Source organism: Notolepis coatsorum (genome assembly GCF_963971535.1).
Source record: "Notolepis coatsorum genome assembly, chromosome: 15".
In the NCBI taxonomy this organism is placed as follows: domain Eukaryota; kingdom Metazoa; phylum Chordata; class Actinopteri; order Aulopiformes; family Paralepididae; genus Notolepis; species Notolepis coatsorum.
The window spans coordinates 24,876,333-24,946,332 of NC_140179.1; the positions used below are offsets into that span (position 1 = coordinate 24,876,333).

At 42.6% G+C, this 70,000-nt stretch overlaps 2 protein-coding genes across 2 annotated transcripts in view; one reads left to right on the top strand and one right to left on the bottom strand.

The window, feature by feature from the left end:
- Positions 1 to 14,421: 14,421 nt before the first annotated feature.
- tspan33a (tetraspanin 33a) lies at positions 14,422 to 37,611 on the bottom strand. The gene is made up of 8 exons (XM_084330661.1): positions 37,311 to 37,611; positions 25,799 to 25,856; positions 20,859 to 20,986; positions 19,250 to 19,324; positions 17,081 to 17,176; positions 16,610 to 16,738; positions 15,429 to 15,590; positions 14,422 to 15,260 (listed from the first exon to the last, which is right to left on the bottom strand). The coding sequence occupies exons 1-8, from the start codon at positions 37,413 to 37,415 to the stop codon at positions 15,159 to 15,161; spliced, it is 855 nt and encodes a 284-aa protein (XP_084186787.1). The 5' UTR covers positions 37,416 to 37,611; the 3' UTR covers positions 14,422 to 15,158.
- A 32,089-nt stretch (positions 37,612 to 69,700) lies between these two features.
- The window catches only part of slc26a5 (solute carrier family 26 member 5), a 42,768-nt gene continuing 42,468 nt past the window's right edge, over positions 69,701 to 70,000 (top strand). Inside the window, exon 1 of the mRNA XM_084330814.1 lies at positions 69,701 to 70,000. This exon is cut by the window's right edge and continues 190 nt beyond it. The gene's annotated coding sequence lies outside the window, so the exon portion shown is untranslated.

Here is a 70,000-nt window from a genome sequence, read left to right on the forward strand (position 1 = left end):
CACCCATGAACAATAGTCCTCCACTCATGAACTATGCTCCTCACTTTGTACCTCCCCCTGCTGGACATTCACCTGAACTTCCCCATATCTCCCTCATGCATACCCTCCTGGTGCACTGGTGTATCTTTGATGTCTACATGTCTCTCTGTGCCCTTCCCCTGCACTTATTAGTCTCTTGCTCCCCTGTTAATTGTTATGTTCCTTGTTTAGTAGTTCCTTGTGTGGTTGTATGGTTGTTATGTTACTCAGTCTAGTGTTCAGTATTTTTCTTGTGTTTCCTTCCTGGTTGTCTCACCACATGTGCGTCTCGTTTGCTAATTACCCTGCTGTCTCTCTAGTGTTAATTGTTCCCCCTATATCTGGTGTGTGTTCCCTACCCTTGTTGTGGGTTCATTGTTTCGGTTCCTTGGTTGATGCTTGCGTTTGTTACTGTTGTGTTTCATGAGCACTGTTCCTGATTCTGTCATGCTCCGGTTTAATAGTAAGTGTATTCTAGTGTTCCATGTTTTGTTGCTGCTCATCTTTGTTTTCACGTCACAGTATCGTTTTTGGTTAGTGTTTATTTTGTAGTTAGTTTTTGCAATCCTTTTTCCTGCCAGCCTTGCTGAGTTTTTGTTCTTGCCCTTGGATAATCCTTTGTTTGTAGCTACTGCCCATTTCTTAAGTAAATACCTTTTTGTTACAATTCACCCTTGGCTCCACATCTCGTCTGCCTATCTGCCTATCCTCTCCTCGTTCCGTTCTGCAATTGGGTCCTCCGACAACACTATCCCTAATAGTCATTTTTGTAAACTCCGGGACATTGAAGTGCTTTGGATGTGGAGGAGAAGGCCATTTTGGCGAGGGCCTGTCCTGAGAAACCTCCCTCTGCTGACAAAACACAGAGTGAAGAAGGGAGAGAAGAAGATAGGCAGAGTGCACAGGGCAATGAAGGGTTGGGGAAAAGTAAGGACAAAACTGAAAGACCCAGGCAGAGTGAAAAGTCTGCAAAGAAAAACATAGATGAGGGGAAACAGGCAGGAGTAGAGAAGGCTGTTGAAACACCAAATGCTGCAAATAAAGAAGCTGAAGGTGCAGTGCTAAATAGTGATGATCAGGTGGTAGAGGGAGGAAGTACCACTAAGATTCCTGTGCTAAAAAGGAAGAGTCCAGTTGGTGAGAGGGGCTATAATGCCAAAAAAAGGAGCAAAAAGCAATGACAGGAATAAACAGGTAGACTAGAGGAACACCGGTCAGAGGAAGGGCTAGGCATGGAGATACAGGAGGAGGAGGAAGGCTCACCTGTACAAAACCAGACCCCTAACACAAGGGGCTCTCAGGCCAAGAAAGAGCTAAAAGACAAGCATCTAGAGGGAAAAGTGTCCAATGTGGAGTCAAGCATGGAGGAGGAGGAGGAGGAGGAGGAGGAGGAGGAGGAGGAGGAGGAGGGGGAGGAGGAGGAAGAAGAAGAAGTGGGAGACTGTGGTGTCAGTAGCCAGTCTCACACTAACTCCCAGGGGATTAATTCACGGCAGGACCAGCAGTGCACTATAGTGTACGACAGATAGACATTTCTGAGACAGAGTAAAGTAAAGAGTAAAGAGTCAACGTGATCACATGCTCTCCGTCTCTTATTATATGTGAACTAAAGGTACAAGGTTTACACAACAGGAACCAGGCAAGTGATCGTAGTGTGTAATGCTCGTTCCTGCACGCCGGAGGCCTGAATTCTTTCCCCACTACATTTCCAGTTCCGCGTTCGCCTTCTGCGCTCTGATTGGCCACTGACGTTTCTGGTCGCGCCAATCGTGTGACGGCAAGTTCTTTCGCCGGTTAAGCTTAGGCACTCTTTCGAAGTTGGTTATGGTTAGAGTTTGTCTTAGAGCAGGGCGATAGAACACCAGCCCTGATTCCAAACTCTAACCTTAACCAACTTCGAAAGAGTCGCCTAAGCTTAACCAGTGATAAACTAGGCGTTAGGTAGTTTGCTGCTGTTCGAGGCGGAAATGGGCGCATCACGCGATTGGGCGCACATGTCACATGACCAGAAACGTCCGTGGCCAATCAGATCACACCAGAAACGTCAGTGGCCAATCAGATCGCAGAACGCGAACGCAGAACTCGAAATGTAGTGGGGAAAGAATAGACGCATCCCGGAGTGAGGTGTGCACCTACAACGGAACCTGGCTCATTGAGGCCCCTCCTCCTTTCTCATTACTGCCACTCGCCACACTCTTCTTCATGTTCCCCTGGTAGTCTCGTGTTACTGTCTTGTATTAGGTCCACTGTTTAGTCTTAGTGTTTGTAGTTACTGTCTTGTATTAGGTCCACTGTTTAGTCTTAGTGTTTGTAGTTGCTGTCTGGTATTAGGTTCTCTGTTTAGTGTCTGTAGTTTTGTCCCAGTGTCTGGTGTTGGTTGTCTTGTCTTCCATAGTTGTAGTTCCTTGTGTTGTTTTCTTGTAGTTCTTTGTCAGTCCCCTCCCAGGTGTCTCCAGTTGTATTCATCCCAGGTGTTTCTCATTTGATATTTGTTCCTGTGCATTTTAGTTCCTTGTTTCCTGTTCTCTGTGTCGGTCCATTGCCAAGTTCCTCATGTTTGATGTTCTGGTTAGAGTTTAGTGATAGTTCTTTTGTTTTCCCTTTTTCCTCTCTTCCAGTTTCTAGTGAGAGGTTTTTGCTTTTGGTGTTGTTAACAGAATTCGACTATAGGGCGACAATAATGTGGTCAAGAGGCATGGTTTCTATCTTGAGCCTTAACTGCCGTTGTTACTTTTTATTCACATGGAAAGCAGCAGTAACATACAGGTCTCCTCTCTCTGAGAGGCATGGGGGGAGAGAACGAAGTGGGAGTATACCTTTGCTTTTATACTCACCACAAGGTGGTGTACCTGGGTGGCTCCGCCTAGAGTGCCCTCTAGTGGGAACAGATATATATGCAACTAGACAGTCACTGGTGGAGACAGTTATATATGTAGGTAAACAGTTACTAGTGTAAACAGCCATATGTACAGTTAGACAGTTACTAACAATCCTACACAGAACCTCTGATCTCAACACTCCCACTTAGGTTGCATTAGCATACTGGCTGACTTCTTGGAAAAACATTTAACAAAGGAAATAATATAATCCCAAAAACATCCATTAGGGTATGAGAGTCAATATCTTCACATTAAACATGACCTTTGCAAATCCCTTCAATTTAAATTTGAAACAGGCTCCCTCATAGTATTTATTACTCTGTCGTCCATTGGACAGTAAACCGGTGTCATTCTTTCTTATCTGATGACATACCTGATGAGATGATATTATTTATAATGACATGTTTACATCTATATTGACACATTGGGTTCCTAGTAATCACAATGGTCCCCTGGTTGTCCTCATAAACAACAGTCTCCATATATACACAATGTTCATCATTTTAAACGGTTTTGACAGAACACCCATTCTTCAAAAACACCATATTCGGTATAGAGGATACATTTCAATTACCTACTGCATTTTGAGCAATACATTCATAACCTTATCTTCATCACTTCGAGCAGTTGCTCTAGATAAACACATTTTGCATTGTCATAGCTAGAAACATATACTCAGCTTCACAGGCTGATAGTATCACTGTAGGCTTTAATCCTTAAACCTTTGTTATCTTTTCTGAAACACTGCTGTCCGTCTGCAGCACCTCTGGGATAACGAAAAACATATTTTTGACGTAGTTCAATGATTCTCTGTGGGGTCAACAAAAATACTATGACACTCTTACTCACTACAGAACATAGGTCAGGGCGAGTACAGGTTGTCCAACAGAATGAAGCTACCCACAGTTTATCTATACATTTCTTACTTCAGTCAAAAACCTCTCAGGACCTTTTCCCACATATCTCTTCTGGGATATTTTTACACAGTTGGCAGACTGTTCGAAGTCCATACCTATAAAATGGTTTAACCTGCCTAGGTCTTTCTTTTGTGGTCTGGAGCGATGATCAAATCTTCCACTTCTGTATTTTAAACATAGATCCTCTTTTGTATTTAAACATTGAATCACCTCTGTACTTTAACATTGTAAACCACCCACCTCTGTACTTAAATATGGGGTTAAACATAAGATCCATTTCAGTATTTTAAACCTGGTAACTCATCCACCTCTGTACTTAAACATGGGACCAAACATAGGGCTCATTTCTTCAGCATTTAATCAATTTTCCATGAGCCATACTTTGTATTTACCGTGGTCTTCAATACCCTCCTGGATTGAATACAACCATTTTCCTCCCACTGTATGTCTGCCCTCTTCGGGGGACAATGTGGCCTCCTTAAAGGTCGGGTTTATTCCACTGACTACCCTGTAGTAGTACTCAACAGGGGTAGGTGTATTGTCCTCCTCGTCACTCCCTTTCCTGGCATAGTCTGGCAGATATTCTGGGGGTTTGTGTTCCCTTGGGGGATACCTCCCACTGCTTGGGGCACTTGACGTCACCCTCAGGTGCTCCTCGTCATCGCCCTCTGGGGGTTGCTGACTGTCTGTCTGCACAACTGTACTAAGTACACTGGGGTGAGGTGTTTCTGTTTCTACACACCTTGCTCTGGAGTCCAGCTCTGGCTCCTCTGTCTGTGTCTCGCTCTCACAGGATGTCTTCGTGACAAACTTGACTAGCATGTGTTTCTGCACTCTCCCGTTACCGGGGTGATAAACTAGGAAAGCAGGGCTTCCTCTGTCGTGTCCTACGAAAAATCCTTTTACATCCTTGGACTTGGGTTTTCCCCTGTCCTGCAGGTACGCATAACACACTGATCCAAATCGGTGCATTCTGGCTAGATTACACTTCTTTCCTGTCAGCGCTGTATACGGGGGGGGGGGTGCCCGAGTGCTTATTAAAGCACCTGTTTCTGGTGTAAGCGGCTTCTTGCACCGCATAATGCCACAGGCTCTTTGGTAAGTTACTATCTGCTAGCTTACACCTAGCCATTTTGAAAAGGGTGTGCCATTCCCTCTCTGCCACCCCGCTCTGGTGTGTGGGATATGGACGTGACGTCTCGTGTCTTATCTTATACCTTCTCAACAGTGATTGGAACTCTCTGTTTGTGAGCTCAGTTTCGTGGTCGGACCTCAAACATCTTACTGTATCATAAGGGGCTACGTCTGCCAGGAATTTTTCTGTGGCCTGGAGTGTGTCACTCTTTTCTTTGATAAAGTAAACAAACACAGCCCCTGTACACACGTCTGTAAAAGACTGTACATATCTAAAACCTCCTATGGACTCGTTGCTTACTGGGCCTGCTAGGTCCATGTCAACTAGTGCAAGTGGTACCCTTACTTTGTCAGTGGGATTTCTGTATCTCGGTTGGGTAAACTTCCCCGTTCTACGCTTCTCCCCTTCAATGTGCATGCCCTCTGACACTACTTGCAGTTTCAGTAAATCCTCATAATTACAATGACCCATAATCTCGTGCCATGTCTGAATATCGTGACGGGCCGTCCCGCTACACACATCATCATTATCATTACACTGGTCGTTGTCATTACACTCCGTTTTCAGATAAAATATTCTCTGGTACATCTCTATGTCAAACCGGGTACCGTCAGGTTCTACAAGAAAATTTGTACCTTTATCGAAGAATACCTTGGCGTCGCTTGCAGTAGCAGCTATTACAGAGAATAGTCCTTGTGGGAACGATGGTAAGTATAGAGCGTTCTTTAGCGTCACTGTACGCCGGCGCCCCTTGCTGTCCGTGAGGCATACCTGTGCGTCTCCCCTCTCTTGTGCCAATCCGTAGATGCGTCTACCGTCCGCCAGCTCCATGCAGTGCCTCTCCGGGTGAAAAGTGTCGTCAAAGTTCTTGAACCGACTCCTGTCGTTGATGACATGGGACGACGCACCCGTGTCCACGATCAGTCCCCTTCTCTGGGCCCGCTGCAGCTGGCTCGTCTCGACTCGCCTCACGTCGATCGTCGCCGCCATCGATTCTCCGGGCGTCGTCTCGATTCATCTCACGTCGATCGTCGCCGTCATCGTGTCCGCTGTCGTCACCCCGTCCGCTGTCGTCACCCCGTCCACAGTCGTTATCTTGTCCGTAGTGGCCATTTTGTCCGTGGCCTCCGTCTCGTCTGTAGCCGCCATTTTGTCCGTGGCCTTCGTCTCGTCTGTAGCCGCCATTTTGTCCGTGGCCTTCGTCTCATCTGTAGTCGCCATTTTGTCCCTGCGCGTATCGCGCGCTCTGGTTGTGTTTCTTTATGCACGCTCTGTCTGTGTGCCCCGTGGATTTGCAGAAGCTACACCAGACAGTCTTTGTGCATTCGCTTCTCCGATGGCCTTTATCTCCGCATCGCCAACATGCCAGTTCCGTCGTGGTCCTGGTTCTCTCTCTTGGCGTCGCTTGGGCCTTCAGCACCCTCTCCCCCTCATCCGCGGCGACTGGGTGGGTGTCTTCTGAGGCCTCGAAGTTCCTTAACTTAGCCTTGAACTGTCCCAACGTAATGTCTGTTGAACCGTGTGTTACCAGGAGTGTGAACGGTTTGTACAGCTCCGGTAGTCCTCTCATAATCATCGCCATCATTAGCCCATCGCTTGGTGCTTCTCCGGCACTCCTCAGTGGCGTCGTGATTTGCTCCGCTCTGTTGACGTATTCGGTCACGGTTTCGGTGGTCCCCTTCCTCAGGCCCGTTAGTGCTATGTAGAGGGCCACGACTCTGGGTCTTCCTCGCCCGATGAAATGCTCCCTCAGTACCGCCAGGCTTTCTCTGCCTCTGTCTTTAGTGTCGCGGAATATCAGCCCCAGTCTGGTGTCGTCGAGCATCGGCGCTAACTCGCAGTACTCGCTTGCGTTCCGCTGGTCGTCCAGGGCTTGCTCTTCCGCTGTCAGTTCTCCGGTGGGGGCCGCCAGGATCGTCTCCTTCAGCCCCGCCCTGTGCATGCACCACAGCATGCGCTCTTCCCAGAGCTCATAGTTCTCCGCTTTTCCATTGAATGTCAAAGTGGGAGTATACCTTTGCTTTTATACTCGCCACAAGGTGGTGTACCTGGGTGGCTCCGCCTAGAGCGCCCTCTAGTGGGAACAGATATATATGCAACTAGACACTGGTCATTGGTGGAGACAGTTATATATGCAGGTAAACAGTTACTAGTGTAAACAGCCATATGTACAGTTAGACAGTTACTAACAATCCTACACAGAACCTCTGATCTCAACAGGTGTTTTTATGTACCCTTGTTCTGTTTGATATCTATGTTTATTAAAAACCCTTGGACTTGCTGCCCGCCTTCGTCTCGTCTGCTCCTGGGTCCTGTTGCATACCAGTTTACCAGTGTAAATGGTAAATGGCTGCATTTATATAGTGCTTTTATCCAAATCGCTTTACGATTTGTTCCTCACATTTTACCCGTTCACTCACCGACGGTGCAGGCGACCACGAAAGGTGCCGACCTGCTCATTGGGAGCAATTAGGGGTTACGTGTCTTGCTCAAGGACACTTCAACACGCTGCCCGGGAGGAGCGGGAATCGAACCGGGAACCTCCGGATAACCAGACGACTGCTCTACCTACCAGAGCCACTGTCGCCCCAGTGTTGTAGTCCTCGAGTCCAGGACTGATGTTCAGGACTCGTGACTCGACTTGGACTTGAGCACTGATGACTCGGACTTGGACTCGGAAGGTGCAGATGAGGACTCGGACTTGTTAACTTCTTCTTCTTCTTCTTGGCCCCTTAACTCCAAGCGGAGCATAGGCCATCGGCGACTCTTCTCCATCCAGCACGGCTTTGGGCTGTCTTCTCCACCTCTCCCCAGCTGGTACCACGTCTCTTCAGCTCTGCCTCAGCTCTGATAAAGTAAAACATTTTTGTAATAGGCCCTAATCATTTGGCATAAGATACTGATGGCTGGTGCATTTGTTTGGCTATTGTGTCACACAGCAAATGAACTCCCTTGGAAATGGTGACGGGCTGGCTGTGTCATTTATGTTTAATGTGTAGACCTTTGTTTATTTGTATGTCAGCTCTTTGACTGCCAGAGTGGAGTGGACTCAACCTCGATGACTCGGACTCGGGTAATGGGGACTCGACTCGGACTCGGACACTGGAGACTCGACTTGGACTCGAACACTGGGGACTCGAGACTCGGACTTGATTGATTGATTGAACATTTTATTAACAGATTGCAGAATGGGTACAATACAGTACGGCTCAATACACACAATTGTTAAGGGGATGCAGACCAGAGAAAGACTTTCGTCTTGTTTACATCAGGGTCCCCCATTTTCAATTCATCATAACATTTATGACATACAGATATACAGTACTGTTACATCCATACATATGACATACAAGATATACAGTAGTTTATTTACAGATAGTTTCTTTTTTTATCCACTTTTTTCTCCTGTTTTTCTGTGTTTTTCTCCCATCCCAATTTAGTCATGCCAATTCCCCCCTCCCCTTCCTGGTCGTTGCTCGCATGTGCCCCCCACTGGTCGGTCTAGGGAGGGTTGATAGATACTATCACATATCCCCTCCGATACATGCAGAGTCAGCCAGCCACTCCTTTTCACCTGCCAGCGCGGACTCTCATTGGTGAGGTGTAACGTGTGGGAGGCTCACACTACCCTCACCATCTCCCTTCCTCGCTGTGCAGGCGCCCTGACCGACCAGTAGGAGTCGCTGTTTACAACAACTAGATTACCACCCACCGGCTTCCCTCCCGCTGACTCTGCCAATCGAGCCAGTGTGACGGCCGGCCAGGCCAGAGGCAACGCTGACAGCCGGATTCGATACCAGTGTCTCTCGCGTTGGTGACGAGCGCTTAGTCCGCTGCGCCACCCAGCCGCCCTTACAGACAGAGTTTCTAAAAGAGAATATATACATTTGAGGGGGAGGAAACTGTACATTGGGGGGGGGGGGGGGGGGGGTTGGACATTTACCGGGGCCAGTTTCGAATTGCGGCTTCCCGTAGGTGCTCTTTTAGAGCGGTTTCGAAGGTGGGTAGGGGACTCGACTCGGACTCAAACACTGGGGACTCGAGACTCAACTACAACTCTGACCGCCACACGTGTAGAAGTCAGGGACACCATGTAAACACTGTGGTCCCGGCAGGACTGTGTTTTGGGGAGTCAGGACGCCATGTAAACACTGAGGTCGCAGCTCTTGCCAAACCAAATACTAAAGCATTAAGGAAAACAATATGTTTATTATAAATCAAGCCTTTTTGTTTGCGATAGGGATAGACAGCGTATTCTGGGGACTCGGGAGGCAAATATTGATATAACGTGTGAAGCCTATTAAAACATGGACTTCTGTACAGAAACCAGTCCACTAGGAAGTAGACGGTACGATGGATTCATTAGGCCAATGCTGCGAAATGGAATGGATGGAATGGAATGGAGGACTTAACTCACTTTGATACCTTTTAAATACAGAGCAACAAATTAACATGTTTTAGGATGCAAGATTAGATTAGATTAAAATGTATTGTCATTATACAGCACAAGTACAATACAACAAAAATAGGTGGGGACAAGGTGGAGGCAGACAGTGAAGGAACACAGTGTATATAATATAAATGAAACAAGGTGCAGACAGTAGGGGTGTAAAGGTAACCTTAGGTTCAGTACGGCTGTGTACCGAACGAATACAACGGTATGTTAACCACTAACATACAGAATCTAATATAATTCTTATTATTATTATTTTTTTAACAAGTTGATTATTCATTTCAATATAGAATATTTGTTGACAGCCCTACACAAGTACAATTACTTACTGCACACTACATCACCCCTGAGTGGAACATGGAAAACCCGTACCGAACCGTGACTTCAAAACCGAGGTACGTACCGAACCGTGGTGTTTGTGTACCATTACACCCCTAGCAGACAGTGAAGGTACAGTATATATAATATAAATGTAAGTGTAAAATATAAGTGAAGGAACACTGTCTATATAATATAAATGAAACAAGGTGCAGACAGTGAAGGTACACAGTGTATATAATATAAATGAAACAAGGTGCAGACACTGGAACACAGTGTATATAATATAAATGAAACAAGGTGCAGACAGTGAAGGAACACAGTGTATATAATATAAATGAAACAAGGTGCAGACAGTGAAGGAACACAGTGTATATAATATAAATGAAACAAGGTGCAGACAGTGAAGGAACACAGTGTATATAATATAAATGAAACAAGGTGCAGACAGTGAAGGAACACAGTGTATATAATATAAATGAAACAAGGTGGAGGCAGACAGTGAAGGAACAGTGTATATAATATAAATGGAACAAGGTGGAGACAGTGAAGGAACACAGTGTATATAATATAAATGAAACAAGGTGGAGGCAGAGGGTGAAGGAACACAGTGTATATAATATAAATGAAACAAGGTGGAGGCAGAGGGTGAAGGAACACAGTGTATATAATATAAATGAAACAAGGTGGAGGCAGAGGGTGAAGGAACACAGTGTATATAATATAAATGAAACAAGGTGGAGGCAGACAGTGAAGGAACACATTTATGTTGTACCACGCCAGCCGGTCTGCCACAATATTAATACTACAAACAACTACTAGAGATACATGAAGTTACACCCAACTCTTCTGGGAGCACAGCTTGTGGTTTGGCTGCTAGTGGTGGAATTGAAAAGAAAAGTATTTTTTTAAGTCGACCAGGACAGCAACTAGTAAATTCATAGTAAATTATAAATAGTAAAAAATAAATAGTAAATTCGCACAAGTCAATTAACCTCTTAGCTGCCAAGGTGGATTTATATATCTCACTCAGCACCTGGGACACCTCCTCGTTGATGCCTCAGTAAGTCACTCAGCACCTGGGAGACACGTTGATGCCTCAGTAAGTCACTCAGCACCGGGGAGACACCTCCTCGTTGGAGCCTCAGTAAGTCACTCAGCACCGGGGAGACACCTCCTCGTTGGAGCCTCAGTAAGTCACTCAGCACCGGGGAGACACCTCCTTGTTGATGCCTCAGTAAGTCACTCAGCACCGGGGAGACACCTCCTTGTTGATGCCTCAGTAAGTCACTCAGCACTGAGAGACACCTCCTTGTTGATGCCTCAGTAAGTCACTCAGCACTGAGAGACACCTCCTCGTTGGAGCCTCAGTAAGTCACTCAGCACCGGGGAGACACCTCCTCGTTGGAGCCTCAGTAAGTCACTCAGCACTGAGAGACACCTCCTCGTTGGAGCCTCAGTAAGTCACTCAGCACTGAGAGACACCTCCTCGTTGGAGCCTCAGTAAGTCACTCAGCACCGGGGAGACACCTCCTCGTTGGAGCCTCAGTAAGTCACTCAGCACCTGGGAAGCCTCCTCAAAAACCAACGCTTTAAGGAGATCTTTTATTTTTAGAGCATTAACTCTTTGGAATAACCTGCCTCAAAACCTCTGCTTCATTTACAGATTCACTTTTTAAAATAATCTTAAATTGTATTTATCACTGAAAAGTCTTTTTTTTGTTTTTTTGTTTCTGTGCTTGCATGTAATTTTAGCCATCTTAATTGTTAGTTTCAGTATGCATTGTGTGTTGAGTACTGAATTTTAATAATGTTGTTTTGCAATAATAATTGTTTTTGTATGTTTTTTTTGTGTGGACCCCGGGAAGACTAGCTGGTTGCTATAGCACCAGCTAATGGGGATCCGTAATAAAAACCCAAATCAAAATCAAATCCTCGCTGGTGCCTCAGTAAGTCATACCGCCTTCTGTCTGGCCTGTAGCGTTGAACCTTACCTGCTCTGCCCTGACCAATTCTGAGTGGTTTCTCCTGCCCCCCCGGGGCATATGGCCTTGAGCCATCATCTTGTATCATCCTGTATACATACGCTTGCAGTAGTTCTTAGTTCTATCTATTACTTAATTTCACAATTTTCTTATATACTTTGATTCTACTGTCACCATGTATATATGCTCACTACTTGTATTTATTGCTCCAACTCCACCCACTACAGACATGGGAACTCTCTAACCCATGTCCCCATCTCTCTGAGTGGTTGTCTCGTAGTGTTGACCAAGGTGGTAGATGTCTGTCTCGGGGTGATGGCCAAGATTGCAGTGACTGTTCTACCCCCACATTGGTTATGTGCACCATCGAGGTCATGGATCAGCTTCATACCGTCTTCTGTCCGACCTACAACGTCTAAACCATGCCTATGGTTTAGACGTTGAGTTCATTGCTGGGTCAAGTACTTCTATTCTATTCACATATATGCTTACTACATGTATCTATTGCTATGTCCGCCCATCACAAACATGCAAACTGTCTAACGCCTGTCCCCGTCTCCCTGTGAGTGGATATCTTGTGGTGATGACCGGAGTGGTGGACGTCCCGTGATGGCCGGGAGGATGCGACCCTCTCTACGCCGCCCCCATACCTCAAATGGATCCGTCATCAGCTCTATTTTTCAATCTTTCAAAATGTTCTTATGTACCCCAGTTGCTATTGCTTGCATGTACATATTTGTGTTTCATTACATGCATGTGTACATGCTTACCAACTGTTTCACCTGCTTTATAGCAACACTACTATCACCGACATCTAAGAAGGGTGACATCCCCCCTTGAACGGCCCTTCTAAGGTTTCTCCCCTCCACACTACCTGTGGTGCTTTTTTCCTATTAGGTTTTTAGTGAGTTTTTCCTTACCATCGTGTGGGTGCTGAGTGTTGCATTCATTTAATTTATTTTACATTTTATTTTGGATTTCCTGGTGTTTTTGTTTTGTTCTTGATTTATTTTGATGATTCTTCTTGACTTGTTTAAAGAAGACGTGTCCGGCCCATGGGGACATTAACATGTGTTTTCTGGCCTTACAAATACATTTGATTTGATTTTAGTCTAGCATGGTATGGTATGGTTGGATTTGTGTCTGTTAGCTACAGTATGTTCAGCCCGGCTGGGGCTATAGCCATGGTCTAGCATGGTACGGTATGGTTGGATTTTTGTCTCCATTAGCTATGTTCAGCCTGGCTGGGGCTAGCCATGGTCTAGCATGGTATGGTACGGTTGGGTTTGTGTCTCCATTGCGTTTCTTGTAAAAACTCTGGTTTCTAGGCAACCTTTCAAAATTCACACCACCAACTGTGGTACACAAGCTAAACCATGATGATACAACAGTCCCAGCCAGCTTTGGCTCAGGTTGTGAAAGGTGTCTGTCTCAGCTGGGGTCCAGCCAGGTTCTAAAGACAATGGAGACGCTCACTGTGTGCCAGACAGGCCACAGCGCGGCTAAACTCGGCTAGTGTAGTGGAGACAAGGCATTAGTGTGTGGAGGGGGGGATTATCTTGGTTTATGTGGGTTGTGTATATTTGTGTACTGTATGTAAATTTGTGAGTTCATGTGTATGTATTAGTTTTCTTTCCTCTCTTTCGTTGCCATTACATTACACAACAAAAATGTAACATTACATTAACACATTCCCTGCCATGACTTATATCCATCAATATAGCCAGTCTGCCACCACTCTAAGCCTATGGAGATGTTCACCTTCTTTGCAGGGCTATAACTTTTTTAATTGTATTGCTAAATTGACATTACTATGGCCCATTCAACATCGATTATCTATCGTTCAGGATGTAGGAACGTTATACTTTTTCATTCATATATTCATACAAAAATACCTTCTAGAATATAAGTATGTTTTTATCGTTTTCTGCAGTAATTCCTAGAATGTGAGCTATAGGCCTAAACGCATATATAGATTATCGATTGCCGTCTATTCCCAATCCCTAGACACGCTATATTAAAAAATTCAACTGTACATGATCGTATACGTTATGCGTCATCATGCGCGGATGAAGGGGGGGGGGGGGGGGGTCGTTTATAATTCTGTGATCGTCAGTAAATGCTTTATGTAGTATGGGTGATATATTGATCAGATCGGTTTGCGGTGAAATTAATAGACAATTGGGCTGAAAATGACATTAGTGTCCTCTTACCGTTCGCCGACGAGACTGGAGGAAAAAGATCCCACTTATTTGACGTCGATCTCCTAGATCCATTTCCGGTTTGTATGGCGCAATAAACGCCCAAATCATATCGATGATTGAGTTATGGCAGCGATCCATATGCACGCCAGTGTATGTCTGGAGTCCCGCAACAATATGTGACTGCCGGACGGATTTCCCAGATGCACCGATTGCCACTTTCGGTTGTAACTCGCCCGATCATCCACCAGGCGGCGGTATTGAGGCGTTGCAATATTGTGCAGAGTCCCACTGTATCACCAGAGGCTGGGTGGCTGAATTATGAATGCCATGGCGAAAAAATTCAATATGATCTCAATATCGCTGTACAGCGTGGTTTGGCAGACAACGCATGGCGGGCAATAACGCTGTACAACGTGAACGGCGGTGGATGTGTTAAGAAGGAAGATGCAAGTCTGTGTCATTTATAATATGATGTCACAATATGTGGTTGGGGGAGGAGGAAGAAGGAAAAATTGTGAAAAAATATATATACATTGTAATCAATTGAATGTTTACATTACACAAATGACAATGAAGTATTAAAACGTATACAGCGCATGAGTTAGATCATGTTTCCAGTGTTGTTTTCCCTCATCAGTTAGCTATGTCTCCAGTAACGTGGACCATCCATTTCAGTCTCTCTTCTGTATGTATGACGACTAAATAAATCATAGAAAAACACAAAGATACCAATACAAAAGTGTTCATTGTGTAGACGCAGAGCTGGTTTATAGACCAGTAGGATCTTTAGCAAGTGAAAACCATTGGATAACAAGCGTGACACAAGATCTAATAAAAAAATAAAATAGAAAGTTTTAAAAAGTCATGGAGGTAATAATAAGACCCCTTGTAAGTCTGGCCCGTGTCCAGCAGGGGGGGGTATAGTTCTACTAAAGCACCACACAACATGCGCCTCCAAACCATTACTGCTTCCAATCCAAGTGTATCCTCATCCACTACCATACAGTACATTGATTCAAAAGTACACGATTAGTCCGTCCACAAGTCCATCTGACCAATCCCATGCTTTTGAGTCGATGAAGGCGAGCGTGCAAAGGGTCACGTCAGGAGGAGAGAGAGGGGCAGAGGATGCCTTTTTTTTTTTTTGGCAGATTCTTTTTAAGAATTGGCACGCGATCATCGCTCGACTCTTCACTCCTCCGCTGGCGGCGAAACCGGGAGTTTTTGTCCACGACCGACGAGATCCGGGTCAGGGCCAGGGATCGGAGCGGTGTCGGACGTTGTAGTCTTGGAGCTCGATCTGGTCTTTGATCTGGTTGATCAGGATCTGAGACAAGAGGATCCCAACCAGCTAGAGGGGGAGAGAAAGAGGAAGACATCTTGTTTTGGATGGTCTCTCTAGGGCAAGGGGTCTCATCCCGTTTCATGTCAAGGACCCCAAATGTGATACACATTAGACATAGATTATTGTAATGGGGATCCGTAATCAAATCAAATAAAAAATCAAATCAAACCCTACCTGTGGTATGGCCAGTCCCAGGGCGACGCCCCCCAGGAGGAAGAGGTTACTGTGGATCCAGTTCACCAGCTTGTCGATGCAGCCGTTGGTGTGAATGAAGTCTCCGGCCTCTATGTACTCCATGTCCTGCATCCCCTGACCGCACATAGTGTTGATGACCGCCTACACACACACAGACATTCGTTACTTTTTGTTTTTATTATTCTCAAATCAATTGACTGAGGACGATCAATATGAGGAGATTCTAATCTACTGCATTGTCTAGTTGAATGAATACGTTTATTTAAAATAGACACCACAGCTACATTGGACCAGTCACAGTGGACAGACCAGATGTGTTGTTTTGCGTGTTTATAGCACAAGTGCTAGTTTTCAACACTAGTCCATTGAGGCTTTTCTAAAAGATAGAATAAAATTAACAGTAAAATACAGAATTAAAATCACAAAAAGTTGTAAAAGCTTTGTTTACACATAAAACGGTTGTAAACAGTAGTTTAAAATCGCTTTAGATTTGAGTTGCCGGTTTGACAGGTTGAGAAAATTCCCAAAAGCAGTAGTTTCTTTCAAGTCAAATTAGTCAAAGAAGTAGGCGGCTGGGTGGCGCAGCGGACATTGCGCTCGTCACCAACGCAAGAGACACCGGGTTCGACTCCGGCTGTCGGCGTTGCCTCCGGCTTGGGCCGGCCGTCATACTAACTCAATTGGCAGAGTTAGCGGGTGGAAGTCGATGGGTGGTAATCTGGACGTTGTGGACAGCGACTGCTACAGGTCGGTTGGGGGACGCCTGCACAGCAGAGACAGGAAATGGCGGGGGTAGTGTGAGCCTCCCACATGTTACACCTCGCCAATGAGAGTCCGCGCTGGCAGGTGAAAAGATGTGACAGGCTGCCTCATCGTGTACCGGAGGGGACACGTGATGCAAGGCTTCTATCCTCCCTACGACCGACCTGTAGGGGGCATATGCGAGCAACGTTCAAGACAGGGGAGGGGAGAATTGGAAACAGCGAAATTGGGATGTGAGAAAAATAGAAAAATAAGGAGGAAAAAGTGGATATAAAAAAAATTATTCAAAGAAGTTATGTACATATACCCAAGATTTAGAGAACAAAAAATGTCTAATCATGTCTAGAACAAACAAAATGTCTAATCTAGAGCAGAAATCAAGCTAGTGGAGTCCCGACCTGGTCCTTGGAGATCAGGCAGCAGGAGTAGGGGACCGAGCAGCGCTCCCTACTGGGGTTGTCCTGCGTACAGTTGAAATACATGTTCTGGGACCAATCGGTGTAGGCCACGCCCCCACAGCAGCTGAACTGAGGAGACACGGGGGAGGGAAGGTATATTATATTATTATTTAGTCATTTAGCTGACGATTTTATCCAAAGCGACAACAAGTCAGCAGGAAGGGTACAACTCTGGCAGCTAAGGGTCAGTAAGATTGTTCATCAAACAGTGTTGAACTTGAGTGCTACAGTCTTGAGTGCATAGTAGTAAAGACATATTAGCATAGTAGGTAGTAATATAGGAAAGGTAGATAGACAGAGTGCAGACAGAGTGTGTAGACAGAGTGTGTAGACAGAGTGTGTACAGTGTGTAGACAGAGTGTGTAGAGTGTGTAGACAGAGTGTCCCGCGATATCGGCAGGAGTCTCTCACCTCTTTCTGGCCGTAGTCGATGAGGTTCTGTAGGTCCAGGTCGTCCCGGTAGTGGACGATGCCGTTGCTGATGATCTCGCTCACTTTATGACGCGCCTTGACAGGATATAGAAAGAGAAACCGATGTCATTTTAACAGAGATTATCTTATATAGCGTTTGCTACAATATAGTTTTTATTGTTCATAAAATGTAAGGTAGGCCCGCCCGTCAAGTCAGAGGAACTGTTTAGCCGGATGCATCAACCTACTGATGAAAACTAATTAGGGATGTCCGATATTATCGGCAGATATTGGCATTCAAATGTGATGTATCGGTATCGGTAAAAAAAATTATTTAACCTTTATTTACCCAGGCAAGCAAGTAAGAACAAATTATGATTTTATTTATTGTCAAAAGTATGCATAATGTTGTGTTAATTCCACGACAAGAGATATGTAATGTTAATTACCTGAAATTATTCCGTTTTTGGGGGGGGGGGGGGGGGAACCCTGCATATATCGGTATCGGTTGATATCGGTATCGGAAATTAAGAGTTGGACAATATCGGTATATCGGTATCGGTAAAAAAGCCAATATCGAACATCCCTAATATAAACAGACCGATATAACTTCTCCAAAGAAAACTATTGCCTTTTTTCTTTTTTTTTGGGGATAACAACCCTCAGGGGTTTAGTATCATCTTATGTGATTAGTTGTTTCAAAAGTAGCAAAGTTAGACTGCATCATGTATTGCATGCTTATTTATTTATTTTATTGCCTATATTTATTGAGAGTAACGTATAATATAACCCTCATCCGCACCTTTGCTTAAACAGTTTATTTTTCTCATATTTTTTTTATTCTGATCAAATTGTATTGACTATATTATGTCTTTCTACTATTACAGTTCTCTACTATTACAGTTCTATTAGAGTTCTCTACTATTACAGTTATATTACAGTTCTCATTTGTTACTTCCACACCCGTTCGGTTTACTTATTAAACAAATTAAAGTTGAACAAATTCTGACAGAGAAAACAGAAGGTTTAGTGAGGTGAACTGCATGGAGGCTCACAGCAGAGGGCGCTCTAGATCCATCTACTACATTTCTCCCTGAAATTCCACAGTATATTACACAGTAAAGTGCAATAGTAATATACAATGTACAGGTGATTAAACTGGGTATAAAACATATATAAATTAGTACTACTGAGAAATAGTGCTAATCAGATGTATGTACAGAGTTGTAGTAGTATTAATAGTACAGTGATACAGGTATAAAGACACTATGGTAGTAAGTCATACTGGCCAGCAGTGTAACTAGTAAGAGTAGGTAAGAGATATGTACAGATATAGATATAGTATTACTATCTACAGATAAAAACAATTATATACAGGTATGTACAGACAGATGTGGATATATATAAATATACGGTAAGAATAAATATATATATATATATATACATACAGTATATACAGCATTAGTGTACATGCTATCATACAGAGTTATATGGGTTATATAAGTAGGTATATCGAAGGATTAAATGCAGGTATATTCAGACCACAGCTTAAAACACAGAAACAAACATTATGGTCCCATCGACAAGTCAAGTGAACTCAAGACGAGGTCAAGGAACTGGTGGAGACCTAAACACCACAAAGATACCCATGTACCTGTCGAAATACTTCCCAAAGGTCAGTGAAGTCCACGACCACAACACCAGAGGGAGTTCCACAAATCCTGTTAAACCCAGATTCGGCTCAAACAAGGGACTAAACACGCTTCGCAATTATGCCACAACAATGTGGAACGCCCTACCCACAGCCGTAAGGGAATATAAATCCCTACCCTCCTTCAAAACCGCTCTCAAAGAGCACCTACGGGTGGCTGCAATTAGAAACTGGCCCCTGTAAATGTCAAAATCCCGTCTAATGTACAGTTTCTTCCCCTTCGGACTTCTATTTTTTTTATGATGCTCTCTTTCTTACACAGTACCGTATATTTGTATGTGTATGTCATAACTGTCTTGATGGAGGACCCTTGTGTAAACAAGACAAAATAAATGTTCTGGTCTTCATCCTCTTAGCAGTTGTTAGTATTGAGCCGTACTGTATTGTACCCATTCTGAAATATGTTAATAAAGTTTTCAATCAATCAATCAAAACACATTGACACTGCGATTCACTACCTTATCAGAGAAGACAAACCCCAGGACGCCCACCGCCAACTGCAGCAGGAAGATCACGGTCAGGCAGACACAGAACTGGAGAGAGATAGGGGGAGAGAGAGAGAGAGAGAGAGAGAGAGAGAGAGAGAGAGCGAGAGAGGAGGCTTATTCGACTGAGCAACCATTTTCCACGTTTATAGTCTTAGAAACGTATTGACATCTTAAACTGGTGCGATATTGTCACAATATGATATTGTCACGATACAATAGTATTGCGATATATTGCCTTTTATCAACTGCAAATCATGTCCCCAATGGAGAACTGCAATAAAAATATACAACAATATATATATATACAACAATATATATATACAACTAATACGTTTTCTGTCTGTTCACTATAATTTTTATTTTGCACAAAATGGGATTGTTACTCATACTGTAGAGTAGACTTACACCAGTTGCAAGTACAGTACATGGTTTAGTTACATTTAAAGAGGACATGTCTTGCTATTCCTTTCACTATTTGGGTAACTTTACACAATTCCTGTGAGTCTATGGAACACATCTATAACGTTTTTTTTCAAAAAAATTCATTGTTTTGTATTTCTAATCAAAGCAGCATTTTTCCACTTCAAGATTTCAAGCTGTTTTGGGCTGGGCTCCGCCCATAAGCTCTTTGAGAGAGATAGAGAGATTGAGGGGGATACTAATTAATTTCGCCGCAGGGGGCATAATCCCACGGGACAATGCATTGGTAACTTGTTATATACAATATAGATATATATATATATATAGACAATATATACCCCTGTGAATATTATTGCACGGATCGGAATACGGGCACGCTCGTGGGAGTCAAAGATATTTTGACAGTGATATGAGAGTGGAGAAGCTCCAGCGCCGCGCGGCGCGGTCGGGAGGTTGTGTGTAAATGCGTGTGTGTTTCCCAGAGAGAAGCTCCTGTCCCTCTCTCTCTCTCCCTCTCTATCTCTCTCCCCCTCTCTATCTCTCCCTCGCTCGCTCGTTCTCTGCTGTCTCTGTCGGCACCCTTGAGGAAGTGTCGGTATTTCCACTCACTCCGTTGTTGAGCGAATGGTTGCGCTACAACCATAGAGGGGGCGTTACTGCAGATCAGCTCCTTGCTATGTAGGATAGCGAGTCAAATCAGAATAGCTTAGTTCACTGGGGGAGGATATTGTCTCAACTGAATTGGAACAATCAGTCAAAATGAGAATTAGAGACACAGACCCCATTGATACAAACCCCCATTGCTAGGAAACAATGCTAAACACTGGAAAATGCCATTTATAAGACACGGGACCTTTAAGACTTTTTAAAAGACCTTTTTAATACTGCTTAGAGCTAAATTGAATACCAATTTCACGACCATACTAGCAAAAATATATTTTTAATTCTCGTGCATTCCATACAAGCCAGACGCACCAAGCTCCCAGTAGCCCTGCAAAAAACGACTTGAATGCAAAAACCTTTCATATATTTAATCTCCCGATAGCTGGGCTTTTCAGGACGAGAACTGTGATTCATTGTTGCGTTTACATAAATGCATCACTAGGCAGAAGTGTCATGAATATAATGTGTGAACCAAGCGTTCGGACCAGCGACTGACCGTCTGCAGGAGACAGATGTTCTCTCGGAGCGAACCAACACAGCCACAGAAGGTGAGGAAGAACATCAGCACCCCCACGATCATCAACAGAATGGCCGGGTCCACCACCATGCAGGCCATGGCTGCCTCTGGGGGGGGGGGGGGGGGAAGAGAGAGAGAGAGAGAGAGAGAGAGAGAGAGAGAGAGAGAGAGACAGAGAGGGAGGGAGGGAGAGAGAGACAGAGAGAGACAGAGACAGAGAGAGAGACAGAGACAGAGACAGAGAGAGAGAGAGAGAGAGAGAGAGAGAGACAGAGACAGAGAGAGAGAGAGACAGAGAGGGAGAGACAGAGAGAGAAAGAGACAGAGAGAGAAAGAGACAGAGAGAGAAAGACAGAGAGGGAGAGACAGATAGAGAGAGAAAGAAAGAGACAGAGAGGGAGAGATAGAGACAGAGAGACAGAGAGAGAGACAGAGAGAGAAAGACAGAGGGAGAGAGACAGATGGAGAGAGAAAGAAAGAGACAGAGAGACAGAGATTGACTAAAACAACAGATTGCTAGGTTGCCATCAGATTTCTAGCGACGCCCTCAGGTGAACCCATTAAATAGACACTTTCAGGTGAATCCATTAAATAGACACTTTCAGGTGAATCCAGTAAATAGACACTCAGGTGAATCCAGTAAATAAACACTCAGGTGAATCCAGTAAATAGACACTCAGGTGAATCCAGTAAATAGACACTCTCAGGTGAATCCATTAAATAGACACTCAGGTGAATCCATTAAATAGAATTTAGCCTGTGAAATTGATCTTGGCTTTCGCTCACTACGCCACCTGTTTATTCGGGAAATAATCGTTTTTGAGGAGCATGAGGGAGAGAGAATATATGGGTGGATTCAGGGCTGTACGCTAAGCTTTTTCACTAGGGGCACACTTGCCCATAAATGAGAAATTTAGGGGCAAAAAAAAATTTTTAGGGGCAAATTTTTTAATAACAATTTTACCATTATTTATATTGATTGTTTTTTATTAAAAAAAAAATTAAAAAAAATGTTTTATATAATTTCTTTTTAATAAATATATATATATTATATAATCATACTTATAGTTGTATTATCTGCGAGACATCGCCACCACGCAACAAGTCAAAATGCTCGCTATATGCAACCAGCTCCACTGTCTGTGTGTACTCGAGTAGCCTCCAGCTACGGCCAGGATTCTCCGGAGCTGCAGCTGGACCCTATTGACTATATTCAGCGTGCCCTCAGCTCGAATACGCATCGACTCAGTGTTATAAGACATTGATATCAGGAGCTATCTGAACTATTTAGTTTAATGGGATGTTTCGTTTTGAACAGTTAGGGTTGGGTACCGTTCACATTTGAACCAGTACCTGGGGATCGATAATGGTATACGACGACAGGGCTTGAGACTAACACCGTCCCGTCGTCCCGGGGGAAATAAAATATGTATTTGGGATGAAGAAAAATCCTCCACGGGGCCGGGACAGTCGGTACGAAGAGGATTTATTTTCCCCCACTTGGAAAATGTCAACTGCGCCGACTGTCAGTGCGCATATCACTGTCAAACGGTGCGTGTCTTCCGAGTGCTCGCTTTAGTTGACAGTGGCACGAGACCACTGCACGAGACCCGCGGAAATATCAGAATGTTTAATAGAATGTTTAATAAAAGTTCTCGTGGTTCCGGCCATCCTCTAGCCATCCTCTCAGTCAAGGGAGCACTCTCAAACATGCTGCACTATTTTGAAGTGTATAACGTTAAACAGAGCAGAAGAAGATGGAATAACAGACACAGACTGACCAACAGGGAACTGCATCCAACCCTAGTACAAAGGCAGGTCTGCGGTGGTGGCTACTGCCACTGCTGGCTCAATGTTCTCGACTGTCACATTTTCATTCGACGGCTCACTAGGAGGTGGAACGCGTCGAAAATATGAAGCAATACTAACTTTACTTTTCTTCATAGGCATAGCTAAATCAGACAGTCAGCCAGTCTATCAGAGTGCTCAATCGATTTTCCCCACTCTCATACCTGAGTGCTCAGCTCGCGTGAGTGGCGTCATCACACGGCTTGGATAATTTAGGAGTGAAATGCGAATGCAAGGCTTGAAATCCCTACTCGCAAGCCCGCCCCCAAATATTATTTACCAATCGCAACGGCCAATTAAAGGGGCAATTTGCGACGAGCTCGTCGCACTGTACAGCCCAGTGACGTTTTTGTGAGGACATTGTTCCAAACAAACGGTAGGAAAATACACACAGCCACAGACACACACACATCTCAGACGGTCATCATCAGAGGAAGAATTAGAACCACGCTGAAGATTCCTCTTCATTCCCTGGACCCTTGGAATCATAAACACCACAGATTGGAAAAACATCCTGCGTTGCCTTGGAAAGTATAAGTGTTGTGAAGGATCAGATTAAACCGAATATATATATTTATTTATGGATATATATTTAATAGTATTTGTATATCGTTTGATATCCCCTGTATATTCCTTGTACAATATACACTGAATATCCCTTTAGTCTACTAACAGCCCATAATAGTTTCATTCTACCATTGGACGAGAACCTGGCGCCAGCAGCCAAGCCCCTTGGTTCAAGTTCAATCGTGCCGACGAACATGTCGTTACAAGCCCGGTTCCGCGTAGGAATACGTCTGGCGAAATACGAATGGTACTATTTGTTCACAGCGCATATATATATGGCGCAAGTAAAGTAGAACTTTCTTTTAGTCCATAAGTCCTTTACCCTCCAACCTAGTAACAGACGTGAAGCCTCACCCACGACGCACGTGTGGTGCAGTATGGCCTACTTGGCCTCAGAATAGGCATTGAGACATCGTGTGGATTAATAGTTGAATTGTCATAGTTTGGCACTATACCGTCGAGTGGGACGTATTTCTATTAAGTTAATAATAGTCTGTTATGTATGGTGCATCGTTCGGTTAGAGTTATAAAGTGAGCAGTACCCCCATCGTTCCTGACGTTATCTGGAGTCTTAACCAGGCTGGGCAGACCACGTGTGGTGCTTGCATCCGAGGAGCTCCGGGCCAGGACGAGTGGACCTGTACATTGGATTACTTTACCCGGACGACGGCGAGCCTTCCACGGCTTGGATTATCTACGTGCTTTGGGTGCTTTGATTATGCCATGGATAACGGCCAACACTGCTGAGTGTTGGAACTACCCCCCGAGAGGAGTCCAGGTGAGACGGCGCTCTACCCGAGTGAGGTCGCCTCACGTCTCTTCGTTGTGGACCGGCAGCGACCGTCTACAAGAGGGCCCAGCTGTATTCATCTGCGGACCGAGGTTCTGTGGGCACCGTGTTCAGCACTCTGAATTCTCCCAAGAAATCGTCGGCCAGATGGGATACCGCCAGCGGCTCTCCTAACCCCCCCCCCCCTACTGACTTACAACCAGCGGGACCCCCCCTTTAGTGTATCCAGCTATAATCATTTAAGTACCATCGCTATAGTTCCCTAAAGAACCAGGTTGTATACTTGCTCCCTGCGTAACCAGAGATTGGACATTCAATGTTGATTTACCTACGAATACTCATTTGCCTTACAAGTGCATTTCAAATCATAAATGTCATTAAGTGAACGTTGTATATACCCTTTGCTATATAAAATATTCGATTTATACATTTGTGTGGACTTCGTTTCATCAGGTGGGAAAGTGTTCATCATATCTATATCATGTACTGGATGGCCAGAAGTTAAAGTACAAGCGGTAGTGGTTTAATGATACCATACTTATCAATACAGTCAGGGAATTGTACCCCTCAGTTACAATAAGCATCCTCTCTGCTGAAAGCACGCCTGTTCAGATACAGATACCTTGTATTGTATACGTTTGTATAGATAGAATATACGTTGTGTATTATGTTTAGTTCTATAGTTTAGTTATAGTTTTAGTTTATAGTCTATAGCTATTTATACAGTTAGCATAGCATAGTTTTGTATAGATAGAATATGACATTCAATGCAGGCATGACCACCCGGCCGCATTTCACTGTATGCCCTGGTATGCATGTGACAAGTAAACCTCTTGATTCTTGATTCTGTACATTGTGTATTATTATTATAATTTTTTATCTAACCCTAACTAACATTACGGCCATGCACTTGTCCTAATAAACTAACCTACACTGTAGCACTCAACACTTTGATGAAGTCGCTTTGGATAAAAGCATCAGCTAAATGACTAAATGTAAATGTAAAATGTAACACTGTCAAGTTAGCATAGCATAGTTTTGTATAGATAGAATATACGTTGTGTATTATGTTTACAAATCTACTACGGTTGAGGATCCGGGAAAAACAAGCATCTCACGTTTTTCTGAATGTATGTACATTTAAAAACTGTAACAATAAAATTATCTGAATATAAAAACAGCTTCAGGGAACGACAAAGCTCTCCGAATATGAACACAGCATCAGGGAACGATAAAGCTCTCTGAATGTGAACACAGCTTCAGGGAACGGCAAAGCTCTCTGAATGTGAACACAGCTTCAGGGAACGACAAAGCTCTCTGAATGTGAACACGGCTTCAGGGAACGGCAAAGCTCTCTGAATGTGAACACAGCTTCAGGGAACGACAAAGCTCTCTGAATGTGAACACAGCTTCAGGGAACGGCAAAGCTCTCCGAATGTGAACACAGCATCAGGGAACGACAAAGCTCTCTGAATGTGAACACAGCTTCAGGGAACGGCAAAGCTCTCTGAATGTGAACACAGCATCAGGAAATGACAAAGCTCTCTGAATGTGAACACGGCTTCAGGGAACGGCAAAGCTCTCTGAGCGTAAACACAGCTTCAGGGAACGACTCCAGCAGGAGGACATCTTGGTGTCAGATCCTCCCCGGTGGTGACGCCTCTCACACTGAATGTGGCCAGGGATTGTGTTCCGTGAGGGGACGATGGTTTACCTGCGTTCTTCATCATTCGGGCGTAGACGCCGATGGCCACCATCACCAGCGCTATCATCTGAACAGAGAAAACACACAAGAGACGTTAGAGTGTTAGTTTCTATCATCTGAACCGAGAAAACACACGAGAGACGTTAGAGTAGAGTTAGTTTCTATCATCTGAACCGAGAAAACACACGAGAGACGTTAGAGAGTTAGTTTCTATCATCTGAACTGAGAAAACACACAAGAGACGTTAGAGAGTTAGTTTCTATCATCTGAACAGAGCAGGGAAAACACACAAGAGGCGTTAGAGAGTTAGTTTCTATCATCTGAACCGAGAAAACACACGAGAGACGTTAGAGAGTTAGTTTCTATCATCTGAAGAGGGCAGGGAAAACACACAAGAGACGTTAGCGTTAGTTTCTATCATCTGAAGTGGGCAGGGAAAACACACGAGAGACGTTAGAGAGTTAGCTTCTATCATCTGAAGAGGGCAGGGAAAACACACAAGAGACGTTAGAGAGTTAGTTTCTATCATCTGAACCAAGCAGGGAAAACGCACAAGATATGTTAGAGAGTTAGTTTCTATCATCTGAACCGAGCAAGGGAAAACACACAAGAGATGCGTTTAATACCTTTTAAGGCCTTACATTGAGAATTATGAATTTAATACTTCTTAATAATACCCTGAAATAAGTACTAGATGTGGTAAAATGCCATAGGTGAGGAAGAGAACTCTGATTCATTCTTGTGTTCATTCTTGTCTGGGGAGAGGCAGCTCTTCAACAGCTACTCACACTAAGCCATCGACTATGTTGTTACGAAATAAATTGTGGACAGATTAGATTAGCTTAAAATGTATCGTCATCATGCAGCACAAGTACAGTACAACGAAAAGAAGTTTGGCATCGAGTGCAAATATAACAGTAAAGTATACAATGTAGAGCACTATTGTACATGTTGTCGTACAGAGTTATATAGGTAGACTGTAGTTTGAGGTAGGTAGCCACGATTGTTATCACAGCAATGTCATGTGACCTGGTTGGTATTTGCATGGGTGTGAGGAAGTGAGAAGATGTGGGCGTTGAACAAGATACTAGATAACGTGGGACGTCTCCCTGAGGAAGATCCTTTCACTCGCCAGTCCACCAGGAGAGAGACCCAAGCACAGTCTCTCTCTCTCTGTGTGGAATAATAGAGAGCCCCCCCCCCCCCCCCAAGACATACATATCCAATTACTAGACTTGCACGCACACACACACAGTGTCAGATAGGGCATACAGACCCTCATCTGCACCTTTGTTTATTTGATCTCATATTTTTATATTCAGATTATACTAATTATATTGCCTATATTTATGTCTTTCTTCCATTACGCTGCCCATACCTGTACCTCCCCCATGCTGCTATGACGCCCAGATTTAATCAATAAAGGAATATCTCATCTCATCTTACACACACACACACACACACACACACACACACACACACAGCGTGTCGAAGTGTCCTTGAGCAAGACACTTAACCCCTAACTGCCCCCGATGAGAAGGTCGGCACCTTGCATGGTTACCTCCGCCGTCGGTGTGTGAATGCGTGAGTGAATGAGTAAAATATACAAACAAATTGTAAAGCGCTTTGGATAAAAGCTGTTATATAAATGCAGCCATTTGTCATTTACACACACACACCACACCTTGCACTTTTTGAGAGGGAAAGTTGTGTTTGTTTGGCTTCTGGCCAGGGAGTACTCTTACGGGAGGACAAGCAGGACAGGACACCTGAAACGACTCCCCGGCCCCTCCTTCCTATTGTTGTATATAATCATAATATTCCACACTGCGTGGCGGCGGAGGGTGAGTGTAATCTGATTCCTGGGCTTCGTCTACATATCTGCACGTGTTAAGTCTTGGAACGGCAAAGCAAACAACCTGCAAACAAGCTGGAGGATTAAGCAGACCATGCCACCAGAAAATAAGAGTCAGAATCAGAAAGGTCTTTATATGGCCAAGTAGTTTTCATATACAAGGAATTAGATTGTCGTTTTCGGTGCGACAATAACGGATAGACAATAATGGACAGATAATAAAATAGAAAAGGTGAATTAAAATAAAATATTAACTAAATGAAGATAGAAGCACAATTGAATAGAATTATGAAATAAAAAAATAGGCCAGGGCTGTACAACTGTAAAATAAAAGGTGGAATCAAGCAAAATGGGATATAAACTAAATTAAATAGGAGCACAATAGAATATATAGTATAAAGTAAAATATTTTTATAAAAATAGTCCAGTGCTGTACACTGTGGTCAAGTACTGTATATACACACGAATTCTAATAAAACAACAATACAATGGAATGGGATATTTAGCAGGGCTGTGCAATTGGGCAGTTACTGTTGGCTATACTAACATTCAGTCAGCTCAAGTTATTATTTCCCTGTTATTATGGGAAATGTTCTTACCGTCTTCTCCAGAGTCAGACGAGAAGATAGATACCAATCTCCTCTCTGGGCGTTCAGTAGAAAAGCTAGGCTGCAAGCTAGTCTAGCTCGGCACAAATACATGGAAGCGAATACGGACCAGCTTTGCCGTTCCCTGAAGCTGTGTTCACATTCAGAGAGCTTTATCGTTCCCTGATGCTGTGTTCATATTCGGAGAGCTTTGTCGTTCCCTGAAGCCGTTTTTATATTCAGATAATTTTATTGTTACTAGCTATGCTAGTGGTCTGTATCCACTTCCATTCATTTGTGCTAAGCTAGGCTAGCTTGCAGCCGGATAGCTTTTTGCTGAACGCACAAGAGAGGAAATTAGTATCTATCTATGAAGGTCTTGTTCGACTCTGGAGAAGACGTAAGCGCATTCCCCATGATGTTGGTATGTTCCTAATATAATCCCTTGAGCACAAACATGGCCACGAGGCTTGTGGGAAACCCACACCGTGGCGAGGCCAACTTAAACAAGCTTATGTTGTCAAATGTCAACAACACATTCCTCGACCACAGAAAATAAATGCAAGTTGTTACATGATGACGTGTCCCACTGTCCCAGGGCCCAGGAGGAGCTTGTGGTGGACTGAGAGGGGACTCCCTATGGCTCATGGTGGACTGTGAGGGGACTCCCTACGGCTCACGGTGGACTGTGATGAGACTCCCTACAGCTCATGGTGGACTGTGAGGAGACTCCCTATGGCTCGTGGTGGACTGTGAGGGGACTCCCGATGGCTCACGGTGGACTGTGAGGGGACTCCCTATGGCTCATGGTGGACTGTGAGGGGACTCCCTATGGCTCACGGTGGACTGTGAGGGGACTCCCTATGGCTCACGGTGGACTGTGAGGGGACTCCCTATGGCTCACGGTGGACTGTGAGGGGACTCCCTATGGCTCACGGTGGACTGTGAGGGGACTCCCTATGGCTCACGGTGGACTGTGAGGGGACTCCCTACGGCTCACGGTGGACTGTGAGGGGACTCCCTATGGCTCACGGTGGACTGTGAGGGGACTCCCTATGGCTCACGGTGGACTGTGAGGGGACTCCCTATGGCTCACGGTGGACTGTGAGGGGACTCCCTATGGCTCACGGTGGACTGTGAGGGGACTCCCTATGGCTCACGGTGGACTGTGAGGGGACTCCCTATTAGCCCTTCACATTTTATGTACTTTTACTAGTTTTAGCCCTTCTTATTTTATGTTCTTTTACTAGTTTTAGCCCTTCTTATTTTATGTTCTTTTACTCTTTTACTAGTTTTAGCCCTTCTTATTTTATGTTATTTTACTCTTTTACTAGCTTTAGCCCTTCACATTTCATGTTCTTTTTACTCTTTTACTAGTTTTAGCCCTACTTTTCTTCTTTTTTTTTTATCCGCTTTTTCTCCCATTTTCTATATTTTCTCCCATCCCAATTTCCTATCATCCAATTCAACCCTCCCCTGTCACGGACGCTGTTTCTTGCCTCCCACAAGCCGGCTGCAATGTGGACTAAGTCATACATAGCACAAGTCCCCTCCGGTACTTGAGGTAACAGCAGTCGCATCTTTTCACCTGCGCAGCTCGATCTCTCAGTGGCGAGGAGTAACGCGTGGGAGGCTCACGCTGCCCCCGACACTTCCTGATTCTACTGCGCAGGCGCACCAACCGACCTGTAGGAGTCGCTGTCCACAACGCCCGATCCCCACCCATCAGTTTCCCACCCCCTAATAAGGCCAATGTGTCACCAAGTCACCAATATTAGTACGGACGACCAGCTAAACTGAAAGCAAATGTGGAGCGCTGGGCTCGAACAGGTGAGCCCAGCGTCTCCAGTATTTCGTGGCGAGCGCCTTACCCACTACGCCACGTAGCCGCCCATGCCCTACTTATTTTATGTTTTTTACTAGTTTTTATGTTCTTCTACAAGGTAGCGCCTTGAGATTCGTTCCACAAATATAAAGCGCCCCTACAAATAGAATATATTATTATTATAATAACACATACATAACTACATAACTAACTGTAACTGTTCCCCATCTCTTCTGCAAACCTCCGCGCTTATTCAGCCAAAAGTCTCGTTAGGTGTTCAGATGTACCGTTCCAAATTCCCTACTGACTGTTCTACCGATGACAGAAAGTGCAAAGCATTTCTAGGCAGGAATCCACGTCGCAGTTCCCTCGTGCTGCAGGGCTAAACCCCCCACGTCGCGCTCCGGGCTGCTGCCAGTACGGGCCTGTTGTCAAAGGGCTTTTTTAACCCTTTCACTGCCGCACTACCAAACGGTTAACCCTTTCACTGCGACCATACACAGAAGGTTAACCCTTTCACTGACACACAACAGCAGTTTAACCTTACCGTCGGTAGTGTGATAGTAAAGTGTTAACCTTCTGTAGTGTGGCAGTGAAAGGGTTAAGTCAGAAAGCTCCTTACGACAGCGGAGCAGTTATGGGTCCCCGAGCACCTGACACGAGGCGGGGAGAGAATAGTATGAATGACCTTTGACCTGCTGCTGAGGTATGCAGAGTTACTTCAATTTTTTTTGTATCTACTTTTTCTCCCCATTTTTCTATTTTTCTCCCGTCCCCAATTTCGCATTGTCCAATTCTACCCTCCCCTGTCTCGAACGTTGTTAGGCCATGCCTCCCACAAGCCGGCTGCAATGTGGACGAAGCCTTGCATCACGTGTCCCCTCCGGTACTCGAGGAGGCAGCCGTCGCATCTTTTCACCTGCACAGCGCGATCTCTCAGCGGTGAGGGTCTGCGTGGGAGGGACACGCCGCCCTCGTCGCTTCCTGATTCTACTGCGCAGGCGCACCAACCGACCTGTAGGAGTCACTGTCCACAACGTCCAATCCCCACCCACCAGCTTCCCACCCCCTAATACTGCCAATTGTATTAGTATGAACGACCAGCCAAGCTGGTAGCAACGCCGAGAGCCGGGCTCGAACCCAGCATCTCCTGCGTTGGTGGCGAGCGCCTTGCCCACTGCGCCACCGCAGAGTTACCTTTTAACCGCTTTTTTACATATATTGCAGTGTTGTTGTAGGACTCGAGTCCAGGAGTTGATTTTCAGGACTCGTGACTCGACTTGGACTTGAGCACTGATGACTCGGACTCGATCATTGACCGCATTCGGACTCGGAAGGTGCAGACGAGGACTTGGACTTGTTAATTGATAAATACAGTTACTTATTTATACATTTTTTGTAATAGGTCAGGTCCTAATCATTTGGCATAAGATATTGATGGTTGGTGCATTCGTTTGGCTATTGTGTCACAAAGTAAATTAACTCCCTTTGAAACGGTGACTGCTGTGTCATTTATGTTTAATGTAGACCTTTTTTTGACTCTTTGACTGCCAGAGTGGAGTGGACTCAACCTTGACTTGGACTCTGACTAGGGTAATGGGGACTCGACTCTTGACTCTTCTTTGGTGACTCTGACTCAAACACTGGGGACTCGAGACTCGACTCTGACTCGAGATGTAGTGACTCGACTACAACACTGATGTATTGGCATGTTAATAATACATTCACCCATTCACTCACACACCGACGGCGGAGGAGACCATGCAAGGTGCCGACCTGCTCATCTGGAGCAGTGTCTTGCTCAAGGACACTTTGAGAGACGCTGCCGGGAAAAGCCGGAATTTAACCAGGAACCTTCAGATTACCGCTCTATACCTCCTGAGCCCGACTTTACTGATAACATGCTATGTTCAGCAAAGTCTATGGATAATGTTGTAAACTGTCACTTTTACAGACCTGTACAAACATTTTCTCCTCATAACAATCTTGTTATCTTGTCTTGTGTGTGTGTGTAATATATATATATAGCTACACTACACTACACACCGTGCATGCTTCTTATTAACAACGACCATTGCATCAATGCATAGAATTTGGAGGCATCTGAAAGGGCATTCATTTATGAGGGGCGACAGGTGGCTCAGGAGGTATAGAGCGGTCGTCTGGTAATCGGAAGGTTCCCGGTTCGATTCCGGGCTCCTCCCGGGCAGCGTGACGAAGTGTCCTTGAGCAAGACACTTGACCCCCGATTAGGGATGAGTTAGAATTTTCGAATAGTCGTGCCTGCCAGTCTCCACATTCGATGTTCATGTCAGAGTCGAAAAATATATATATAATAAAAAAATATATATAAAAAATGTTTTTAAGTGAAGCAAACCATTCTTATTTAATACATTTTTATATTTAGAGGCAGCCTAATTTTCATAGCCTAATTGATGTAAAAGATGCACATGCTACTGTTTGTTTGTTTATTAAAACCGGTTGATATAGGCCAATGCAATGCTGTTATTATAGGCTACGATGGTGAATGGTGTCATTTTGATTTATTGTCGGTCAGCTGAGCCGATCAACGTTCTGAAGGATTATCTGAAGTGCCTATTTATGTGCAATACCCTTTGATTTTAATAATCCATTCTATTAAAAAGAATAAGTGAATTGAACTGAAACTGAACATTTTAACTGAAACAGAAAATAACTATTTCATGTTTTCCTTTGGGGGGGGGGGTCGAATTTTTGAATATTCGGTCTTAAGAACAGTAGTCTATTCGAAAATGATTTTGTCAGTCATGCACATCCCTACCCCCGATGAGCAGGTCTGCACCTTGCACGGTCACCTCCACCGTCGGTGTGTGAATGTGAGGCATAAGTTGTAAAGCGCTTTGGATAAAAGCTGCTGTATATAAATGCAGTCCGTTTGTGCGTTTGTCAGCGAAGCAGATTTGGAGTGAAGAGTACGGGAGCCAACTCCTCTCAGCAGGGCGCCACCAGCACATGAATCCATGAACCTCTGTGTTCCTTGGCAACTGAAGAGACCATGAAAGAGACCAGTGGAAGTGATTTGGCATAATAAGGTGCTGCACTGTAAACTCAAAGAAAGTTGGTCTGCTGGGGTCTGGTGTTTTGTTCTTGTAATGAGTCTCTGGGCAACAAGCTTCAGATAAACTGTCTGCACTCAGTCCGAAAAATTACCATAATATGTTTAGCCTGTTCGACAAGCCGAGGTGAACCCTCAAGTTTAGGTTTTCAAGTTTTGTTTTATGTGTCACATATATATTATAGTGACATGCTTGGTTCCGTATGAGCCTCCTGAGATTGTGCTTCGTCCATAATTTCATTCCTTTATTTAAACTCGAAAGGACTATCTAGTAAAACACACTTCTTCAATCAATATCTGAAAAGAAAAAGAGGAAGAAAAGAAAAGAAAAAGACTAACCTTCTTGCCGTCTTCTACTATCGTGCACTCTCCCACTAATTAATCTTCCTTGTCTATATTACTACCTACTAAACTAATTATGTGTCTACTACTAACAATTGGAGGGGGGCTTCCCACTCTCCAGGGCATTTACAACAAGCGGTGCATGGGCAAGGCTAAGAGAATTATCAAAGACTCAAGCCACCCAAACAACTGCCTCTTTGAACTGCTCCGGTCAGGCAAGTGATACCGGAGTCTCATGGCAAGCACAGAGAGACACAGAAGAAGCTTCTATCCCCAGGCCATCAGGATGCTCAACGAACAATAACACTATGTAACAACCATCAAATGCACTCACAGCACACACATCCACACGCACACACTCACTTTAAAACATACAACTCAATGCAGCACCCACTTTAACCACTTTAGTACACCTAAGCACACTTTATATTTATCGGTAAAGAATTTGCACTACAACCCTCATACCTCATTACACCTTACTGTAAATTATATTGTACCTCATCCCACTTCTGCTTTGCACTGTATAGTATATTGTATGGTAACTCAGTTACTTCTACTCTACATAGAGCATTGTATATATGTAGAGCTGCCGCGGTATTGATATTTTCCTTACCGCACGAATTTGCGAAATATTTCCTACCGCCGCGGTAATTACCGCACAGTGCGCACAAAAAAAAAAAGTTTGAATGCATTTTTTTTTTTTAGTAGTCTACTCTTATAGCCTGCCTCTAGTCTAATGGCGCTTTCCCACTGCATAGTACCTACTCGACTCGACCCGCTTTAGGCACCTGGTACTTCGTTCCTTTTCCACTGCAGCCAGGTACTACTCCGTTTGTCTCCGTGTGGGAATGCAGGCGGGGCCGCTCGCTTGTGTACACTGAAAGCTCCGTGGGCATAGATGTCCGAGGGCTTGCAGCAAGCCAGAGTTTAACACAGTTTCAATCAATCAATCAATCAATCAATAACAACATTAACCAGACTCTCGTTGCGTCTATTCTGCCAAAGCTAACGTTACCTCTCATTGTGTATTCTACCAAGCAAACCCGGGTTTAACGTTACCTCTCGTGTATATCGGCTGACGGTAGTATTAACAACAACAAACTGATGCTAACACATCAGCGATCTTGTTGTGACACTAAACTCTCCGCTCGGTGGTAAATTGGGTTGATGTCGGTTTTGTTTCATCAATAAATAAGGCAGAATACACAGTGAATCCATTCTTTTTTGTTTATTGCTTGGTTCTGTCGCAAACAAATCCTGAACGAAATGCATCCTTAGCGAGGCAGTAAAGATGGCGGCGCCGGCGTTCTGTTTTTGTTCAGACTGAGGCTACAAAGTGTGACGCGTCTCTCTTCTGACCAGTCAGTGGTCTGCAATGTTTCACATGACTTTTCTGGTACCACTTCTACCCAATAGGGTCGCTTGGAACCGAGTAGGGTATATCTGCAGAGCCGCAAGCCAACTTTATTATTATGATAAAAAACAGCGGTGACGCGGTATTCAGCCTAACTCTGCGGTGAGCGTGATGCAACAGCGATACCGCGGTAATGCGGTTATCGCGGCAGCTCTATATATATGTATATACTGAACATTTTTGTCTACGTACTTGACTTCTATTTTATACTTTTATACTGCTATACTTATTTTATTATCTATTTTTGCCTAGCAGTCTCTGGAGCGAAACAGAAAGAAGCATTTTGTATAAAAGTATTCTGTACTTCTATATGACAACTAATAAAGAAACTTGAACTTGAACTATGCACTCAATACTGCAGCACCCAAGTTTTAACACTGTTTGATAGGGGTGTAACGGTACACAAAAACCACGGTTCGGTACGTACCTCGGTTTTGAAGTCACCGTTCGGTACGGGTTTTCGGTACAGTGGGGGAAGTTTGGCTTTCCATGTTCCACTCAGGGGTGATGTAGTGTGCAGTAACTAATTGTACTTGTAGGGCTGTCAACAAATATTCTATATTGAAATGAATAATCGACTTGTAAAGAAAAGAAAAAATTCTAATAATTATATTAGATTGTGAAAAAAACATCCCCCGTGGGCGGTTAACATACCGTTGTATTCGTTCGGTACACAGCCGTTCGGTACGGTACACACTGAAATGGTTCGGTACGGATACGTGTACCTTTACAGCCCTACTGTTTGGTGAACAACAAAATGGGGGACCCTGGTGTAAACAAGACGAAAGTCTCTCTGGTCTGCACTCCTTAACAATTGTGTGTATTGAGCCATACTGTATTGTACCCATTCTGCAATCTGTTAATAAAGTTTCAATCAATCAATCAAACATTGTTACTCAGCTGAAAGAGTTGCACCCTTCCTACTGACTTGTCGTACAGAACTTCGCTTTGGATAAAAGTGTTCAGCTAAATGACTAAATGTAAAATGTACTGAAGTTTCCCTCATTTACAGCCACGTCAAGTGTACATACAGAAATAAGCAAAAAAAAGGCATGTATTGTATAATCACACAGCATATAAAATCATAACAATATGACGAGGCAAAAGTAAGGATAACAAATCAATTAAAACACGTACAACTTGATTGACAAAGGATGGAGATCAATGTTTTAAACCCTGCAACAGAGGGGAGAATCTCAAGCTTTATGGACTGTTAGAGGGGCATCATAGCAAAATGATTTACCCTGTTCAGAGCAAACTCTGTCAGTCACTAGAACGGGTTCCATAGGTTCCAGAATTCCATTCCAACAATGATGTAGTATAAAAAGGTATCTTACCAATAATGATGTAGTATAAGGAGGTAGCTTACCAATAATGATGTAGTATAAGGAGGTAGCTTACCAATAATGATGTAGTATAAGGAGGTAGCTTACTAATAATGATGTAGTATAAGGAGGTAGCTTACCAATAATGATGTGTTATATAAGGAGGTAGCTTACCAATAATGTAGTATAAGGAGGTAGCTTACCAATAATGATGCAGTATAAGGAGGTAGCTTTCTTACCAATAATGATGTAGTATAAGGAGGTAGCTTTCTTACCAATAATGATGTCGTTTAAGGAGGTAGCTTACCAATAATGATGTAGTATAAGGAGGTAGCTTACCAATACCAAAAATGAACAAATAACAGTGTTTGTTGTGCCCCTGTGTCAACCAATGACTAAGCAGCAAACAGCTGTTGTCACTTGTCAGAAAATGCTTGTCAGGCATTCCAACCTCGTTATCACCTCCACTGACTTGTTCAAACTTGTCGATAAGAACCCCCCCCACACACACACACACTCACTACAACCAGAGTCCCAGACTGTTACATTATTAGGAATAGGTATAGGGTGGAACGTGACCTTCCAGCTCTGCATAAACAGGAAATACATATTTCTCAACATTGCTGACAGGTAGTGAGCTCTTGAGTTGATTACTGTTGCACTTTACTGTTACATTTGCACTCTGGTTGGATGGATGCCAAACTTTTCGCTGTACTGTACTTCAGAATTAGAAAGGTCTTTAGTTTACACATTATACAAGGAATGTATATATGTGTTGTGTATCGTGACAATACATTTGAATCGAATCTAATAAACGGTCATTGAACTGTCCAAGAGGGTTCTTATTTATTTTATTTATGGTCAAACAATGACTGTTTCAGGTGAAAGTCGCCCCAACCCCCCAGTTCTCTAAAAGAACACGCAGACACTGGCACCCATGAAATAATGATTAACCTGCAGGCTGTCCATGAGAACAGACTCATGTGACCGACTCGACCACATACACAGCACAGGTTGTTAGGTGCTCAGGTTGGACGACTACAGCATGTAGTTTGCGTTATAATAAAACACATACTCACCCAAAATAGTAAGTTGAAAATGAAGAGCAAGTACTTGACGATCGGATGGACGAAGGAGAAATCCTCGTCATATGTGGACGCATCTCTCCGCCTCCGTCTCCCCATGGTTCCAGTTGTTTAATCTATTCTGTGTACCGAATCGATGTAATGTCTTGGCTTTCAAAGCATCATGCAATTTAAAAGGTAAACTTGTCTCGCTGCTGTGTTGAAAAGCACAACAGACGTCATCATAGCAACACAGTCAAACTCATCATCATCATCATCATCATCACGTCAAAAGGTTCGACTTCCCTACGACGGAAAGAAACGCGACTGAGAGTCTGTGATTTGAGTCTGTTCAGGTTGTTGAGGAGTGGGCGTGTCCAGTGGGCGTGGTTACTTCTGTGTCACCTGTCTCAAGCAGAGCTCATACGTAGGCTATGAATAAGTTATAGATGTACAGGTGAGAGACAGACAGTACTGTATGTCATGTATAATGTCCCTATGCCATAAATGTCATGATGTCATGTATGTTGTGTATGTCATAAATGTCACTATGAATTGAAAATGGGGGACCCTGATGTAAACAAGACAAACGTCTTTCTCTGGTCTGCATCCCCTTAACAATTGTGTGTATTGAGCCGTACTGTATTGTACCCATTCTGCAATCTGTTAAATAAAGTTTTCATTCATTCACCAGACGACTGTTTATATCAGAATCAGAATCAGAAAGGTCTTTATTCCGAAGTAGTTTACACATACAAGTAATTTTATTTGGTCGTTTTTGGTGCGACATTAACGGACAGACTAAAGGTAGAATAAAATAAAAAGGTAGAATAAAATAAAATGGAATATAAAAACGAAATTAAAATAGAAGCACAATAGAATAGAATAGAATTATAAAATAAAATAGGCCAAGGCTGTACAATTGTGCAAGATGTGGTCGAGTATATGTAGCGGTGTGATCTTACTCTGCATTGTGTTTTTCGATTCGACCTCTGTTAAGGGATCGCTCTGGGCGGCATCACAGACCACTATACCAAGAGGTGAATTCACTTCTTGCTATTGGGTCTGGAATTCTGGATGCCTCTGGGGAGTGAGTTTACTTGCAGTACCGCTTAACGTCCACAGCCACTTCACTTACTGTCCCTCGTGACTGTGGATACACACTCGTTACACTCACCCCCCTAAACTCACTCCACCCAGGGCATCTGGGTCACGGCACCACGTGTAGCTGGTGTGATCTTACTCTGCATTGTGTTTTTCGATTCGACCCCTGTTAACACTTTGAGCGCCACTCACGGCTAATCTCGGGTTTACGATTGTGACGTTGAAAGCCACGTCACGGCTTTTCTCTGATTTTTTTTTTTTTTTATTAGCGATCTGAAATCATATTGCATCACCCGAGCCTACTGTTGGAAATCCAGGGGCCGCCGGCGATCAGATGTGAAAAAAGCGCCCCCTATCGTCTCCCAGATGGTAAATCACCCTTTTGGAATGGACTCAATGAAAATGGATGGGGGAAAAAAAATATTCCAGTCCACATTTTCCAGTCCACTGATGCAGCTGGAGTTACCAGAGTTCATTCTGGAGCCTCTGAGCCGCGGTGAGCATGGGTTATACTGTACACACGTTGGATCAATATACTTATCGATTTTTTCGAATGGTGATCAGGAATTGGAATATACCATTTGGATACCATCTGATGTCAGGTAAGGAATCTATGTTATCAGTGTTAGGACAATCAGACTCGTTTTCACAGAGATATAAGCTTTTTTGTGATATGTGCTCTAGCTGTTTCACTGTAAAATCCATGAGGAAATGAAAGCAGCTATTATCAGCGTGCGGCTCGAACGTGCGTGCGTGCACATATACTATTGATCATCTAGCGTTTATTTGAAAACGATTCATAAATAGGCCGACAAATATCAACGTTCTGGAATATTCCAGTAAAAGGCGATTATCATTGAATAGGTTGTTTTTCACCTGAAAACGGGTGCTTTTCAAAATGCTCTCAAACGGAAATAAAGCGATAAAAAATCAATCTGCCTTGACAACACTGGGTCTCATTCCCGAAAATTTTCCAAAGATATATTCTGGAAGACTTATCTTGGAACCACTGAGACATAATCTATGACAAGTACACTCTGAGTCCTGAACGTGCTGGAGATATGTCTTAAGTGGCTGAAACGGTCGCAGAAATTATATGATCTGATATCTGCTTGGAGAATGGCATTCTGTCGTAAACTCCAAAGCGCGTTCCCGTTCAGCTCATTTGCATACAGAACACCGCCTCCATAGTTCCTTATAAGGCAACTAGTGACGCAGTTGTGTGAAATGGAATGGCGGAAGTGCTTTGCGAGCCGCGTGATTACGAAACCTAGCGTCAGTCAGTGCCAATCAGAGAGCGTCTCCGAGAAATGCGGCTAGGTTTCGTAATCACGCTTGCGCCCATCAAAACTAGATTAGATTAATGTATTGGCATCATATACAGCTTGCGGTACACACCTGCCGCAGCGCACGCACACACAGACACACACACACACGCGTGCGCGCAGTACTGTATATGAATGAATGAATGAATGACATATAATATATATAGCCTACGGCGTGGTAATGAATGAACGCAGTATATGGCTTATTATTCCATAAACCTATAGGCTACTGTTCATTCGTAGGCGCACACAAGACTTGTTATGGAATATTAATGCAGTCTATTTCCACCGATTAGCTTTAGTTCTTATTTATTTATCCACTGTCATTTCAGTGTTGGTGTAGGCTATATAGTGTATTTCAATATAAGTTTAATTGATTAATGATATATTCGAAGGAATGCAGGTTTATAGCTATATCAACCCCCTCCAATGTACAGTAAATTACCAAGTATGGTTTTGTCAATATTCCAATGTACAGTTTTGCTTGTACAGTGTAAGTCTATCCCCCACCCATCCCTACCCAACCTCCTCCAACAGTTTCTACGTCAAATGTACTCTCTTTTCTGGACTCTTTTTGTATCACAAACAGTACTGTATTTGCAAATCTGGTATGTCATAAATGTATAGATGTAGCAGTACTGTCTATCTGTGTCATGTGTGTCATGTTATGATGAATTGAAAATGGGGGACCCTGATGTAAACAAGACGAAATTCTTTCTCTGGCATCCCCGTATGTAATTGAGCTGTACTTAACTGTACTGTACCCATTCTGCAATCTGTTAATAAAGTTTTCAATCAATCAATCAAACAAAGGTCTGTCCCATTGTATACCAATCAATGGGATACATTGCATGTTGACCTGCATTCTTTCAAATGTATATAATTAATCATTAAAACAGATGTGTAACAAATAAGAAATACAAATTCCACAGAAGGCATTAAATTATAATTATTTTCAATCATTTCACAATAATTGCATAATTGTGTTTGAATATATGAGTAATTATTTGTCCAAAATAGCTGGTTCAGATATGGTTAATCCAGCTGCCCTGTGATCAGATGAATCCATATTATTTATTTTTACGACATCAAATTCGTAATTTCTTATCGTACAAATATTGTCATATTTATTTTAATTATGATTAAGTAATTAATTCCAAGGAGGCCTGTAGCGTTGACGTGAAGGAATCACTATGAGAACACAGTCTGTCAAGTTATAATAACATTTTAAATTAGTCAATCAATCATGAGATTTGATCGTGGGCTGAGAGCATATTTAAGTGTGCTCCTCAGCACTCTTAGATCTGCTCTCAAATAAGATCTCAGGAAAATTTGAAGACTCCCACTCCCAACCCTAATATGTCTTAAATGGGCCGAAATCTGGCTAAGACTAAATATTTTGTCGTAACTTCGTTCGAGAATGAGACCCATGCACTGACTGGAAAATGATTCTTTGATAAGCGACGGGCAGATTAGACACATAGCCATAATTTAAAACATAGATTAGGCGATATTAACGTTAAAAATTGACGCCGATGGTGGCATTCAAGGGACTAAATGTGAATTAACCCACGGCACTCAAAGTGTTAAGGGATCGCCCTGAGTGGGAGTTGAACCCCGGTCTCCCGCGTCGCGGGCGGCATCACAGACCACTATACCAAGAGGTGAATTCACTTCTTGCTATTGGGTCTGGATGCCTCTGGGGAGTGACTTTACTTGCAGTACCGCTTAACGTCCACAGCCACTTCACTTACTGTCCCTCGTGACTGTGGATAGACTGCGGTACCTCCGTTACATATATATATACACTAATTAGAATACAAATAGCAATACAGTAGTTGGGTCAAGAACCAACATTCTGTGACCATTCTCTGGCTAAGATGTTTTGATGATTGATTTGACTTCTATGGACCTTTTATAAAATATTTAGCCCCCGTGTCCCTCCGAAAAATCCCGGCATTTTTTGTCAGATGGCCAAATCCAAAATACCTGCTGACGCCATCTTGAAAAATTTACTTTTGATCCAGAGCACCTAGAATCATGTATGAATACACTTTTTTGTGTAAGTCAACCATGACGATTCCAATTCTGACATCAGTTTGACTCTATGACATCAATTTGACCCAGAAATCCAAGATGGCCACCATATAGTAGAGCGAAAATGTAACTTTTAATGTCAAAACCAATTTTACCATGGTACTGCTGTACTTTAAACAAACTACCTTCATAAGGATCTCAGCAAAATAATTTATGAATGTACAGTATGATAAGATAACTAATTATACTTCAAAATACGCTCTTAAATAGCTGTAACTTGAACAGATTAACAATGAAACCACTTTTTTTTTTTTTTTCTTTTTTTTTTTACTTTATAACATTTTCAGCTTTTTCTGGCCACGCAGGACCGATAGAGGGAGAGAGGGAGAACGGGAGGAGAGGTAGGGAAGACATGCAGCAAATGGTCGCCGGGACTGGGAAACGAACCCGGGACGACCGCTTCGCGACTCAGCACGCTATGTGGTGTGCTACTGGAGCGCCCCAACAATGAAACCACTTTAAACATGTCATGATCAGTCCGAATCAGAACATTCTGCCTCACTAGATTCTGAATCATCAGATTCCAATGAATCACCCCTCCTCCTCCATACATCATCATCTCCCTTCTTATCATCATCCTCCTCACTCTCCTCTTCCTCACTTTCTTCAGCTGGCCCTGGTGCAGGTAGATGTGTTGGGAGAGCAGGTTGTGTGTGGCGGACAGGGCGACAGCGACCACCCACCAGCCATGTCCGAGTGGCGAAGGGTGTCGCTTCAGGGAGGGGTGGCGCACTAGATATGCCAAGTAGTTGGCACGGAGGCAGTGTTGGCGTAGGCTATCTGCATCTGGAGGGAGATGGATGAATGATTTGATCTTCATTCTCTTCCACTTTGTGGCACGGGCCTCAGCCATGGTGCTACTCTTCTTGTCGCCATAAATAACATGTTGTGTGAACTCGAACAGCTCCTCTAGCACCTCCTCCTCAAGGTCAAGGCTATCTCCACACCGCGAGAGCAGCAGTCGTGCCATAGGGCTCTTTGCCACCTTGTCATACACCGACGACTTACCCTTGTCATAGAAGCCTGAATTGGCATCACAGCCTGTAATGCAGTGTAGCTGCTCGGCCATCTCCTCAGTAACCAGGCCACGGCAGAAGACCGTGTTCTGCTTTCTCTTGATGCAGAGCATACCGGGCAGCTGTTGAGAAATGACCGCTGCCATGACATAGGCATCGGTGTCGGCTGCATCAATGACCACAGGGCCACTGTAGCCTGACTCACGTAGAACTGTGTATGCAGAGAAGAGGATGGTGTCAGCCTCAGACTGGTCAAAGCTGTAGTTCTGCATTGGTTGCTGGGTTGACAAGTTGGTGCAGTGGGAGCCAACAGAGTAGACAATCTCTGTATCTACACCCTGTGCAACAAGGTCAGTCAGATAGCTGCATATTACTTTTTGTAGCCGCTCCTTGTTGCTGACGCTACACAGCAGTGTTTTGAACTCTCTGGCAGAGGGGAAGGGGTTGCCCAGCTTCATGTAGGTGTTGGGGACATGTACCTTACCTTGTACCCGCAGATCTCGCTCATCATCTTTAGTTGAGTATGCTGCGTTGTACGGGTCATTTACACAGAAAATACGGTCAGCATCACCATGGCGGGCAAGGATGATGGATGATACCTTGTGGACATAGTCCAACCACTTGTATGGGGTGCCATCTTGTGTCTGCTGATCTTCTGCTGATGGGGTTGCCATCCTCCAGATCATGCCCATGTCGACAAGAGCGGTGTAGGGTTCTTGCAGATCTACAGATTGGAGAGAGAGCTTCTGAATGAGCTTGCTCTTCTGTGTCTTCCTATATGTGCCATTGGAGTTGAATAAGGCCACACATTCCTCGACAACACGATGTTCCAGCAACTCTGAGAGATTCACAAGTTGACTGACCTCAACCAGGTCGATCACTGCCTTGAGAGCACTCCGCTCCATCTCAGCAGCTCTTGCTTTGAGTTCCTCCCCGGGCTTCTCCATGCAGGGCTGCTTGGCAAATGTCAAGCGTTTGCTCAGAGGGACAGGTGCATGGAGGGAGATTTTCTTACTGAACACTCGGTCTTTCAAGAAGCTGGTCAACTTCTCCTCTCCCACAGCATGGGCTGAGTTGAAGTCCGCGATGAGTTCATCAGAGGCAGGCATGGCTGACTGTAGGGTGCGGAGGGTGGGTGAGGCTGGATCAAATGGGAAGGAATCAAACTCATGCATGCATGCGACCAGGTCCTGCACACGCTGCTCATCTTCTCTCATCCTTTTTGGGCCACATTCTATGTGCTTCCTCTTGGCTTTTTTGTGTGTGGCCAGGGCATTGTGAGCCACCCGGATCTTGGCCAAATTGTTCACATTTCTGGAGTGCACCAGCAGCTGCTTCTCATTCTGGAGGATGGAGAGCCAGCCAGACTTCATTTTGCTGCCCTTGTTCATTGTACACTCGATCCACATGTCCCAGGCCATGTTGGAGTAGGGGTTGCCTGTGATGGACTGAGTGAAGTCAGTACGAAGGAAGGCGACCTGATCAGCAGGGAGAGCTGTCAGCATTGCCCAGAAGTCAGGCAGCCACCTTCCATACCTATTGTTGTCGTACACTACCATCCATGGCAGCATGGCACGCAGAGAGCTGACATACTCATCCAAGTTGCAGATATGTACTGCATGCACATTCTGCTTGAGTGCATCCGTCATAGACAGGAAGTCCCTCCAGTAGTCCGCCATGTCACTGGCCTCCACCTGGGTGAATAAATTGGTGATGAGGCTCTCGAGGTCAGTATCATCCTCCAGTGCCGCATGTGCAGCTGCACGGGGTTCTTGGGAGAGACTCATATCTCTCAGAATCTCAAGGTTCTCCCTTGTCTCATCAGCCAGGTTGGGCATGAGCCTCCCCTTTACCAGCTGACTCATGAGTGCCTCATAGATGAGCCTCAAGCAACGCAGCCCCCTCTTGTAATGCTTGCCTTTCAGTGCACGGTCGACGGAGCCCTCTGCAATAACTCCTCCTGCCACAAGTACATCTCCTAGCTCACTCCCCTTGTAGGGCTTGTAGATAGCGCTCATCATCACACACTGTGTATGGAAGGGACCAAGAAAGGGTACAATGTCATGGTACTTGTTTGGGTTCTCGGCCTTGAGCAGAGTGATGAGGACGTACACAGGATGATCTCCCACTAAGAAGGCGAAGGGCATGTGCTTAGTTGCGATGATGGTAGACAGCTTCTCCATGATGTCATTCACAACTGACTTGTTGGGCGGTTTATTGTAAGATGTATGAAAATAAGCCTTGCTCTTCCTCTGCTCCATATTCAAGCCAGCGTGAAACCCATTGTATGAAGGGATAGTGCACGCATGCACGCACGTACGCACACACACACTCGTCTATTGAAGAAGAAGGCCTGGATGAGCGAGGTCAACAGGAGTTCTTCATGTCAAGGAATGTCGAGATGGCGTGGTCCAATATACCTTTTGAAACAGAAGGCTGAGCACAAGCTCAGAACATCATCAAAATAACTCCTGAAAGAAACAGCTTTCGAACACAACACAAGGGTTAACAAACCCCAAACACAGGGCTACAATGACTATATTAGCTAACTAGTTGTTGTTGCTAGCTAGCTATAGCTATTGGGAAAGTTGTTAGTCTGAAGCCCTGCCCAAACACCAAATCTTACTTTCCCATTCAAAAGTTACATTTTCGCTCTGCTGTCTCTTTCTACATTTTTGCTCTACTGGATGGTGGCCATCTTGGATTTCTGGGTTAAATTGATGTCATAGAGTCAAACTGATGTCAGAATTGGAATCGTCATGGTTGACTTACACAAAAAAGTGTATTCATACATGATTCTAGGTGCTCTGGATCAAAAGTGAATTTTTCAAGATGGCGTCAGCAGGTATTTTGGATTTGGCCATCTGACAAAAAATGCCGGGATTTTTCGGAGGGACACGGGGGCTAAATATTTTATAAAAGGTCCATAGAAGTCAAATCAATCATCAAAACATCTTAGCCAGAGAATGGTCACAGAATGTTGGTTCTTGACCCAACTACAGTGGGATGGAATATTTAGCAGGGCTGTGCAATTGAGCGGTAATGTGCAAAAAGTATGAACAGTGGAAGTATGCAAAAGTATGATTGATTGATTGATTGATTGATTGATTGATTGATTGATTGATTGATTGATTGATTGATTGAAAACGTTAATTAACAGATTGCAGTACAGCTCAATACACATGTACAATTGTTAAGGGGATGCAGACCAGAGAAAGTCTTTCGTCTTGTTTACATCAGGGTCCCCCATATGAAGAGTTTTGATTGTATATACAAATACATAATCCAGTATATATTAGGGATGCACTGATGACAATTTTGTCCAATACCATAACCGATATCAACATTTCTGTTATGGCTATTACCAATGTCGATATGATCTGTATAAATAAAACACACATCACATTTTGTACATACTATTTTTGTAGTACATACTGAAACAATGTTAGCCCACAATCATGTACTGCGTCATTGTCACATGCAAGTAACGTTACCCAAACAAACCGCCTGGTCAAAAAAATAAACACACACGCACGCACACGCACGCACACACACACACACACACACACACACACACACACACACACACACACACACACACACACACACACACACACACACACACACACACACACACACACACACACACACACACACACACACACACACACACAATGGCAGCTATAGTCAGAGACATAATCATCAGTTGTTCACATGGGCCCAGTTTAGCTCATCACAAATCACAATAAAAAATAATCACTATCATCAGCCAATATATGTTTGCCGATATATATTGCCCTCATTTGTACAGCCCTGTCCAATATTATATAAATATTCTATTGTACTTTTATATATTCCACTTTATTTTATTTCACCTTAATTGTCTGTTAATATTGATGCACCAAATGACAAATTCCTTGTATGTGCAAACTTACTTGTCAATAAAGACCTTTCTGATTCCCTATATATTCATTATTATTGTTATTATTGTAAAAATAAATTGCCTAAAATGAACAAATGAACCAATCTGCAGCAGCCAAAACATTCTTGGAATTAAATCCTGCTCAGAGATCCATCAAATATGACCCCCTCACTGTCAACCTACCAGCTATCCTATAGACGTAGTCTACTCTGTTGTTTACTCTCAGGGTCAGTGCCAGCTGCCTGTTCGGCTTGCTTCAGTCTGGAGGCATTTCTACCGAGAAGTAGAGCATGGATGAAAGAGACCACTGTTCGCACGCTGTATTGTAAGAGTCCCCTGTTACCCCTGTAAGACAGAGACAAGAGGAGAGTGGACACGTTCACACGTTTATTGAAGAGAGTGGCCCGTTCAGCCGAATGCCCAATTGGAGGTGGGCTTACCACTCTCCAGGACATTTACAACAAGCGTTGCAGGGCCAAGGCTAAGAGAATAATCAAAGACCCCAGCCACCCAAACAACTGCCTCTTTGAACTGCTGCGGTCAGGCAAGCGATACCGGAGTCTCATGGCCAGTACAGAGAGACTCAGAAGGAGCTTCTATCCCCAGGCCATCAGGATGCTCAACGACAATAACACTATATGTAACAAAACATAAACTCCACTCACAGCACACACATCCACACGTACACAAACACTTTAAATAAACAACTCACTGTAGCACCCACTTTACCCACTTTAGACACTTTAACACACTTTATATTTATTGGTAAAGAGATTTGCGTAAAAAGAGATTGGTAAAGAGATTTGCACTACAATTCATACCTCATTGCACCTTACCCTAAGTTGCACCTCATCCCATTTATGCATTGTACTGTATTGTACTGGAACTCACCGTTACTCTTTTTTTACTCTGTATTGTATATTGTATATATGTATATTGACTGAACACTTTTTGTTTACATACTTTTGACTTTCTATTTTATACTTTATCATTTTTTTTATCTAGCACACTCCCAGGAGCTCATACAGAAAAAAGCATTTCATGGAAAAGTATTCTGTATTTCTTGAAACTTGAACTTGAACTTGAAGTGTCACTCTATGTTACGTAACAATACTGACAAAAGAAAACCGTGTAGACTACTCCAAATGTGGTTTATAGGCACTTTAAACCTTAAAATATATCATGCAACATGTTAGAGATACTGTCATGTGTTGTGATCAGATAGCTCTGTTTCATGTGATTTACATTGTAGGCTATTAGTTTGACAGGTATTGAGAGTAAATGTATGTTTTTATCTCTGCTGGAGTGGGCATCTGGACCATATATAGGTACACGTTCCAATGACTGGCTCTCACACTTAAAGCACCTAGACGTCACTGGAAATGAGGGCGTGCCCTCAATGAATAAAAATGGTATGAAAATTAGTTTGAATATGGCCACCAGTGATGTCATCGGGGACATTGAATCCTTGTGTTTTGTTAAGTACAGCTCCATGAAATTATGTAGATGAAATCACTATCACTATCACTATGAATTGAAAATGGGGGACCCTGATGTAAACAAGACAAACGTCTTTCTCTGGTCTGCATCTCCTTAACAATTGTGTGTATTGAGCCGTACTGTATTGTACCCATTCTGCAATCTGTTAAATAAAGTTTTCTTTCATTCATTCATTCATTCATTCATTCATTCATTCATTCATCCATTCATTCATTCATTCATTCATTCATTCATTCATTCATTCATTCATTCAAATAATAGCAATACCTTGTAGTATAGGGACTGCTACCTTATCATTTAATTGAGCTGTAATTAACACAACACAAGTATTCAATGTCCCCGATGACATCACCGGTGGCCATACAAATGTACTCTCAATAACTGTCAAATTAAATCAATGTGTGTAAAAGTGTTTAGAGTTTTTGGCGAAATGCCCCTTTATGAAGTTTTCACCATTATATTTCTTTAGGGATTCTGATTTAGAGAAAAGCGAGAGAGAGAGAGAGAGAGAGAGAGAGAGAGAGAGAGAGAGAGAGAGAGAGAGAGAGATAGAGAGAGAGAGGGAGAGAGAAAGAGAGAGAGAGAGAGAGAGAGACTCAGCAGCCGCCATCACCCCAGTCATCACACACATAATAAACCTCTCCATAAAACAGGGACACATCCCCAAGGACTTCAAAATTGTGAGAGTGACCCCTCTGCACAAAAAGGGCAGCAAATTAGATCCAGGCAACTACCGCCCTGTTTCTATTTTTTTTTTTTTTTTATTAATTTTTTAGCGTTTATCGCTTTTCTGGTCAAGCATGACCGACAGATGTAGGGTGAAACGGGAGAGAGAGCAGGGGAAGACATTCGGCAAATGACGGCGAGTCCGGGAATCGAACTCGGAGTCAACCAGGTCCGTGACGCAGCACGGTATTCCGCGACGCAGTGCAGTACATGGTGTGCTACTGGAGCACCCCTCTGTTTCTATTCTTACCTCCATCTCGAAAGTCATGGAAAAAATTGTCTACGAACAGGTCGAAAAGTACCTAGCGGGAAAAAATCTAATCTACAAATTTCAATCTGGCTTCAGAACATCCCACTCCACTGACACATGCCTTCTCTATTTGAACGACCAAATCAAACAAGAGGTGGACGCGGGCAAATACTGCGGCATGGTCAAAATGGACCTACAAAAGGCCTTCGACACTGTCAATCACTCCATTCTGATTGACAAGCTAAAAGCAATTGGTTTTTGATAGTTTATCAGTGAGCTGGATGCAATCCGATTCCTACCTTGAGGGGAGAGAACAGATGGTGGCGGTAAACGGTACTCTATCCCCCCCCCCTCACAGTGAGCTGTGGTGTTCCACAAGGAAGCATACTAGGACCGCTACTGTTCCTAATTTATGCAAATGACATGTCGTCAGCTTGTGACTGCAACTTGTTCTTGTTCGCGGACGACTCAGCCCTGCTGGTCTCTGACAAGAACAAGTTACAGGTTGAAAAAACCCTCAGCTCAGAACTCGGCAGAATCTGCACCTGGCTCGCTGATAACAAACTATCATTACACCTGGGTAAAACAGAGTCCATTCTCTTCGGATCAAATAACAAACTCAGCAAGACCGAGTTTGGCTGGTCATTCATACTAACACAATTGGCAGTGTTAGGGGTGGGAAAGCCGGTGGGTGGGGATTGGACCTTGTGGACAGCGACTCCTACAGGTCGGTTGGTGCGCCTGTACAGCAGAATCAGGAAGTATCGGGGGCAGCATGAGCCTCCCACGCGTTACTCCTCGCCACTGAGAGATCAGCGTGTATACTTTCCGCAACGGAGTTCGGTTTCCGGGTTCCTCTGATTGGCCGCGACCCCCACGTGACCCGCCCCCCTATCCACCGCTGCCGCGCGCGGCAGAGCGAGCGGCCATGGACTTGACTTTCGCTTTCAATTTGACGCTCGCTTCCTGAGACTTACGCTTTGCTCGCTGCTGTTTAATAATATTGTCGCTTTTCACATCTCGTGCTCTTGTGCAGTCATCTAGTTAAAGACAGTAGAGGTTGGCTTCAGTGTAAGTTAGTGTTGTGTTCATTCATAGTTAAAGACAGTAGAGATTGGCGTCAGTGTAAGTTAGTGTTGTGTTCATTCATAGTTAAAGACAGTAGAGGTTGGCGTCACGGTCAGTGTAAGTTAGTGTTGTGTTCATTCATAGTTAAAGACAGTAGAGGTTGGCGTCACGGTCTGTGTAAGTTAGTGTTGTGTTCATTCATAGTTAAAGACAGTAGAGGTTGAGTATGTTTTTTTTTTAACAAATGTTTTTTATTTTCCCTTTTTTTACATGAAACAAGATAAACAATACAGTAACAGTAATATTCAACGATGAATCACAGGACAATAACAGAAATAATAATAACAATAATGACAGTCCAGTAATTAAGGCGAGACACTGCAGGTGAATAGTCAAATATACTTTTTTTGTTGATTTTGAGATTTTGTTATATTTTGCTTCCTAAACATGTCTTCTATGAAACTAGTGACAATAAAACGTCAATAACACACATTTAGTTGTTTATTTTACATCATTTTGCCTTATTGCATCCATAAATGTGCACATATTTAATGGGGAAGTGCCTCATTTGCATATATAAACATAAATTTCAGAAAACTTGCAATATATTTTTTCTTAGTTTATATGTACATAACAAATTGGGAAAGTTTCATAGTGATATCTATTCAAATATCTTTTGCCTATTAGGGGGTACTACACTGTACTACACTGTTTGTAGCCTGTGTGTAGTTCTGTTCAGTTCAATAACATCATTATTATTATTATTCAGTTATCAGGCATGTGTTTAGGTTGTCTATTACTAATGGTTTGATTAGGTATTGTGTTTGTAAATATCTGTTTAAAAAAAAAAGTATGGCATTTTACAATACAGAACTTTGAAGGCGTTTTCCCGAAAATGAGTTTTAAGAGTTTTTCCTCATACTCTGAGCCAGAAATCTCCACTTCAGTAGCACTCACATACACCAAACCTTCCAGTTCTATTCATATCTATGTTCTGAAGGTATTTACAGAAGGGTTTGTTGATATCGCATTCATACCCTGATTTATATCACATTTTATTCCTAAAAACATGGCGAAATATGGAATTTTACCATAAAAATGGACTGAATGGAGTATTTTCTGATTTATGGAGTGATAAAAAGAGATATCCAAAATCCCCTCTGTAATAACCTTTGGCTCTAATATGTCAACAAAATGAAACTATAATTTTGAAAATGGCTTTATCCAATGTTCAGATTTCTGTCCTGGAATTATATGCAAATTAGTGCATATTTAAGTAGATCATGCCTCATTTGCATATTTAAACATACAATTTCAGAAAACTTGTAATACAAAAAAGTCTTGTCTTAATATAAGTAATCAACTGGGGAAGTTTCATTGTGATATCTATTAGTTAATTTTTTTACCCTATTCACCTGCAGTGTCTCCCCTTAAATCAGAATGAAACAAACAACACACTACAGCACCCACTCTCCACACTTTAGATCACCTAAACACACTTTATATTTATTGGTAAAGGATTTGCACTACAACTCGTACACCTTACTGTAAATTGTACCTAAATTGTACCTCATCCCATTTCTGCTTTGCACTATATAGTATTGTATATTAGTACATTGCATAGTATATTGTATATTGTATGGTAACTCAGTTACTTCTATTCTGCATCGAACATTGTACATATGTCTATCAGGGGCGGGGCTAGGGGGTGGCTACTTGGGCACAAGCCCCGAATGTTTTCTGAAAAGCCCCGAATCTATTTTCAAAAAAAAAAAAAAAAAAAAAAATTATAATTTTTTTTTGGACAATTAATTATTGTTACATGAAAATATGTTTGCACCAGATTTAGCAGAAGCTAATTTCCATCTGTAGTCTATCCAGCTGCTAACTGTATTTGAGTGAGTTAAGTCTTGGTGTTATGGTAGACTCAGACCTAAGCTTTAAATTACAATCAACAAGTTGACAAAAACATAATTCTTCCACCTTAGAAACATAGCTTTTGAGATCTCAGACCCATCCCCAGTGATAACACAGGCTGCCGGCATGTCTTTATGAATGGAAATATCGAATAAAAGAAACAACGATGAAAACCCGACTATACTCTGGTTTTCGGGGGTCCTGGCGCTCAACGTTCGGCGAGTTAACCCTAGATCTTAGATCCTAATATGAAAAACGATGTGATTTAATGTTCTATGTCTTACCTTGACTTTGTCTATTTTACTGCTATCTATTTTATGCTTTATGTCTGCACTTTATGCATTGCTAACGCGGGCACCTATCTGGGCTAAGCCCCGGATCTCCTACAATCCTAAATCCGCCCCTGATGTCTATACTGAACACTGTGACCTCTATTTTTACTTCTATTTTACATGCTATACTATTTTATTTCATACTTATCTTGTCTAGCACAGTCTCTGGAGCGTAACAGTAAGAAGCATTTTGTATAAAAGTATTCTGTACTTCTGTATGACAACAATGTATGCCTTTCAAATGTTAAATGATAAATGATTAAATGATACACACTGAAATCTACGCTCTCTCATCCTGCTTTCCACAACTCCTATACTTCCTGAGTAACGCACCCAACACTGCTTAATGGTTGTTTAAATATTTTACATGTTTTGATGTGGTGCATAAGCAGCATAATAGATGACTGCGTTTCTTGAACAGCTGATAACTGCATAAGCAGCACATTAAGATGAGTTACCAACAGCGCGTTTCTTGACAGCAGAGTGGCGCGTTTCGCGACTCAGGAAGCGAGCGCTCTGCGCTGCAACACAGCGGCGAGCGGCAGCGGCAGCGATAAGGGGGGCGGGTCACGTGGGGGTCGCGGCCAATCAGAGGAACCCGGAAACCGAACTCTGTTGCAGAAAGTATACACGCGTACCGGAGGGGACACGTGATGCAAGGCTTGGTCCTCACTGCAGCCGACCAGTGGGAGGCATAGTTTAGCAACGTTCGAGACAGGAGAGGGGAGAATTGAAGGGAGAATTGGTGAGGCGAAATTGGGGGGATGGGAGAAAAATAGAAAAATTTGGAGAAAAAGTGGATTAAAAAAAAAAATTTGTCAGACTACTACTTGACCTTACTCCGAGTCCTAGAACCCACCTCACCCTTGCCCACTTTGACTACCTAGGATGGCTTAGAGTAGACGACAGAGTACAGCAACTTGCAATGGGCCTGGTCTACAAGATACACTATATATGACTAAGGTACCCATGTACATGTCAAAATACTTCCCAAAGGTCAGTGAATACCACGACCACAACACCAGAGGGAGCTCAACAAATCATGTTAAACCCAGATTCGGCTCAAACAAGGGACTAAACACGTTTCGCAATTATGCCACATCAATGTGGAACGCCCTACCGAAAGCTGTAAAGGAATGTGAATCCCTACCCACATTCAAAACCGCTCTTAAAGAGCACGGGAGGCTGCAATTCGAAACTGGCCACCGTAAATGTCAAAACCCCCCCACCCCCACCCCCTCCTAATAGACAGTCTCCTCCCCACCGTATGTATATATTCTCTCCCCACCGTATGTATATCTCCCACCCACCCCCTCCTAATGTACAGTCTCCTCCCCACCGTATGTATATATTCTCTCCCCACCGTATGTATATTTCTCTCCCACCCACCCACCCCCTCCTAATGTACAGTCTCCTCCCCATCATATACTGTCAGGATCTATGGGTAACGTACTGTATATTTGCATATCGTATATGTCACAAATGTAACAGTACTATATACCTGCTGTATGTCATGTATGTCCCTATGCCATAAATGTCATGATGTCATGTTGTGTATGTCATAAATGTCACTATGAATTGAAAATGGGGGACCCTGATGAAAACAAGACAAACGTCTTTCTCAGGTCTGCATCCCCTTAACAATTGTGTGTATTGAGCCGTACTGTATTGTACCCATTCTGCAATCTGTTAAATAAAGTTTTCATTCATTCATTCATTCATTCATTCATTCATTCATTCTTCATTCATTCATTCATTCATTCATTCATTCATTCATTCATTCATTCATTCATTCATTCATTCATTCATCCTTGACTGAGATAAATAACGTGCGCCATCAAGTGGTTCGCCATCGTTTTGTTTTCTGATGGTGGGTTTCTGATGTCCACTACATGGCGCTAGAGTCCTTCACAGCAACAACATCTTGCTCCACTCGTTTGTACTAGATTAGATGAATATGTATTGTCATCATATAGCACAAGTACAGTACAACGAAAATAAGTTTGGCATCTAACCAGAGTGCAAATGTAACAGTAAAGTGCAACAGTAATATAAAATATATACAGGTGATTAAACTGGGTATAAAATATACAAATGAGTACTATACTCAGTAATAGTAACTTTCACTAGTTACGCTGCTGGCCAGTATGACTTACTTACTACCATAGTGTCTTTATACCTGTATCACTGTACATATTAATACTACAACTCTGTACATTGCACTATTTAATATACTTTTTATATTATATTATATTATATAATTAGCACTATTACTCAGTAGTACAAATGTATATGGTAAATGGTGCATTTATATAGCGTTTTTATCCAATTCGCTTTACAATTTTGTTCCTCACATTCACCCATTCACTTACACACTGATGGTGGAGGGCGGAGGCAACCATGGAAGGTGCCAACCTGAACATTGGGAGCAAGTGTCCTTGCTCAAGGACACTTCGGGAGGATTGGGAATCGAACCCGGAACCTTCCAACTACCAGACGAATGCTCTACCTCCTGAGCCACCCTATATATTTATATTATACCCAGTATACATTTAGTCATTTAGCTGATGCTTTAATCCAAAGCGACTTACAAATTCTGTACGACAAGTCATCAGGAAGGGCACAACTCATCAGCTGAGTAACAATGTTCATCAAAGTGTTGAGTGCTACAGTGTAGGTTAGTATATTAGGACAAGTGCATTTGGACATTTACCGTGGTCAGTTTCAAATTGCAGCCTCCCGTAGGTGCTCTTTGAGAGTGGTTTTGAAAGTGGGTAGTGATTCACATTCATTTACAGCTGTGGGTAGGGCGTTCCACATTGTTGTGGCATAATTGCGAAACTTGTTTAGTCCCTTGTTTGAGCCGAATCTGGGTTGAACATGATTTGTGGAACTCCCTCTAGTGTTGTGGTTGTGGTATTCACTGACCTTTGGGAAGTATTTCGACATGTATCTTAGTGGTGTAGTGTATCTTGTAGACCAGGCCCATTGCAAGTTGCTGTACTCTGTCGTCTACTCTAAGCCATCCTAGGTTGTCAAAGTGGGCAGGGGTGAGGTGGGTTTTAGGAGTAAGGTCAAGCAGTAGCCTTTTTTTGTTTGTTTTCTGATGTTTGTAGTCTTGTTTTCTTTTTTGATTTTTTTTTTAGATTTCATTATCTGTTCTTTTTTTATACTTTATTGTGTCAAAGAAAATCATTTTACATTTAGGTATAGTATGTGTACCCACATACACATACATAACTGCACATATCCATACTTACATACGTACATACACACACAAATGTACATACGCATATTCCAAATCTTGACACCCTTTTTTAATTTTTTTTTACCCATCACCCATACAAAAAACAAGAGACAAAAACACAAACAAAGGAGTGAGCACCAGTATAGATCTCGGACCGGTACACATCCAACATCCATCCCTACTCATCCCCACATACACACACAAGAAAAACAACAACAACAATAATAATAGCAAACAAATAAAAAATGTATAGAAAAAAGAAACCAAGCAAAAAAAAAAAATATAATAATAATAATAATAATAATAATAATAAAAAAAAAAAAAAAAAAAAAAAAAATAATAATAATAATAATAATAATAATAATAATAATAATAATAATAATAATAATAATAATAATAATAATAATAATAATAATAATAATAATAATAATAATAATAATAATAATAATAATAATTATTATTATTATTATTATTATTATTATTATTATTATTATTATTATTATTATTATTATTATTATAATTATAATTATAATTATAATAATAATAATAATAATAATAATAATAATAATAATAATAATAATAATAATAATAATAATAATAATAATAATAATAATAATAATAATAATAATAATAATAATAATAATAATAATAATAATAATAATAAGTAAAAAGGCTTGAATTTTCATTGTAGGTGTAGCTGTAGGCCTAAGGGGTGTTCCCCAACAATTGAGCAGTAGATCATCACTGTTTTATGTTACTTAAAATCTTCCTCAAAGACTGATCTGTCTGTCATCTAGTACCCCTCCATAGTTTAAAGAGACCCCATCTTTTTCCCAGCATATTTTCATTCTTATTGATTTTGTAGGTTACCTTTTCCATACTATATATGTCCTCTACAGTTTCTAACCATTTGTTTACTTTCGGGGGTTCAAGTTTTTTCCAAGCTCTTGTAATTTGTTTAAGTGCTGCAGCTCTCAAAATAAAATAAAAGGTATAGTTCTTCTTTTTGTAGGTTTTTGGGGCGTGTTCCTAAGAGTATATCATGTTTTTCTATACCCACTTCCTCAAACATCTGTTCCATTATGTCTAAAATATCTGACCAGTAGATTTGTATTTTTTTACATGTAAAGAAAATATGTGTATGGTCAGCATTCTTCTCCCCACACTCCCTCCAGCAGCCGGGATCATTTTGTGCGTATTTGGACATACTCGATGGTGTTCTAAAGTACCTCATATTTATTTTCCAAGCATACTCCTGCCAAAAGGGTGATTTTATGTAATGGAAGATATCTTTAAAGCTTTGATTCCACTCCTTATCTGGTATGTTTGTTTTCAGTTCCTTCTCCCATTTATTTTTTAAATCTTCAATTTTGTTTTCTTGAAGCATTTTGTAGATTTGTCCAGTTGTGTTTTTGAGGTTGTGGCTTTGTTGAGTCTTTATCATGTATTTCAGTAGGGGGTGGAGATCTTCAAGAATTTTAATTTGGACTTTTTCTCTTAAGTAGCTTCTTACTTGCAGGTATCGGTGAAAGTGATTACTAGGACAGGCATATTTATTAGCTACATTTTCAAAAGAATCCACTCCTTCATTGTACATTTGATAGAAACGTATGAGGCCTTTAGCTTCCCATGTCTTAAAAAACCCATCAATACTGTTTGGAGAAAAATCTGGGTCCCATGCTATTTGTCTTAAGCAGATCATTTCTTGTTCCTTAATTTTATTTATTGTACATATTTCCCTCCAGATTTTAAATGTGTTATATATAGAGTAATTGTGTATTTTGATCTGTGCTTTTTTATATCTGGAGAAGATCAATGTGCTGAGTGATTCCACTAGATTCAACTCAATTGACTTCCATTTGGGTCTTGTCTCGTTTTTCATCCATATTAGAATCGGTTTTACCTGTGCTGCGTAATAATAATTAATTAAATTTGGTAATGCTAGTCCCCCTCCTTCTTTTTTTTGTTGCAGGATTTTGAGTTTGACTCTATAGGCTTCTTTTCATCCCATATACATTTTCTCAGCAGCCCCTCCCAAACATTGAAACATTTAGATGTTATGTATAATGGCATGTTTTGGAATAAAAATAGAAAACGTGGCAAGATGTTTATTTTAATAATATTAATTTTTTCAAATAAAGTGAGAGGTACAATTTTCCATCTATTCAGATCTTCCTTTACCGAGTTCTCCAAACTTCCATAATTACACTGATGTAGATGGTCTAGGTTATTAGGTATAGTTATTCCCAGATATCTCACCTTGTTCCGGTCCCATTTAAAGTTAAACTGTTTTTTGAAGTCTTTCTCCAAGTGGTCACCTACTTCCATAGCTTCAGTTTTATTTAAATTAAGCTTATATCCAGACAGAACTCCATAGTTTGTAATTTCTAGGTTGTCCTCGGACGGGCCCTCCATCGGTGCTTCCAGTCATCCCGATCCTCCATGCATCTGGCTAGCTCGCCGGTGCTTTCTGTTCCCACATCTCTCCTGAGTACGTCCACGTAGGTTAACGTGGGACGTCCTCGTGATCGATGCCCGTGTGTTGGTTCCCACAGCACAAGTTTGCTGGTTGGCATCTCATGGTGTCTCTGGCAGTGACCTGCCAGCCTCATTCTCCTGACTGCCACTTTATCGCTCACCTTTAGCACCCCCCCATACAAGTTTGCATTAGTGACATGCTCATCCCTGTTGATGTTGAGCACCACACGCATCATTCTGGTGTAGCACCCATCCAAGGACTTCTGCAGGGTGGGCTTCAAGGTCCAGCATTCACTGCCATACAAAAGGACAGACTCAACTGTTGCATGAAAGAAGTTGAGCTTGATTTGACGGGGGAGGTTGGATTTCCACACACTGGTCATGCCGTTCAGAGCCCTCCACGCAAGTGCCTTCCTCACTTTAAGGTCTTGCTCGGACGAGTTGACCCACGAGCCCAGGTACTTGAAATCACTGACTTCCTTTAGAGCAGAGCCTCCTGTTGTCCTTAGAGGTGGATGATCCGGGAGGATGTTATACATTATGACCTCGGTTTTCTTGGCATTTAGCCTAAGGCCAACCTTGGCGCACTCCGTCTCCACTCTGCACAGGAGTTCCTGTGCCTGCTCCACCTGGTCAGAGAGCAGGCTGATGTCGTCCGCGTAGTCAAGGTCTGTTAGGACTATGGCGGGGTGTCGTCTCGATCTCCTTGGGGTTATTGTGAGACCAAGTTCCTGCTCCCGTCCATTGATGGCTTTCCTGAGCGCATAGTCGAGGACTATGACGAAAAGGAAGGGGGCAAGGGTGTCCCCTTGCATCACTCCAGCCAGGATGTCAAATAGTTTGTAATTTCATCGAGTAACTCCGGTAGTGAAATATATATATCTGTAAGATACACTATGATGTCGTCCGCGTACAGTGCTAGTTTATGTTCATCTTCCTTTATTGTGAGACCTTTTATCCTCATATTTTTCCTTATGCTTTCGGCTAAGGGTTCTATGCATAAAGCAAATATTTGGGGCGATAATGGGTCCCCTTGTCTTGTCCCCCTTTTTAAAATAAAGTTCCTAGAGAGTGTCCCATTCACTCTTACTCTTGCGTTAGGTTCTTTATATATTCCCTTAATCAATTTAATAAAAGTTTGGTGGAATCCAAAATTCTCACATACTCCAAATATGAAGGGCCATGACACCCGATCAAAGGCTTTTTCAGCATCTAATGTCAATGTCAGCATTTGTTGCTTTGTTTGTACTGCATAATCAATGATATTAAGAGTATGCCGCACATTGTCGCTTAAGAGACAATCTTTAACTTTTTCCTGTTTGGTCCAAGTTAATTATATTAGGTAGTATATGTGAGAGTCTGGTTGCTATAATTGATGTGAATAATCTTTTATCTACATTTAAGAGCGATATTGGTCTATACGATGCACAGTCTGTCTGGTCTTTTCCTTCTTTAGGTATAACAGTAATGATTGCAGAATTCCATGTGTCCGGCCAGTTTCCTGTTTGTAGGATCTCATTAAAAACTCTACATAAAATGGGAGTAACTAGGTATCTAAACTCCCTGTAGAATTCGTAAGTAAATCCATCACTTCCAGGGCTTTTTCCCGGTTTACCCTTCTGGATGACCTTTAGGATTTCTGTCTCTACTATTGGTTGTACTTGTACTAATTCATTATTTTGTTTAACGGACACTGTGGGAAGGTTTAAAATATCTAGGTATTGTTTAATTTTCTGTGGGTCCACACCTATTACTTCTGGAGTGTAGAGGTTTTGATAATAATCCTTAAAACATAATGCTATTTTCGATTTCCCCCTCTTATATGTGGAGTTGTTATCCATCATAGTGGCTATTGTAGTCTTGTTTTTAGTCCCTTTGAGGTGCTTTGGTACCATGAGGTGCAAGCATAGTCTTAGTACCCTTGAATGAGTGCTCCTGCCAGAGTCTTCAGGGTATTCTTGTTTACCAGAGAGGAGATCCGATACAAGAATCTTGTTCGTAGGGTGGCTAAGTGGCGCAGTGGGCAAGGCGCTCGCCACTAACGCAGGAGATGCTGGGTTCGAGCCCAGCTCTCGGCGTTGCTTCCAGCTTGGCTGGTCGTTCATACTAATACAATTGGCAGTATTAGGGGGTGGGAAAGCCGGTGGGTGGGGATCGGACGTTGTGGATAGCGACTCCTACAGGTCGGTTGGTGCGCCTGTACAGCAGAATCAGGAAGTATCAGGGGCAGCGTGAGCCTCCCATGCGTTACTCCTCGCCACTGAGAGATCGCGCTGTGCAGGTGAAAAGATGCGACGACTGCCTCCTCGTGTACCGGAGGGGACAAGTGATGCAAGGCTTCGTCCACATTGCCGCCGACCAGTGGGAGGCATGGTCTAACAACGTTCGAGACAGGGGAGGGTAGAATTGGATAATACGAAATTGGGATGGGAGAAAAAATAGAAAATGGGGAGAAAAAGTAGATAAAAAAAAGAATCTTGTTCGTTGGTTGACTTTTTTTATTACATTGGTTGCCATTTTGTCACAGGAAAGATTTTCCTCTAGGATGGAACCCAGGTAGGTAATTTCATCTTTCCTTGTGACAATATTGTCACCCAATGTAATAGAGAAGCCATTGGCCTTGCTGAGTTTGTTATTTGATCCAAAGAGAATGGACTCTGTTTTACCCAGGTGTAATGATAGTTTGTTATCAGCGAGCCAGGTGCAGATTCTGCTGAGTTCAGAGCTGAGTTTTTTTTTTCTTTATCACTTTTTCTCCTTATTTTTCTATTTTTCTCTCATCCCAATTTTGTATTTCCAATTCTTCCCTCCCCTGTCTTGAACGTTGCTAGACTATGCCTCCCACTGGTCGGATGTAGTGAGGATAGAAGCCTTGCATCACGCGTCCCCTCCGGTACACGAGGAGGCAGCCTGTCGCATCTTTTCACTGCAGCAGCTCGAACTCTCAGTGGCGAGGAGTAACAAGTGGGAGGCTCACGCTGCCCCCGATGCTTCCTGTTTCCGCCGAAGAGGAACAAGTTGCAGTCACAAGCTGATGACATGTAATTTGCATAAATTAGGAACAATAACGGTCCTAGTATGCTTCCTTGTGGAACACCACAGCTCACTGGGAGGGGGGGGATAGGGTTCCGTTTACCTCTACCATCTGTTCTCTCCCCTGCAGGTAGGATTGCATCCAGCTCACAACTATCAAAACCATTGCTTTTAGCTTGTCAATCAGAATGGAGTGATTGACAGTGTCGAAGGCCTTTTGTAGGACCAGCATGACCATGCCGCAGTATTTGCCCGCGTCCACCTCCACCTCTTGTTTGATGTGGTCGTTCAAATAGAGAAATCATGTGTCAGGGGAGTGGGATGTTCTGAAGACAGATTGGAATTCGTATGACTATACTTTGCACTTTACTCTTACATTTGCACTCTGGTTGGATGCCAAACTTCTTTTGGTTGTACACTGTATTTGAATAATGTAAACTGGCACCAAAATCTGGTACTCTTTCTTTTTGTATCACAAACAGTACTGTATTTGTAAATCTGGTATGTCATAAATGTATAGATGTAGCAGTACTGTCTATCGGTATGTCATGTATGTCATATATGTTATGATGATGAATTGAAAATGGGGGACCCTGATGTAAACAAGACGAAAGTTTTTCTCTGGTCTGCATCCCCTTAACAATTGTGTGTATTGAGCTGTACTGTATTGTACCCATTCTGCAATCTGTTAATAAAGTTTTCAATCAATCAATCAATCAATCAATCAATCAATCAATCAATCAATCAATCAATCAATCAATCAATCAATCAATCAATCAATCAATCAATCAATCAATTCAATCAATCAAACCCACGACCCTTCCTTCCTTTATAGTTTCCTTGCTCGGCTCGGCTCAGCCTCTCGTGACGTGAGCGTGACGTAGCGGGTACTAAAGCGTCCGTCCCTCTTCCTCTATTCCAGTCTGTTCCCGACGTTAACGAGTAACCGGGGCCAATAGATGCCCGGTCCATGTGTAAAACTATCGTCCTCTCGGCCGGTGGCATCCTGAGCAGAGGGTGAAAGAGGTCAGTAACCGTCCGGTGTTCGCATCTCCACGTTTGGTGGATTATCGTTACCGGGGAAGTAGGAACAGCCCTGTTCCCAGATCAGCTATTAGCTGTTGCTACAGTAGTTATCTTTATTTATCTTCGACACTATCAGTCTCAAACAGCGTCTGTGGCTTCCTTATTTCTTCACAATTCCAGGAAAATAACATTGGAACTTGAGAGTCTTGAGAGGTTATATCATCAGATTACATGCATTACATGCATATCATAGCATTATGTTATAACTCTGTATGATAGCACGTTTAATAGTGCTGTATTTACATATTTATATTGACCACATATAACATTTATCCATATCTGTCTGAATATACCTGCATATAATCTTGCTATATAGGCCTACCTACTTATACACCTGCATATATAACCCATCATGATAGCATGTACAATAATGCTGTATACCAGATATAGTATACATATTTCTCTTACCGTATATATATATATATATCCACATCTGTCTGTACATACCTGCATATAATCCTTTTTACATATCTGTAGATAGTGATACTGATCTATATTATCTGTACATCCCTTACCTACTACTAGTTACACTGCTGGCCAGTATGACTTACTACCATAGTGTCTTTATGCCTGTATCACTGTACATATTAATACTACAACTCTGTACAATACATCTGATTAGCACTATTACTCAGTAGTACTCATTTATATATTTTATACCCAGTTTAATCACCTGTACATTGTATATTACTACTACACGTTACTGTTACATTTGCACTCTGGTTGGATGTCAAACTTATTTTCGTTGTACTGTACTGATGACAATACATTTAATCTAATCTAATCTAATACAAACAAAGTCACACAATTTTACCAAGATATTTCATGTAACTACATAGCTGTAACTATTAACTAACAACGTATATAAGCGTTGCCTGTCAAACTGTGAGTTAATATCACTGGATTTTTGCATTCAGTCAAACAGCGACCTCTAGGTAAAAGATGACAACATGGTACACCACTTTGTTTATATTGTTTTTGTTTTTGTCTGATGTTTGGGTTGGATTTCAGTGGGCCTCACACCAAGCCCATTGCTGTTTGACACCATTACAGATTCTACTATTCTACTATCTTTAACTATTTAAACCCCGGTAGCTAGTATACCTTGTTCTTTGATGTATCATCCAATTCAGGAATTTCTTCAAAACAGATTATGCCAACGATGAATTAAGAGATGATTATATCAGCAGTTCTGGTAAGCTAATCACCCTTAACCCATTCCCTGCCACCACTTTGATCATCTTATACCATTCTCTGCCAGTACTGTAAGTTTATGGAGATGTTCACCTTCTTTGCAGGGCTATAACTTTTTTAATTGTATTGCTAAATTGACATTACTATGGCCCATTCAACATCGATTACCTATCGTTCAGGATGTAGGAACGTTTTACTTTTTCATTCACACATTCATACGAAAATACCGTCTAGAGCAGTGGTCACCAACCTTTTTAAGCCCAAGATCACTTCTTTTTTTTTGGTGAAGGCAAGATCTACCTATTGAAGTGTTGAGAGAAAAAGACAGCCAAGATTGTACTTTAAACTAAATTACTTTTATTTGCCTGTATTCTAATTACATGCAATGCTTTGGTCCAACATTAAAACGTCAAAGTAGAACTATTATGTACTTTCTCAGTCAGTGCTAAGTGCAGTCATCTTATGCAGCATCACTTTTCACATCAAAACAAAAGTAGAACTGTAATGTGGACTTTCTCATATTATTAACATTGACAAACATATTGCTGCTGGCGGGACAAAACCTCATAACTAAATTTTTTTTTTTTTTATATATAAATCAACTCCTTAGATCATCCTCCTATGTGTGTGTGGGTTTTACAAAGTTTAAACAATGGGAAAGCATTAAACCGATCATCTGTCTAAACCTCCTAACTATTCACCCTTACATCTGTGTTCGTTTTTTTCATGAATGAATGAAAACTTTATTAACAGATTGCAGAATGGGTACAGTACAGTACAGCTCAATACATACAATTGTTAAGGGGATGCAGACCAGAGAAAGACTTTCGTCTTGTTTACATCAGGGTCCCCCATTTTCAATTCATCTGCTGAAAAGTTGGGTTTTTGGAGTTATGAGGTTTTGTCCCGACAGCAGCGATATTTACAATTAGCATTTTATAAAGTAGAACTGTAATGTGTACTTTCTCAGTCAGTGCTAAGTGCAGCATCACTTTTCACATCAAAACAAAAGTAGAACTGTAATGTTTACTTTCTCAGTCAGTGACTAAGTGCAGTCAGTGCTAAGTGCAGCATCATTTTCACATCAAAACAAAAGTAGAACTGTATGTGTACTTTCTCAGTCAGTGCTAAGTGCAGCATCACTTTTCACATCAAAACAAAAGTAGAACTGTATGTGTACTTTCTCAGTCAGTGCTAAGTGCAGCATCACTTTTCACATCAAAACAAAAGTAGAACTGTAATGTGGACTCTCAGGGTAAGATCAAAATTTTCTTTTTCTTTTTTTATTATTAATTTTCATGGAAAGATCTACAGGGACAGTCTCAAAGATCGACCAGTCGATCAAGATCGACGGGTTGGTGACCACTGGTCTAGAGTATAAATATGCTTTTATCATTTTCTGCAGTATTTCCCAGAACGTGAGATATAGGCACAAATGCATATATTAGATCATCAAATGCAGTTTGATACCGATCGACGCTATATTAAACATTTCAACTGTACATGGTCCTAAGGGTTATGACTGATCATGCGCGGGTGAACGGAGGGGGGGGGGGTCGTTTATAATTCCGTGATAGTCGTTAGATGCTTCATGTAGTATGGGTGATATATTGATCAGAGCAGTGCCAGTTTGTATCGAAAATGATAAACAAAAACGCTGAAACTCACTTCAGTCTCCTCGTACCGTTGGGCGATGAGAGTGGAGCAAACAGATCCCAGTTATGTGGTGGGGATCTAGGCGATCCATTTCCGGTTTGTATATTACTAATACATGCCCAAATCATGTAGATTATTGAGTTATGGCAAAGATCCATATCCACGGTGTGTGTATTGAGTCCTGGGACGCTAAAACGAGTGGCCGGACGGAATTAGGGGACGGACCGAGCTGCAATGGGCATATCCGGTTTGGCAACTCGCCGATCAGCTACCAGGTGGCAGTATTGAAGCGTTGCAGAGTTGTGCTGAGTCCATCAGCATCTGACAAGGCTCCGTGAGTGGAATATGAATACCATGGCGAAAATATGAAATTATGATCAGAATCACGTCGTACGCCGTTATTGGCAGAATTCGCATGAACTTGAAACCCGTCGTACGACGTTATTGGCGGGAAAAGGGTTAAACGATCACTTTATGGTTAACTCCTCTTGAAAGACATATGTTAGGCTTATCATGTTATTAGTGCACAACCTGTCATCAGAGTACCTTTTTTTCACATTGTACCCCTGGAGGCGTCTATTTTTTTACCAACGGATTTCCAGTTCCGCGTTCGCGTTCTGTGATCTGATTGGCCACTGACGTTTCTGGTGCGATCTGATTGGCCACTGACGTTTCTGGTCATGTGACATGTGCGCCCAATCGCGTGACGCCTGTGTCTTTGCCCATTTCCGCCTCGAACGGCATGCAAACTACCTAACGCCTAGTTTATCACTGGTTAAGCTTAGGCGACTCTTTCGAAGTTGGTTAAGGTTAGAGTTTGGAATCAGGGCAGGTGTTCTATCGCCCTGCTCGAAGACAAACTCTAACCTTAACCAACTTCGAAAGAGTGCCTAAGCTTAACCGGTGAAAGAAACAGGCGTCACACGATTGGCACATGTCACACGACCAGAAACGTCAGTGGCCAATCAGATCGCAGAACGCGCACGCAGAACTGGAAATCCGTTGGTAAAAGTATTGACGCCCCCTGGAGAGGGAGAGCTTCTCCATACTTCCCTGATCTGAGTTGCAAGTGTGATGTCACAGAGGCTCCGTTCACACTGCAGGCCTTTAGCGCTCAATTCTGATTGATTGCTCAGATCTGATTTCTTTTTTGTTTGGCTGTTGTTCACATAATTTTTCAATGTGGCCCAATATCAGATTCCATGTGATTTGTGTTCTTCACACTGTCATGAAATTTTTTTGATCTGAGTCTGAGTAACTTCACTTGACACCTTTCAGCAAACAGCATAGAGAGCTGACTGAGTAGGTAACTTAGAATTCCTGGTAAATATCAGTCGGTGCTGCTTGTTGCTAATTTGCATATTCGAATATTCCTAATTTTAGATTGTATAATATGGTATTATATGGTGACTTTTTTTAAGCTTAGACCGAGTTTGTAAATATCTTGTTTGTTAACACTGCCCTGCAGAAGCTAACCGCAGTAACAATTTTAGCTTTTTCAAAATTACGTTATAATAAGTGAAATTTTACTTCTCAATATCCATTTTTCAAGAGTTCAAATCTTGCTCTGAGAAAGGGGGTATAAAGAATTGCAGTAACTAACTACAAAACCACTGGACAGTCAAAGAACTTTAAAGCCATTTTTCTCAGTTTCACTGATTGCGTTTTCCCACTGAGACTGAGTCTCCATTGACTTTCAAAAAAGACTAGCATAAACCTGTTGTAACCTGTGCTTGACACATGCTAACTGACCCATGCTAACTGACACATGCTAACTGACACATGCTAACCGACACATTCTAACCGACACATGCTAACTGACCCATGCTAACTGACACATGCTAACTGACACATGCTAACCGACACAAGCTAACCGACACATGCTAACTGACACATTCTAACCGACACATGTTAAGCGACACATGCTAACGGACACATGCTAACGGACACATTCTAACCGACACGAGCTAACCGACACATGCTAACCGACACATGCTAACGGACACATGTTAACCGACACATGCTAACGGACACATTCTAACCGACACGAGCTAACGGACACATTCTAACCGACACGAGCTAACCGACACATGCTAACCGACACATGCTAACCGACACATGCTAACTGCACACAATGGCGGCAGACCTCCAACTGCTTGATACAAGCCATAGGATGTTCAGACAAGATGACAAGAGATATTGAATGCTGACAAATCACAGATTGGAGTAGAATAAGGACACCGTCTTGAAACATAATGAAAAAGAGGATTAATCATTCAATCATAAAGTGGGCTTAGGGGAACACACAGGGAGGGTTACATAACACTATGCCAGACCTTTTGACACATTTTACATTATATATATTTTTTTATTACACTTAAAACTATACATTTTGGTATAACATTTGGTATAATTTTTTTGATAGAATTTGGTATAAAATATGGTATAATATTTCATATAAAATTTGGTATATTCTATATTTGTGTTTAATTACTTGGGGTATTATTATATAAAAATTTCTGAATACAGATTTTTCTGGGCTTAAATGGCACCCGTACCCCTATCTTTCAGGAGGATATGAAAATGACCAAAGCTAGGCTAATCGAAAGTGACGATCTCATTTGAATCTCATCCGGTCGGTGTGAGTTAGCCTCCAGTCCAGTAGCCTCTCGGACCGTAGAAATAATAATAAGGCCTGCCGGTCTATTCTTAGTGCGGCTGCAGGGCTCGTCTGAGTGAAGTGGCGTTTGAGAAAGGTCAATATCCTCATGACTGGTGTAGCGATCCAGGAAGGCCACTACGCTCTGCCCTGTGATGTAGACGCCCCCCCTCCCACCGACGTCTAGTAGTCCAACCCGTATCAGTTTACACAGCAAGCCTTGGTAACAAAGATATAACACACACATACGACGGACACATGTTTCAAGGTATTGGCCGACGAGTAGCTAAATATTTGGCAGGCCAATGTCCTAGAGGTTAACCAACAGGTGGAAGACTAAACCCCCTGTTGTCAACATGCATGAACATGCTGGTCTAGCAGGTTGTCTTGTCAAAACAAGTTCACACACGACAGGGCTTGACGTCGTTAACACCTGCCGCCAGCCAGACACTAGTCAATTAGATCAGATTCAAATGTATTGTCATCATGCAGCACAAGTACAGTACAACAAAAATAAGTTTGGCATCCAACCAGAGTGCAAATGTAACAGTAAAGTAAACAGTAATATACAATGTACAGGTGATTAAACTGGGTATAAAATATATAAATTAATTGGTACCACTGAGTAATAGTGCTGCTAATCAGATGTATTTACAGAGTTGTAGTATTAATATGTACAGTGATACACAGGTATAAAGACTATTTTATTATATGTAAAAAGGAATATATACAGGTATAAAGACACAATTTTATTATATGTAAAAAGGAATATATGCAGGTATGCACAGACAGATATATACAGTAAAAATATATATATATTTATATTAGGGATGCTCGATATTGGCTTTTTTACCGATACCGATACACCGATATTGTCCAACTCTTAATTTCCGATACCGATATCAACCGATATCAACCGATACCGATATATGCAGGGTTCCCCCCCCCCCCCCCCCCCCCCCCCCCAAAAACAGAATCATTTCAGGTAATTAACATTACATATCTCTTGTTGTGGAATTAACACAACATTATGCATACTTTTGACAATAAATAAAATCAGAATTTGTTCTTACTTGCTTGCCTGGGTAAATAAAGGTTATAGAAAAACCGATACCGATATTTCCGATATCACATTTTAATGCCGATAATATCGGTAGGCCGATAATATCGGACATCCCTAATATATATATATACGGTAGCCTACCGTATATATACAGCATTATTGTACATGCTATCATGCTGAGTTGTACAGTGATACAGGTATAGAGACACTATGGTAGTAAGTCAGTGTAACTAGTAAGAGTAGGTAATGGATATGTACAGATATAGATATAGATATAGTAATTATGGCTGTGCCTTGTAAGTCTGTCAATTCTGCCAGTTACTTTAGCAGGTAACCAACCTGTGTTGGTTCAACCAGAATCGTCAAAAATCCACCTTGGCAGCTAAGAAGTGAAGTGACTTGTGCAATTATGAATTTACTAGCAGTAGCTGCTGTCCTGGTCGACTTAAAAAACTTTTCTCTTCAATTCCACCACTATAGCAGCCAAACCACAAGCTGTGCTTCCACTCCAGAAGAGTTGGGTGTAACTGACTGCTCTGTTTCTTTCCGGTATCTCTTTCCCTCTCAACAGAAAGAGGAAGAGCAGAGAGAGAGAGAGGGAGGGAGGGAGGGAGGGAGAGAGAGAGGGACAGAGAGGGAGGGAGAGGGAAGAGAGAGAGGGAGGGAGAGAGAGAGACAGAGAGGGAGGGAGAGAGAGAGGGAGGGAGAGAGAGAGGGAGAACAAAGATAGAACAGAGAGAGAGAGGGAGAGAGGGGGGAGAACAAAGAGAGAGAGAGAGACAGAGAGAGAGAGAGAGAGAGAACAAAGAGAGAGAGAGAGAGAGAGAGAGAGAGAGAGGGGGAGAACAAAGAGAGAGAGGGAGAGAGACAGAGAGAGAGAAGGAGAACAAAGAGAGAGAGAGAGAGAGAGGGGAGAACAAAGAGAGAGAGAGAGAGAGGGGAGAACAAAGAGAGAGAGAGAGAGACATACGGACAGAGAGAGGGACCGTTCAGCCACCTGTGTCCGTCCCCCCTGACATGCTGGCCGGTCTG

Bases quoted from the DNA above. Each gene is read 5' to 3' on its own strand.
- tspan33a (XM_084330661.1), bottom strand. From the start codon at position 37,415: ATGGGGAGACGGAGGCGGAGAGATGCGTCCACATATGACGAGGATTTC. The intron at 25,857-37,310 runs GTGAGTATGTGT...TTCTCTGTTCAG, and splicing joins TTTTCAACTTACTATTTTGG to ATGATAGCGCTGGTGATGGT. The intron at 19,325-20,858 runs GTCAGTCGCTGG...ATCTCTCTCCAG, and splicing joins ACATCTGTCTCCTGCAGACG to TTCTGTGTCTGCCTGACCGT.